The sequence below is a fragment of the Aythya marila genome, assembly GCF_965140915.1.
Source record: "Aythya marila genome assembly, chromosome: 5".
Lineage (NCBI taxonomy): Eukaryota > Metazoa > Chordata > Aves > Anseriformes > Anatidae > Aythya > Aythya marila.
The window spans coordinates 23,919,360-23,991,448 of NC_139046.1; the positions used below are offsets into that span (position 1 = coordinate 23,919,360).

The 72,089-nt window shown below is 37.5% G+C and overlaps 1 protein-coding gene across 3 annotated transcripts; it reads right to left on the reverse strand.

Moving 5' to 3' along the window:
• Window positions 1-21,502: 21,502 nt before the first annotated feature.
• Window positions 21,503-36,979, reverse strand: MBIP (MAP3K12 binding inhibitory protein 1). Of its 3 annotated transcripts, none has more exons than XM_082761105.1 (9): window positions 36,826-36,979; window positions 33,815-33,934; window positions 31,865-32,086; window positions 31,675-31,771; window positions 30,123-30,188; window positions 28,773-28,925; window positions 26,256-26,353; window positions 24,873-24,911; window positions 21,503-23,781 (listed from the first exon to the last, which is right to left on the reverse strand). In XM_082761105.1, exons 1-9 carry the CDS (start codon window positions 36,952-36,954, stop codon window positions 23,674-23,676), a joined length of 1,032 nt encoding a protein of 343 aa, XP_082617231.1. In that variant the 5' UTR covers window positions 36,955-36,979; the 3' UTR covers window positions 21,503-23,673. The 3 variants fall into 3 exon arrangements, with proteins under 3 accessions (XP_082617231.1, XP_082617230.1, XP_082617232.1); XM_082761104.1 differs by having other exon boundaries at window positions 21,503-23,784; XM_082761106.1 differs by lacking the exon at window positions 26,256-26,353 and having other exon boundaries at window positions 21,503-23,784.
• Between the last annotated feature and the right edge of the window lie 35,110 nt (window positions 36,980-72,089).

Here is a 72,089-nt window from a genome sequence, read left to right on the forward strand (position 1 = left end):
AAATATAGCATTGATTTTTAGCCTTGCAGCCGTGATCTAAGGGCTCCTAATTTGGAATGTGGAAGCCTGAGTTCTCCGTGAAGCTGTATCACTGTATGCTTCCTACAAGTAAGACCTTTCACTTTCTTTACATTTTTGTTGGACTTTTGATGTGGTTTAAAGTTCTTAGAGTGCTTTTGTTGCAAGAGGAGTGGGGTGACATGACCAAACATGCCAGCCTACATGCATGGATGTGTAGATAAAATGTGGTCTGATTTGCAAGGGTGCTGTTCACCATGGTTTCTAATGATTTCAGCAGGGTTGTGGCACCTCAGTTTCTCTGTGAACACGTGTGCTTATCTTTAGCTGCCTAAGTGTAATTTTGGGGAGCTAAATATTGCTGCCCAAGTTGCAATGTTTCATCCTCATTGTTTTAAGTTTGATGATCTTGTTCTCTTTTAGCCTGTCATCAGGATACACTACTCTAGCATGGTCAAACTCTAGCATGGCATAACATCCTTAGTGGAACTGATTCTTGAATTTAAAGACTCAATTAAATCAAGTCTGCATTGTCAGGGCGTTTTTTCTCCCTTAGCTGGTGGGAGAGCCTGGGTCCCAGCCTCGAGTGAATCTTAGCCCTCCCAACAACAGTGCATTCCTTTCAAAACACGTCTTCCTCTGGTGACGAATTCAAGAACTAAAACAATGACAATAGGTTCTTAAATTCTGATAAGATTTCTCCAAGTTTAGTGATACGTTATTTAAACATAATTTGAAGCTTTTAAAATACTGTAATGGCACCTCTTGACCTTTCAGAAATCACATGGAGCAAGAGATGGTGAAAAATGTTTATTTACTCTGCATTAGAAGCTAAATTCCTGTTCCTTCTTAGAACCGGTAGTTCTTTTATACGCGGGAACTCATGCATGTCGCTTCCATTCTTCAAACAAGAGCTAGACAGTGCTACTTGAACTGAAGAAACAATGACCTGCAGTCTATCCTATGCCTGAGTGATAAACAACAATGCAGACCTCTTGACAAGCTCTGGCATCAGGCGTGGAGTCTTGCAGCTCAACATGTCTGCTGAACAGAAGTTAGAAAAAGAAAAGATCATCTTGTAAACAATTAATTAATGTTTGTCATGAATTATCATTTTTACTTCCTTCTCAAGAGGCTCAAAGGGAATAAAAAGGCATTTTTGCAGGTGGTGGCATTCAAAGTAAGGGCAATCAAATGTTTGAGAGCAGTGGCACAGCACTTTGAGTCTCTAAGGGTGAATGGTGCTAGGATTAGAGCACAGCAGGGGGTTGAGGGTTTCAGGTGTGAAGCTTAATGTTTGTGATCAGCAAAAAAAAGTCTTGAATTTATCTAAACTGCTCTTCTGCTAACAGTACTTCTAGCACATAAATGTTCTGAAAGTGACAAGTGTTCTCATTGCTCTTCTAATGCAAACATGATCTGCATTTGAAAGATGCATTCCTTTTGCCTAAATTAGAATGTGCATCACAAAGAGCGTAAGATGATGACCCAAAAACAGTTCTTTACACACACACACACACACACGCACGCACGCACGCATGCACACACTTCAATTCAAGATAGAGACACAAAAATGCAAACTTCCACTCCTTTTTACGCAGCTACCAGGGCTGCTGCTCTGTCCATTATTCTGTTTGCGCCGCAGGTTTGTAATTAGGATGTTTTACCACTGGTGCTTCAGTTCCTATCTAGCATCATTCACACAGAGTTTAGTGTCTTTGCAGCGCTGTGCATGAGGAGCTCAATTTTATTTTGCCCAAGCAGTTTTCAGGGATTTTTATGCTATTCCATCCTAATGCATGCACACTCCTTACCTCCTCCCCCTGCTTATATCGCTGAGCACCACAGAGAAGACAGTATGATAGGAGTCCTTAACAAGTTTAAGCTATTCTGAGGAAATTAATTAGTTTAGGAATTGTATAGAGTGTTTGCTAGCCCTGGGAAAGAAAAAAAGGATTTAGTAAGAATGGTAAACGGATTGTACAAATTAATTTCTTTCTCTCTTGGGACTGTATATTCGGCCTTTTTTGAAAATATTTTTCCTCTATTTAACATTAAATAAAACCTTCATTAAAGTAAGGAATGGGAAAGACATGTCCCTTACAGGAAAAGCATTGTGCAACACAGGTTAAAAATAAAAGCAGCAAGGGGAAAAAACTCAGATATATGGACCAATGTAGGAAAATCTGCACAGATCTGCTGTTTTCACTTTAAACGTTTCTGTGATGCAATATGCTGTTACAGTTTGGCATACAGAGTGAGTGTGCTGCAATCTAGCATTGAGAAACACTGAGGCAGACAGTGCAGACTGCAGACAATAACTGTGAAAGTAACTGTATACATATGTATACATATAATACTACACCTTAATTAAGCTATCAGAAAAAGGAGTGTTGCCTAATGATTTACTTCCTTGGCTGAGCTGGCCACGTAAGACTGGATGAATAACTTCTGCTTTCAGTTCTGAAGTTTGTCTGTAAAGAAGTCTAATTACCATGGAAGCCATTCATCTGGGAATTTTGGTATTTGATACTGTCATAAATTAATACATTAATTTCATAAGATACTACAAGACAAGGGAAGAATAGCAAAATAAAATAGATGAAGGTTTTTTCACCCTCTTGCATAAGCTGCTATGGACTGACAACAACAGATCGGTGCACATTTTCACCAGCAAGACAATGAGGTTCAAGGACCAGATGTCTGTGCACCCCAAGGTCCTTTCACCTCCTTTTGGCAGAGCATCAGGGACTCCATGACGTAGCACTTTCTTGTCAGGAAGTCTCTATTTGTCAAAACAAATGAATTTTAATCCATGCTGTGGCAATGAGTGCTCACAGGCGGTGGTGGCAGGAGGAAGCTCTACGCATTTGCTCAGCCCTGGGGAGTACAACCCATCAGTAACTGAGCTCTGCTGTGGAGTTTCATTTCAGCAGGGGTCTGGATGTGGCCTTGTTTACCTCAGCGAGTCTCTAAGCCCCTCTTCAAGGTACCCATCAGTGGGACTGGGGGAAACTGCTCGCCATTTCTGTTTTGGAGTTGTTTTTTGTCCTGTAGTCTGCCTGGGCATACTCTAGTGAGGCGGACACCCCTCACCCTCCCTTCCTGGCTCTTTATTATTATTATTATTATTATTATTATTATTATTATTAGTTTGGTTGCTTTTTGCATAACTAAATAAATCAGAAAGAAATAAAGGTCTTCCTGAATATCAATAAGTTTTGCAGCTCAGGAAAAGTTTTCTGCCCCACTTAGTGCAAAGAAGTTTTTGTATCCAGAATCTGTGAGTTTTGCCCCAGTTTTAAGGACCCTTTTGCCCCAGGAAGAAGAGGAATCTGGTCTATGGTGTTTCTGCCCAAATTCCTGTTGTCAGCTGCTTGTTAAGGCTACCCTTGGAGGCAAGAAATCAAAAATATCATCAAGTGCTGTGGGACTATTTGTTTGTTTGCTTTCCCCTTCCTTCTTCCCCAGTGTCCCCTTGGCCAAGTTTCTGAGCTGCAGCCACTTGTGCAGCAGCTCGCACCCCACCTCTGAGGGCCGGTGTCTAGGGGGACCGAGCCAGGACCTCTCCTCTCCGCCGGTCAGGCCCCGTGTCAAAACACTCCTGACTCCCAGGAAGGCAGCGGTGCCGAAACCTGAGGCTTGCCAGTGCCAGTCAGCTGCTGTTTGAACTAAGTCCTGACCGCAAAATCAAAAGTGGGTCCAAAGAAAGCTGTAAACAGTGTGCAATGAGCCATTTGAAGGCAGCTGATGCCTCATTTGGGGTGACATGTTGTGGCTGATGAGTGTGGATGATGTGGGGTTTTCGATAAGTGCCTCATCAGTATCCTCATCATGATCGTGTTGCTCAGCCACGGCGTGTGCCCTGACTTGATTGTAATTGCCTGAATCTGCTCCTGCTGCTCAGGAGCGCACAGTAATATGCAATAAAACAGCAAGAAGTGAATGTTAACCATCTGAGTTCTGACATGGCTGCTGGCAGTTCAAGTTTTCCATTAAGGACAAAAAAAAATCTATATATACACACAAATATGGATATATAATTGCATGTTTATAATAATTATTGTTTGTATATGCAATAAACTCCTTTTATAAATAATGCATGATGGTCATATACAGATACATAGGTTTATGTATCTGTATACATCTTCCCCCTGACACCTGTATATACCATATACAAATGAATATCACATGCTCACGGTGTGTAGGTAAATAACGCTGGGGTGAAGAGCATCAGGACTATGTTTTGATTCAAATTTTTAGGGATGTAAGTAGAACCTGTAGTTAAATCTATGCATAGTCTTCATAAATCTTAATAACACGTGTGCATACAGATAAGTAATTGATTTTTAGATGCAGTTAATCTACTCATGTAAATGTGTGTGTGTGCTTGTGCAGGTGTGGGGGGGGGCAAGGTACACATGCATATGTGCTTCGTACCATTAAATTATTTTTTGCAAAGAATACAATTTATTTTCACAAGTTAACTGGTTTAGATTAATTCCATAATATCAGTGACTGGAAAGGGGAAAAAAAAAAAACTTTTTCAATGCTGTGTCTGCCGGTCTGATAACATGAGGTTGTTGAGAACTTGTGCCCAGTGGAAGTTCTTCAGATCAGAGATCTTCTGTGAGGGTAGAAGTGTCATTGCTCTGTCAAGGTCCCACTGCACAGGGCTGTCCTGGGAACCAAATTCATGTCCATCAGTGGCAAAACAAGTAGCAGTTTTGCAGAATTGTCAAAAAACAAATTTTAGTCAGAATGTGGGCTGTGCTTCCTGTTAATAAACAAGTGGCACAGATTGTGCTTGACTTTAAACTACGCTTACACCAAAATTATATTCACCTTTGGTTACTAGGTCAGAAAGATAATAAAACAACAAGATTATGGTTGTCTAATTGTGACGGCTCAGAGTTTAACACCGCACCCTTGCAGTCAACAGCTTTGGATTTTCTGGATGCAGCTGTTTTTCTGGCATAGCTATGCGGATATACAAATAATAAAATTTACAGAGGCAAACTCTGTTTGCAGTCAGTAACACTCACTGGAATGAAGGCGTGGGTTTCCTTCATCTCCACTCTGTTATTTAAGCATTTCAGTAAAAGTGCACAAAAATGTTTTGAAAATGTTATTTGCAGCAGCTGCTGCTGCTGAGCATAGTCCTGAGTGCTCTGTGCCTGCACGCAGAGGCTACCACGTAAGGAAACTCACCGCCGGTCCTGCTGTACCAAGCCAGGAGGATCAGTGTTAAAGTGAAGGCAGAGAATAGAGAGCTTGTTATTTGCCAACCCAAATCCTCAGGGCAAAAGACTTTTGAAACCTTTTAAAAATAATTCTCTTTCCCCAAATCAGGTGAAATTTGCACTGTCTTGGAAATGCCCTTAATATCTTCATTATAGAAAACAAATCTGTACAGATTATACACTCTAAGTCTGACCATTTGAGAGGTAAGACAATTGTTATAATTATAAATACTTCTGTTGTCATGTGTGATCAAGTGGATTCGCTGTTGTAGCTGAAATATATTAACTTTAACCCTTTTTAATTACGTATTTAGCACAATGCTGACGGAGTTGCTTCCCGATTCCTGCATTCACCCAGGGCCCCTCTTTATACTCAAAATATGTAGACAAATAGAGAGAGGAATTCCAGGGAGGATAGAAAACATGACTGAGAAGTTGGAAGGATTTGTTTATGAGGAAACATTAGAAAGATGAAATGGGGAACTTTAGTCAAATGGGGTTATAAGCAACTAGTCTGTGTAGTGTTTATAGTTTCAGAATATGAAACTCATCACTCATATTAAATTAACTAGGCTTCATTCTCAAAATTTATATGTCACATACCTGATTGTTGCCTTTCTTATTAAACAAAACTACTACAAAAAGAAAATTCAAACACTTATACGAACAACAATGACTTTTCTGACTTTTCATCATTTTAAGAAAAGAATCTATGTTATTTCAGCACAGCAAATCGATAATAAAAGCATGGGTTATAACTGGATACAACTGTACAGACTGTTCAGATGAAGAACAACATTTCTTGACTTGGTAAATATTGATACAGACTGGCAATGGAGAATTTTTTAAAGAGAACGATAGCTGGACGAAAGCCCAGGTTTTCCCTCAGTAGCACCTACAAGTAGCAAAACAGCTTTTCAAAAGATGTTCTAGGATCCTCATTGCAAGAAACACTGACTATTAATCTAGGTTAAGAACTAAGACAAAATTTATAATGACAGCCCTGAGTTATGAAGTTTTGCTCTCTAAGTATTTCTTGCACTCTTTTTTTTTTTTTTTTTTTCCTCCTTTCTTTTTAATAAGTTTTGCATTGCACTCACATGAACACAAACAACTTTAGAAATGATTTATTATGATCATTATGAATAATCTTGAGAAAAATTCCATTGTAAATTTTGCCAGGTACTCTCTAAAACATCAGGAGGAGGAAGTATGTCTTGAAAACTTTTTACACTAACTTAAAATAACTCAGAAGCAACAGCTTTACACAAGCTTAAACCACAATTAAAAGTGATGAATCATGCCCCACATCTTAGGCCTTTCTGAAATCTAAACAGTAAATCACAGAATCTTACCTGCAGAATCTTACTGTTAACTTTGCAGGATTAATGCACCTTCACAATAAATGATTTCTTAACAAATGGAGGATAAACAACTCTTTCAGATTGCAGTCTCTATGTAAGACCAATAAAAATGTATTTTTCTTTCTCCTTGAAGATTTGTGTAACATTTTAATTCCTTTGCATGAAAGAAATACTCCCTAATAATAAGATATAAAGGAGAGTACAAAACCCAAACAAACAAAATGGGATGAAAACCTGAGAATCAGGGTAAATCAATTGTAATAACACTTTTTTTTTCTTTTTTTCTTTTTCTTTTTTCCTATCTTTTGTGCTCTTAACCAAATGCATTGGCCCAGATTTTTCCATCTCTCTCACTTCAAGCCCCCTATACCAAGTTCTGTCTGTGCCAGGAGAGATCACTAAATTCGGTATATTTGGGTGCCACTTCCAATTCTGAACTGGTGTTCTGAGCACCTCCAATACAGAAATATTATTGCTGCATCTCAAATGATCAAAGAAATGCTGCCAGATTCAAGCTGGGCTGCAAATTCCTCTCTCCCTCCCCCTGGCAACCCTCCTTTCCTGCAACACACATGCAAATACCTCAAGTTTTGCTTTCCTCTGAGCAAGCAGTATTTCTAAGAGGATGGATAAAACTGTCTTGTGGACTAGATATGATAAGCAGTTTTCCATCCCTGAAAAAAAAAGGAAAATTTCTGGGACCACAGTTTTGATTGAACAGGAATAGCAATGACCAGATAAGGAGTTAATTGTCAGGAATCGGGGAAGAAACAATGGGTAGGAAGAATGGCATCAGGTAAAAATAAGGCAATCCAATAGCAATTTTAGAAGTCATTCATAGTTCATTGCAAGGTGAAAGTGGTGCTTGACATATATTTTTTTCTTTCTTTAAATAAGCTGTAAACTTGGAACTAAACTTAGTTTATTACAGTTATTTGGGATTATACTTTTTGCACTAGTTATGTAAAGGCTGCAAGGAAGAAAGAGGTCTGTGTTGCCCCTTGCATGCTGCTTGTACAGCTCCTGTCCTGGTTGAGAGGGACGACTCTGGAAGGTCTCTGCTACTGCTGGTGTGCAGGAGGCTGCCTTATCTACCACCTCTCCCTTTTCTCAAAGCTTGTCTTGAGAAAGCTTGTTTTGACCCCTTTCCCAGGCCTGAGGCATCTCTCAACCAATGGGGCTGTGTGATATCTTTCCATACTTTGCAGTTTTTCTGCACAAAGGCCCCAAATGTCTGTCTGTTTTATGTCCAGCTCCTCCTGGGGGTGCTGCTGGCCCAGTCCCCACCTCAGTCTGCTGCGATTGAGTGAATTATTCTCTTGCTAAATAATGGAAAGGAAAGGGGTTCTTCTTGCCTTAACCTGGCAAACGTTCTGGCTTCACTCTTCACCTATGTCCCAAATATTTCCAAGCCCTTGAGATAACACCAGAGATAAGGGGTTACTTAACTCTGTCAAATCACAGCATTTGTTCTACACAATGTATAACTGCCAAATATTTATGTGATTAACATCTGAATTCAAGCATACTTTAGTAGCGCAAAGATGTGATTAGTCTCACCAGAATATGATTTTTTTAATGGACGTGGCTCCCACTTTCCAGCGAAGATTTAATAGCTGAGTCCTGCAGGGAAGTCTCCATTTACTGAACTTTTATAGCTGTAAAAATATCCTAGGGTACATTTCCTAGCATGCAGCATGGCACAACACAGAATTTAAATGATATGTCGTGTTCACAACGAATGAACAAAGTACGCGTTTTCAAACAGTACTCTTTTTTTTTTTTTTTTTTTTTTGGCCAAAATCACATAAACTACCAGTACTGAAAATTAGCAGGGTTTAGGTGTGTGGGAACAGCCTTTTTCCTCTTCAGCCCATGGATCTGGAGTGAAGGCTGAGATGCTCAGAGCTTGCTTTGGGAGAATCCTTGAGTCTTCTCCACTGGCCTGGCACAGGAGGCCTGGAGGCGGCTCAGCTCCCACAGCCAAGGAGAGGGAGCATCCTTGGGCAAGAGCATCCCGCTGGAGGCAGGGCTGCCCTGGGGAGGGCTGTGGGGCCGGGGCAGTCCCCTGCTCACTGCAGACAAGACAATGGCCCCCCAGGGAGGAGCAAGGTGGGGAAGGCTTGAAAGCCTCTCCTGCCTTTAGAGGTACAGGAACCAGGGTGGCAGCACCTCATGGACCTGAGAGATCCTTCTTCTGGGAATGTAGCTACTTATTTTTAAGCCTGCTTAACCCCAATGCACAGAGGGGTCTGTGGCAAAGTCATGGGCCCTTCCATAAAGGCTCTGAGCCCTACCAGGTTTCCCAAGAGATCCAGCTTCACAGTGCACAAGCTTGTGTCGGAGAGGCTCCTGAAGCACTGGGCATCACCTGAACATATCCCCTGAACATAACCCCTGAACATATGTTTTTTAATCTGACATGCTTTTTTGTCCCCACAAACTATTGCCCACAAGAACAGGAAGAGGCTCCTGAGCCATGCAGCAGAGGGCAGAGGCCCATTGCATGTCAATGCATTTACAGATGGAGAAATGGAAAAAGAAAGAAAGAAAAAAAAGAAGACAGCAGAATAGTGTTAAAATTATAACCCCTCTACCCTGTGTGACTTTTTTTTTGCATAGTTAAGACAACTATGAAAAATAAATAAGTTATTGCTATTGTCAAGAAAATACCCAAACAGGCAGAATGTATGAAATATGTGTTGTCAGTAAGGGTGGTGAGGACAGCCAGTGGCCAGCTGAATTGCCTTTCATTGAGAACTGAGGGCTCAGACTGTGTGTCTGATACAAGTAGCTGGGTGTGCAATAACTGCAGAATCAGCATCTTGTTTTGAAAGGACTCCTGCAAATCCTGCAGGAACATTTCAGTACTAGATGGTGTTGCTATGGGCACCAGAAGGAAGCTTAATATAAGAGAAACTGTCTTAGGAATTCATGGGGGATGGGCGTAAACATAAGACGTAGGTAGGAACTGGAATGTCCCTGGCACTAAAAAGCAAATGCCATTTGGGGGTTTTCAAATGTTCTGTTAATAACATCTCGGCACAGTTCTTTCAAGAGTGAAAATATAAGGTTGTACCTATTTGCAAGTTGCCTAAAGTGAAATATAGGCAAAGAGGTGATAAAGTTCAATGAGCTGTGCATGCATGCCACATAGCATAAGCGTACTGAAATCTGGATGCTCTAGAAATAATATCTCTGTAAAAACAGATGTTATAAACAGGAACAGAAAATGAGGGGACTGTAAGTAAACTGCAGTTCCCTGTAGGACTTGTGAATAAGAATCCCTCTCTGCCTTTGAGTACAATTCCTACTTCAGGGAAAACCCACACTGGCAAAGGACACCCGGCTGGTTTAATCCATGCTTAGATTTCTTCCATTCTAACTGTCTCTCCACCAGTGTAGCCTACCTAAGTGGACAAAAAGAAAAAAAAGTAACTGGTGTAGAATAACTGCAAGTGTATCTCAAGACAGACAAAGAGAATGCAAAATTAAATTCTCAATGTGAAAAGGATGGGACAATAAGCCCCTCTCCCCAAGATACCTTTAGAGAGGATTCCATTTCAGTGCTTTCTTTCCTGCTTGCTTGTATTATTTTTCATTGACGTGTCCAAAGAAAGCCTGAAAGCCTTTTATTATTTCTTATTTTCTTTTTCTTTTTTAGTATGTGGCATAAGTTCTTTTTTTATTATTATTATTTTCCTGCCAATGTTAAAGCAGTTCCCATTTCTCTAGTTTGTTTCTGACACCTAGCTGTGATCAACAATGCTTCCCACTGAATCACTTCTTTCATCTATTCAGCTTCTGTTATTTCCCTTATCTCATCTCCCCCTTCACCAGCTTACCTCTCATTAACCCTCAGGGTTCCAAACACGTTGTATCTCTCCCAAAGATACATATTTTTATTCAGACATAAGTAATTTTTGCTTGCTAGCCTCAGTATCCATAATTCCCTGGCAAAATAGCTGTGTGTAGTACATACTCTTTATGTTGCAGTGAACAATAAAGCCAGACATTAATTTATACTTGTACATTGTACACTCTTGCACTTTACCATTTCCCCCTCCGAATGCAATAGTCACATAAACTCATACTCCTCTCACATAGGAAATAGTTCACTCCACAAGTAAAAAGTCTGTTTGGCCAACAGTTTTGTTTGACCAACAAAAATAATGTTTTATAAGAGCGACATTAGCCTATAGCAATGTATTTAAAGTCACATTTTAACTTTGAAAGTAGTGGTAGTGATGAAACATTAAGCTACATTTCTGCTGTCATAAAATATACAAGGCTTTCTAGAAAATAACTTCTCACAGGTATGACAATACAGAAATTAAAATTTAGAAAATAAGTTTTCCAATATACAGCATTGACTTTTCCAAGGATGAAAAATGTGCAAAACCTCAGAGATCTAATGCCTGAGATTTAGCTTTAACTTCTGTGGCTGACACTGGTGAAGGGGGCTGGAAATGACCAATTATTTATGCAGATTTCCCTTTTTATTATCACTCAAATGTACCATTTAACTCCGTTTCAATCCTGAAGTTCTTTCCCAGTTAAAATTCATATAAAGTTTTTGGAATTGCATATTGCATACCAGGAGGTAAGAGTACGTATTTTGATACACAGACGAACTCAGAAGGCTCATTGCTTGTCCTGTTAAATAACATACATGTGTCAACAAGATTATGCAGACATCTACATTTAAGAAGAATTAAGGTAAAATAGTGAAGGTTATGTAGATAATTTCCCAATTCATCATGAATGCATAAAAAGAAAACGCATTTTGGAAACCATAGTTGTTCCTTTCTAATTCAAGCATTATTATCTTTGGCAACAAAAGTTCTTTAACACTCATGGAAAATACTTGCTATGTACATTTGTACATTAATGTATATTTGTACATTAATGGACATATTTATTAGAATCAGGTGGACATTTTTAAGCATTATATTAAAAGAAATTAAAATGTGTGAATGGATTCACATGTCTGAAATTAAAATCTAATGGTTGGATTATTTGATGTTTTTAAAAGAGAAATGAGGTTATGTTGTTGTTTCCTTGTTTGTTTGTTTTCTGTAATTTGGGTAGCATTTCATCTGATTTTATTATTTAAATAACCATCATCACTTAACTGCATATAATAACTTTCATTAAAAACTAATAATCAAACAAAAACTTTAAAAAATTAATGCAGCTTTCATATTTTTAGAGAAAGCATTTACAATGGTTTTATGGTAAACATTCTCAAAATTCACTAAGATTTTAGCACAATTCATGCGATCTTTTGAGCAAAAGCAAATTACAAGAACTTTGTTATAGACATTAAAAATAATTGGCATCACTAAAAATCTCAAGTTCACGCCAGGAGCAAAATAAATATTTTAGTTACGTTGTTTGCAAGTAGTCCTTGCTAATTTAATCATCACAGATCCTCAGTCCTGTGTAACTTAATCTCTCATTCCTCTTATATTTATTGCTTCAAAAGGTTAGTTTTCTGTTATACAGAAGCCTATTGCTGCATCAAAGATTTAATTGAGATCCTTTTAAAGTATCATGATTGTCACTATAAAATCATGCATCTGCAGAAAGTGCATTTATACAGAACTTACAGCTTTAAATTTTACTTAGAAAAAAAGCCTTATACTTTCCTGCCGGTTTTGAATGCAGATTTACTATAAAATAAGTGAATAATAATACTAGGTTATTTTGGAAAGTGGTCTTTCATGCAATCACTGCATTTAATACAATCCCAAAATGGCAGCCCAACAGGTGGTCTTTTCACAGGGTTAAGCCAAAACAATCGGAACAAAAAGGACACCAGAATCTAATGTTCTTCAGAATTTAAAAAGCTGTTCACTTTCCTTTGTTAATTTTCAGATTTAGCCATGTTCATTATTGTTGAGCCACAAATGCAGGACATTCTTTTTTGACATTTTGCCATAAATAGACACTGACTGAAGCTGACTAGCCAGCTAGCTGTTTTGTCACATGCAAGCGGAAACTACTTATTAACAATGAGCATGCATTCTTGGTGCCTCAATGGCTGAGGAAAGCACCAGTTTTAACATGCTGCAAATCTGGCAAAGTCTAGGTTAACAAAAGTATGGTTGACAAAGGATGAAGTTTCTCTTCCTATATTTTCCTCAAAAGTAAGTATTTAATTCTGGCCTAATGAATTTGCCTGGAAGACTGGGTGTCACGTTGACAGGCTCTTGAATGTCTGAAAATATACTTCTGCATTGTGGACTCTCTTTGGAGGGAACTATTAGTTAACCAGCAATTATGAACATCAGGGGTGAAATCTAAGATGAAATACTTGTTTCTCGGTGTTTTAAAAGTTCCTTGTTACAGTGATCTCAGTCTCAACATGTGTAACAAAAGATGAACCTGGTCCTATGAGTCTTTAATGATGCAAGGAGCCTTTACAACTGCCTTTATTGCACTGCAAGGAATTACTCACACAAGTAGTGGGCACATAGGCAGATCAAGCTTTTTTTCCTCCTATGTGTGAAGAAATGTGTAACCCACACATTTTGTATAAAAGGCTGAGCTAAAAACGGTACCTACCTGTTTGAGTCCAGTAACTGAATTTATCTTCAAAACTTTAAATTTACTGAGTCAGATCTGCTGCTGTATATTTTAAACAGAGTATTTAAATTAATTTAAATAACAATTATTAATGAAGTATTTTTTAATGAAGTATAAGATTGGGTTTTTGTTTGTTTTGTTTTGTTTGTTTGTTTGTTTGGGTTTGGTTGTTTTGTTTCGACATTTCCAGCTGAATTCAACACTTTCAGGCTTTCCCACTGCCATTACCTTGGGGTTTTTCCCCACGCTGAACTTGGGCAAACAAGGAATTGCCTGGCTCCCTTCAGGTTGGCTAGCTGTGCGTACAGAGACTTCCAGCTTACAGAGGGACGTATCAGTATCTCATCCCTCTATCTCTACTACTGGTGCACAGAGTATTGCTGAGGAATTGTCTGCTCTGAGCAATGCCTGGCAGCTTCAAGGGGGGAGCTTCAAGCCACCCTTGACAGAGTTGTTATGGCTCCATCAAGCCAATCTACTGAGGCAGCTCTATGGGAGTCTCTACTGTAAATTAATTTCCATATTACATGTACAATTTTTTGATATATCAGACTTTCCTCTGCTGTAGGTTGAGGAACTGCAACACTCTCCTGTGTAGCAGCATGATGCTGGGCAGTGCATGCCACCCAGTGCCTGTGAGAGTCATGGGGATCAGATACCTGCTGGAGTGAGGTGTGTGTTTGTAGACAATCCTGGTGTGGTGTCAGGCTTTGGCATTAGACCTTTGTTTAGTGGTTAGATTAAAATTAGATACTGTTTACCTCTTACTTTCATCATACAGTTTTTGGTGGAAAACATAATTTGCTTCAAACTGTCTTATGAAAAGATATACTGAAGAATACATAAAGATTAATGTACTTGAGTTTTAAAATACCTCTGTTCATAATTGCTTACAATACTAGAAAGGTATTTTGATCACTGTTTGTAACAATTTAAATACTTGTGTCTCGAGTGCTACTGCTGTTTAGGCAACCACCACCTAAAAGGATTGATGGGTGCTAAGCGGTGAATATATGTCATAGGATGACTTTGACTTATTTCAAACACAAACTACGCACAGGCCAGAAGAGTTGCTTTGGGAAAAACAAAAACAAACAAAAAAACAAACAAAAAGCTGTATGGAAGTGCTCATTTAAAGGAAAACAAAAAACAAAACAAAACAAAACAAAAAACAAACAAACAACAACAAAAAACACTAGGAGTCACAGGACACAGAAATTTCATTAGAATAAATCAAATAGCACTGAAAGTCAATTAATGCAGAGGTAGAAGCAGGGAAGCCATCCAGCTTTACCTCTCTCCAGACAGCAATAAGTCTCTTGCAAATTTAGCTGTCAGAAACGATTGCTTTGTTTTCGACAAGTGGCATTACTTCCTCTTATACTGGAATTAAAATTGATTGAAATTGATTCATGACTTTTCAATATTTTCTGCATCCCTTCATTCCTTTCAATTTGAGAACATTATTTCAGTGAAATAAAAACAGATAAAAGAAGCACATATATATGTGTTGTTTTTTTTTTAAATATTTTATTTTATTTTATTTTATTTTATTTTATTTTATTTTATTTTATTTTATTTTTTATTTTCTTTGGGACACCTAAGTATTAAGATGTAGGAATGGTACTAAAACTAGTGGTTTCTGGCTGGGTAGAAATTAATTTTCCTTTATAGAAATACTTTCAGAAATGATGTCATTCTAAAAGGATGAGGACTTAAAAAATTATTTTTACTGATTCTTCTGAAAAAAAAAAATAAAAAGTGAACAAAATACCTATAAACTCTCAAACAACCACACACAGAAAGGTTGAAACCAGAACTAAGGTTTTGCCATGCCACTTGGGAGGGCTTCCAGTCTGAAGCCGTTCCTGCTCTCAGACCCTCCTGGAGCCAGTGCAGCACGCAGGCAGTGCTGCTGGGCCAGAGCTGCCTGAAGACCTCATGCTGAGCAGGGAATAGCTTTCCCCTGTTGCAGGGGCCTGCAGGGAAAGCAGAGGCTGGCAAAAAAGTCCTGACAGTTCAAGGAGCTTGTGATGACATTTTGTGGTCAAACCACCTGCAGTGTAGCTCTTGCCTGAACGGCTTTGGCTTCAGGAGCTGTAAAGCTGTGTTAGTTTGGATTCAGCTGCAACATGAGCAGTTTACCTACAACCTTGCAGCTGAATAAAACATGATGCAGCATTTTTACTCTGCAGCATTATTAAAACTAAATCCTACTAGAAAGTCTGCTTATTCTAGATAATAAAATATGTAGTAACAACACTTTAAGTACTGAAGAACCCAAACACATCCTGAACAAATCTTGATGTATAATCACAGCAACCCTGTGAGACAGAAAGACTTTATGATCCACATTTACCAATAAGGAACTTAGGGATAAAACACAGAAAAATCAGAAGGTTTGCACACGGTTTCATTAGTAAAATGTTAATGTGCCAGGAACTGGATCAGTCTCTGCTAAATCTCAAGAGAGAGCTCTAACCATTTGAACATCCTTTCCACTAAGAACATGTTTGTATTCCTTTAAGTGAATTCGCTGTTTTCAAGTGTTTTTGTTCCCATGTATTTCAAGTCTTTGCTGACTTCTGGTTGACTGCAGAACCACACATGAAACTAAGTTTCCTTCCTGTAAAATGGAGACCTCTGTGTCATCCTTATACAAAACTACCAGGCTTTTTCACATGATCAAAGCAGTGAACAATGGGAAAACCACTAAAAACATGGCAGAAAAGGGAAGAACAAGAGTGGCAATCTCAACAAGGAAGAGCAGGTGAGAATGGTAGCAGTGATTGCACAGCTAAATTGTCAAGCATGGGAATGACTTAAAATAAATCACAGCAGCTGAAGTTGTGGGGAATGTGCTGGGGGGTGTGGTGAGGAGTGCTGGATAGTGGAAGGATGGTAGGGTCTGCTTGTCATAAAGGTAAGGTGCTTGTTCATGGTAAAGCTGTTTTTCTGACACTTTTTGTAGTAAATCTATTCCCCTAGAAGGAGAAAAGCAGGCAAAATTCATAGTTCTTGCATAACAGATGCAGTGTGATGGATAAATTGAGTTGAAAGGATGTTACAAATATTTTCTAATTGACTAAAAAAGTCACATAAAAGACCATAATAGTCTCCTTAAAACCTAGACTGTGAAGGTGATTCCTTCCTTAGCTAATTCTTCAAGATCCCTGAGCCCTGGTTGTGGGAATCAATATTGATATTAACTGAGTGAAAGCTTCTTCCTGAGACCTATGGCCACTGCATGTAGAACCCTGGGGCTCTCTGTCTCTGGCATCAGAAATATCACTTGCACTGTGATGTTCTGAGGGACTATTAGTCTGGTTTTCTTCTGCATGGAAGCGGCTCTCCTCTATGTATTTAGTGACCTGATAACCTTAAGATTTCCTGGTGCCTGTGTAACCTTCAACAGCAGCAGCCTGGCTGCTGTCAGAGTCATGTAACCAGAACGGGTTCCTTCCTCTCTTGTAAAATTGCTTTTCCTTTGTTTACAACTTGTTGTCACGAGCATCTTGCAAGGTCAGTCTCTGGCACTCTCCTCTGGCCCATCATGTATCACACAAGTCTCTTCCCTTTTTTCAGTGCTGCCTCTGAAGGTGTCTTCTCTTCTGCTGTTCTACCAGCTGGACCAACTTCACTTTCTCTTAGACTCTGTCTTGTCTCGAATAGCATTTGAAATAGCTTTTTGCTTTTGCTATATGTATTTTTCTCATTCTCTGCTGCTTGCTTACCTTGTAATTACATTAGAGGCACTCCATGCACACTTCGGTATAGATAAAAGACAAGTGCATGTATGCAAATGTTATTGTACTATATTAAAGCAGAATTTGCAGGCCAGGATGACTTGTTTGATATGTTATTGTTGTAAAACCAAAGCAGAGGTGAAGCACTTCCTCAGTCTATGCTGGATGGTGGATCAGCACTTATTCTTTGTCAGTAAGAAGCAATTAGCCTCAGCACCTTTTAACATACTAGTTGTTTTAAATGCTCCAGAACATCCCAGTCTTGCAGTGTTTTTCCTCCTTTGCTGTATGGGACATGTAAAATGAATAGTTGTGACAGTGACCACCCTAAAGGAGAACCTCTGATTCCACAACACAAAAATATTTTGTCACATGTGATTGCAACGTGCCAGTGAAGCTTTCCTGCTGCACTGAGGAATTCCTCTGGTTGCCCTATCCTCAGCTGTAGTGGATAACTCAAGCAAGCATGAGGCTTGTTGTTGCACCTGTAACTGGAGTTACACATAGCAGGATCTCTTTAGCTGTGCTATCTGGACTGGCTGCCTTTAATCTATCCCAAACACAGGAGTCTTTCTGTTTTCCTCCCCCATTTTATGATGCTGTGGTTTAGCAACAACAAATTCTGAAAAATTGACACATACCTGAAGGCAACAATCCATATATTTTCTTCACATTTTTGTGCAAAGATTGTAGCTCAGGATTTGAGCTTGCTTAATACTACCAAACTTCTTGGCCACAAACTCTAGTCATTAAAACTCATTAGTGTTCTTTAAGTTGACTAGTGGAGGCTGTTGTGACTGATCATAAAACAAATGCCCTGTGTGGTATTCAGCAGAGCAGATTTAAGCATACACCTGAAACATGACTTGCAAGATGACTGAAATGGAAGTGTGCCTCTCATTAATGAGTTCACTGCATACACCTTACTTTCTAGCTGTTGTACACATAGGTTATGTACATTAGCTGTACATAACATAGGTTATGTACAGCCACCTAGTGCAGAGGTAGGTAAGTAAGGATGCTGTGTTCATTCTTTAAATGATTTGGATTATTTGTGCTGTGTGGTTAATAACAATAATTATGTCTAAAGACAACTAGTAAAACTTATTCAAACTGCTCCCCATACACCCAGAAGGCTCCCAGAAGCAAAACAGAGCAAGAGCTAGCTTTGAAGGTCAGGGTTGGTAGAAGACTTGCTCTTTCACAAGAGACTCTACAGAGGAAAACACCTAGGCAGCTTCTGATAGCTTTGACAGCTCAAAATGAATGGGAAGAGTCTCAATTGCTTGCAGAAACGTAAATATATAAACTGTGCATAAAATAATGTAGCATACGCATGTACAGCTGTGTGAGATATTCCAGTAAGTTTAAGTGCAGCCTTACCATAGGCACAGAGCAGGCTACAGAGAAGGAGCTTTTATTTTCTCACAAGTGTTAGTAGGGGTGTAATTCTAGTTTTCAGCTAAATGTGTTTTGTGACAATTGATTTAGCCTGGCTGTTGCTACAAAACTTAGTGATAACAGAGCATATTGTAGAACTGGTAAAATAGGTCATAATTAAGTAAGAACTCTTATTATATTTATGTATAAACAACTTATTTGTATTCATAGTGGATTGTCTCTGCAAGTCTATTCTTGTCTCAGAGCCAAATAGAAATTTAATGTCATTGTTATGTTTAGGTGAACATCACACTCTTATATTCCCCTCTGTTTGGCCTTGAATAAAAATCAGAGCAACAATAATATAAATGGTACAAAAGTAGTCATGAGCAGTAGCCCATCTGTACTGGACAGAATTCTACAAATCAATTAGATGGTCATAAAAAGCTAAACAGATGTGGATGAATCAACTGTGGAAATAAAATGGATTGAACTCTTGTGTTTATTGTTCATGCATAACCCTTTTTCTTAACTAAGATGAGTAAATTACACTAATTAACCTTTAAAAATTTAGATGATTTCTAAATAATACCTTTAAACAATACCTATTCTTTTCATTGTTACTTGTAAGTGTTTTGTCCGTGACAAGGCAGTTTCATTAGAAGATCTACGGAGGTAGCTGTTTAAACGTGTCCCCCCTCTCCTTCCATCACCAGACTTCTTACAATGAATACTCCCACCTCTCCCCATTAAGCCCTTTCCTGAAGTCAGGAGAAGTCACATGCACTTATCCTAGCAAGCAATGGCAAGAAAAATCATCTTTTGGAAACCTGACTTGGTCTCGCTGCTCTTGGGTGGGATAGAGTCTCCAACAGGACGGCAATCCTATTTCCAGCCATGAGAGCCACCTATCTGGGATAAAGCAATGCTGGCAGCAAACACAAGGTATAGGCCAATGCTTTTGGGCAGGCTGACTGGATACAGACAGTTCTCAGCTACTTTCTGGCACCTCTTGTGACAGCAAACAATTGTGAGAGGATTATATGTGTTTGTGTTCAAAACACAGTGGTTTAGCTTGTGTTACAGCTGAGAGTGGTTTGTTTGTTCTCATTGCTGCAAATAATTTGTAATCAACCAAAAGTATGTTTGACTGTTTCTCCTTAAAATATATAATATATATTTGGCAGTCTGGGGTTAAAATTTCTCAGTGGCATTTCGAGGTCTTAATTAAAACAAGAGATAACTTATGTATTTTTAAAAAAATAAAATAAAACCCAGTACCAATCACAACAATACATTGGATGGAATGGTGAATGGTTTGAGTTTCCTAAATTACTGATATTACCTGCTGATACGAGGGCTGTTCAAAAGGGTACTTCACTTTTGGGTTTATTTATTAAAATCCTGCACTCAACTATAAGAAATTAGCCTCCTAGAGGTGAATCACTCCCTACTCAGGGGAGCTTGCAGCAAAGAAACCAATCATGCACACGTTGCAGAACTGCACAGTAACACAGGATCAAATGCTTCACTACATCTCTTGTGCAAGGTGCTAAACAGCAATTGTTCAGCATTCCTCAGGGGGACAAATGTTCTTGGCTAAAAAGCAGTAATTAGACTTTGTCCTCAGATAATTAATGCCAACTTTACAGAACTGTAGGATTTTATTTTTAACTGGAAGCTTTGCTAACTGAGGTGGAGTTTGTACTGTAGGCTATGGGACTCTAGGAGAAACCTGGGAAGATCTCTAGATTAGCTTCAGGTAAGCAAAAATCTTTGCAATTCGTGGTTGGCTAGAGATTTATAAGTGTTTTCTTCAAAGCATGCATCTTGAAAACATCGTGACAAAAAAGATGAAGTTTGGTTAAGGGTCTTGGCAGGCTGAAATACTTTGCAGTCTCTCTCCAACAGGACCTACCATAGTTGTTCTTTCATAGTTTACAGCAGGATAAGCTTTTTGGTGTTGACAAAACAGCTGTGCGCTAGAACACTGATAACCCCTCCCTAGGTAAGTCAATTAAGCAATACTATTCCTGATTACATGCAATTTTAATATACAGATTTGTATGGAACTTCATCTGAACCTTGTGGAGTATCATCCCACAATAGATTGTAGTTATGTTCTATGAAGGGGTTCCCCAAAGGGGAAACCTACACAGAATTACCATTGTGTAACTAATCTTGCTGTATCTTGGCTTCCACCACATTAGGCATTCACGCTGTCCTAAAAATGAAACTGTTTTCTTACTGTTGCGTGACTCCTATAACAGATTTCAGAATCCAGCTATGGCATTCTTGGCTGACTGATGTCAGGAAGCTTTCCAGTACTGATTGTGGGGAGAGTGGTATCGAGACCTTTCCCAAATGGCCACATGTTGAAGGCAAGATGGATTTATTAATGAACAGTGCACTTACTTGTGAGCCTAAATTAATAAGGAATCTGCACTGTGTTTATCTGCACTGAGAACAAATGAGAGAAAACAAAGCTGGGAAACAGAAGTAGTCTTTCTGGATGTCAAGAGCAGCCTGAGAGGAAAATGTTGTATGAAGGAAGGTATACTCACTGCTGTATTGCATTGCTGGCTCTAGTTAGAAAATAGTACTTCAGTATCCCTTTTTGCAGGAAAGTGAGTAGAAATCAGTCCACTGTCAGTAAATAGTTCTTGGTCCAGGTGGTGAGACATGTTTATGAGATGATGATAAACAGTGTCTCTGCTTCACTTGTTATTATGTTTCAGACTTCAGCTAACACAGCATCACCTACCAGTACCATGGTGTCTCAGGCAGAGGAAAAATAGCTGAAATCATAGTTTTGGAAAACTAATAATGCAAGAGGTCTCTCATTCTACCTCCCCTTTGTAATGGGGTGTGTGGAATTGAGTAGCATATCTTTTTGTGCAGAAGTTATCCTTATAGAAAAAGTTAATTGTATATGGTAAAGCCCAGGCAGAAGGCAAGCAAAGATAAACTGTGAAGACCAGAACAATGTTTTATGTCCTCTTTATCCATCCCTTTATGCACACAAGTGGTATACACATAGCAGAGAAAGGGAAATTTCCAACAGGTTGGAAGCCCTCTGAAATCTCCAACTACTTTTAATGTGCAACTAGATCAGAGAGCATCTTTCTAAAGAATATTTATAGTACATGCATATCGGCATTAAGTGCACAAGAAATTAACAACTTGAAACCAAAGAATGGCAGAGGTCTAATAACAAAGCAAGATGAATACCTTGACATTTTTCAAGTGTATCTGTACCATTTATTTGACAAAGTATATAGGGCTAATAAATTACCATCCAGACTACTTCTGCTGTTGCCTCTTTAGCTATTGTCTTGTTATAATGCATCTTCATTATGCTTTCAACCCTTAACTGTTATGTTGCTGCCATCTTAAGAGAAGGAGAATCCCATGGCAAGAGATCTTTCAATTAGCAGGGCAATTCACTATAGAAAAAGCCACTTTGAAACTGCTAATGCATTCTTTTTGTAACCAGTCTCCCCTGAAGAAATCAGCAGTCTTTGCAATTTATTCCAAGAACTGACCCCAGATGAAGACTTAAGGTTCCCTCCATGTGTGTATATACACATAAAAAACGAATTCATATGCACTTGCTTTAATGTAAACAGCAAATAATTTGAGACAAATCTTGACCCAGGTTAGTCTCCTCTAGGGCTGCGCTCTAATTTTCCAGAGCAAATTGCATAGTGCAAATGCAATAGAGTTAAAACACCACATCCCAAGTGTACTTGAATTATGCTGCGTGTAACTAGAGGATATTGCTTTATAAAAGTTAAGTCGCTGCAGTCATTCTCCCTGTCCCCAGTTGTAACTACCACCTCACACCACTCTTTCAAGCAACACCATGTGAAGGGTGTGGTGCCAGGCCCAGCTATCTCTACATTATACCGTTTGAGCTTCCAGATCTTTAGACACAATACAAGGGAATTTATTCCAGAGAGCATCTCAGTTACCTGCTTAAGGTAAAAGCTGCAACTCAAGGTACTTCTTCACCAAATTACTCCTCTGTATGAGCTGCTAGGGCTTAGGACAATGCCAACAGAGTGTAACACAAGCAGCCTATGTCTGATGCTGTATTAATTTGTAGCATACAATCTGAGCAATGGCCTTATGCACAGGCAGGTCCCAGTCTTAAAACTGTGAAAGTACCTCTTTTTACCTGCTGTTGTATTTGATGCAGTCATGACTGCCTGGGGCAATATCTTCTGTGGACATTAAGGATCTGAACAGATAACTGTCATACTGTTTTCTTTCCTAAAGCTGGGACTAGACCTCAGTCAGCTTACTTACCCACCTTTGTTGATTCACCAACGGAGAAGCAATATGTGCATTTGCTACAACAGATCTTACTCTAGATAAAAGCACTGAATCACAGAAGATGCTAGCTACTCTTCAAAGGGCAGGATGGTCCAGTCAGTGCTGTTCTTAACACCTGCCACAGCAACTGATAAAGGGTCATCAATAGTACAACAGTAAAAACAAATAAGCAACAATAATCACATGTGGTCAAAGGTCTGATTTTTAATATAAACTATACACCTAGCATCCATGATTCTTCAGTGATACAAACATGCTTATGGAAGAAAAGGAATCTGGTGCCTTCTAGCAGCTCCTCAGAACCTCCTCTTGAACAGTGTTTATAACAAAGTTAGGTTGTTAGCAGGGTACGAAGGTTTAATTCTTAAAGGGCAATGAGGGACTGAAAAAACAGTTGTCTCTCTATTTACACAGGCAGGATTTCTGTAACCATCTTTCCATTTTAAATATGCCAAAAATGCAATTTGCTGCTTTTCTAACAGCTATGAAAACAGTGACAAATATGGCAAAAAATGCAGGTAAATATGCATACTGCAAATTTTGTAATACCTTTTTTCCCCTACTAAGACAGTTTACTTATGAGGAAGCATTTCATTTTATTTCACAAGTCTCTGCAAACTACTTACATGAAAAATATTCAAAAGACAGCCCTTTTGAATACTCAATCACCAAGAATTACATGTGAAGTGTAGCTTTTGTATGGAGGTTAAGACTTTCCACATAAGAACAATACTGCAATCCTCCTTTATAACAGAAGGGAACAGAATATTAGAATGCTATTCCTAAAACATTCTTCATTTTAAAGTAACTGTTTCATTCATAAGATTGTTTTTAAATGAGTTCTTCTGAAAGCAAGCTTTCAAAATCATCCAAAATGAGCTTATATATGCATGCTTTGTTTTCATTGCTAAAGTCTTTGATGAACACTACTCAGGTCCTATGGTTTGGGTTTGTGTGAAGCATGATGAAGATTCTGAAAAGACTTTTTTTGAATTATCGAAGAAGCCGCTCAGCCTCCTTGCACTTGCTTTCCTTCGTTTTCCTCAGTAATGCCTGTTTTATAGCATTGATCTTTTCATCAAGTTCAGCCAACGAATAGTTCTGCTAAAAGAACAAAATAAAAAGTAATTATTTACATCTTGTAACTGCTAGAGTAGTGGCCTAGCATTTGATACTTGAGGTCATTGCATATTGCACTAAATGACAGAAATACTTTTGAAAAATTGTGTGAATCTTGCCTCTCTCTAAAAAAAGAAAATAATAAACTTGAAAGAAACTGACAGTCCTAATCATGGATCAATATATCCATGCTATTTCCATTAGATGCTTGATCTGTTAATCAAAAAATAAATAAATAAAACCCTTTGATGGTAAAACATTGGAGCAGACTACCTAGAGCTCACAGAACAGAGCTTTACAACTCAAGTTTTGTTGTGTGGTTTGTTTTTTTTCCCCCATCAATTTCCTCTGTGTCCATGCGAAGTGACATGGTTGTTGACCACCTTTTACATAAGAAAAAAAGGTCATCAATTTCTTAAAAATATTTTACCCTACAGAAGTTTTTTTCTGGTGCAAGTAAGCCTACTTCCTCAAGCCTTATATGGCTCACATTCCTTTGTAAGTGTTCTCCCCAGTCATCTGTCTTCAAGCATGACTAGCAGCAGACTGTGGCAGTTATGGTACCATTTTCACTATGGAGAAATTCCCTCTTGTGTTAATGTATTCTCTGATGTGATACTGGTATGAAAATAGCAAGGCTCACTGACTTAACTTTCTTTCTCCTATAATGTCAGGTCTTGCTGCAACACTTCTGCTGAGACAGCAATTTCCATTTTTATCGTCTCTTAATAAACTGATAAAGTAATTAAAAAAAAATTACTAGGAAGGTGATTAGAATTCACGAACTGCTTGTTACCCCCAGCATGATTAGCATCTATTATAGAGTTATTTTATTCCATCATCTTTCTAATTGTTGAAAACAACAAGTAACCCACCCTAGTACAGACTTGCAGAAGGCTCGTTTCACTGTCATCCATTAAGTTTTTCTCTATCCTGCCCTTTCTTTAGCAGCAAACTAGCCCACAATAATGCAGCTATTTTTGTGAAGTCAGACATTTGCTTGGTAGAACTTCTGATTAATTCTCTCTCAAAACATCCTAAACTGAAGGTAAACAAAAGTTAACAACACTTACATGCGGAGGTTGAACCTTTCTCCTCTTGCCAGAACAGCTCTAAAGAAAAAACATAATCAAAACAGTCTTAATGTTGAGTTGACAGAGTTCAGATAAGTAATGCTGAAATCTACAGAGCCTGTAACTATGCTGACAAGAGTCTTAAAAGTACAGAAAGAATTGTGACTACCATTCCATGAGTTAAAGAAACCTTTTTATGATTAAGTGTACTCTGGACCATGAGAAATACCACTGGAGAGCAGTCAGAAGTTGTTGAAACTTCTCTGTGCTTGGCAGTCAACATATTCACCAACAACTTAACTGGAGCTTCTTTCAGTAAAAACAAAAATCAATATCCAGCTTTTGAAACCATCAATATTTTTCTCTCTAAGATTTTCTTGTATCCACACCAATATTTAAGTAAACTTTGGACAAAAAAAAAAAAAGCTAATTACTCCACAATACTAATCTTGCCTCAGTAACCCCCCCACCCTGGTCCCCATAATAGAGATGATCATAAAGTATTTTCCAAGGGAATTTCAGCATATGAAAGTACATGTTTTTTAACGTCTAGTTTACAAGAACTTGAAGGAATAACCTTACAGAAAAATGACTTTATTGGTCTCTACCATGGGAAAAAGTGAAAAAGAATGGTATTATTGCTGTTGACTTTTCAATGCTGACTCTTCTTTGGCTGGTCTCAAGGGAGAATATGTAAATTCAAGTATGATCAACAGAAACTTTCTTATTGATTATTACATAAGGAAAGAAGGAAGAGCAAGATACCAGATCAAAAATTTCTGCAGCCAAGCAGAACCTCATGTAGAAAACACTACTGTTCTCTTGCTCTAATCTCCACTGGTGAATGAAGGATAGAACCTACTATTCAGAAACAGACAGAACTCAGCCTGGAAACCAGCAACAAAGAAACTGGAGTCATAGAATCATACAAAACAAGACAAGTGGTTTACCCTCTCATCGTACTATAACAACTATTTTATATACCTGATCTTTAGTAATCAGATCATGTACAGAAGCCCAAAGAATTGCAGCTGATTTTTTAAGCCATTAATGATTTGTATGAAGATCTAAACTTTAGTCAATTTTCTTGTCATCAGAAACACTTCATATTTTAAGGGGACAAAAAAAAATCCATCCTCTATAAAATAGTTCTTACAAATTAGTTAAGCTCAGGTAGCTACATTTATTTTTTTCAAACAAAAACTGTTTTCTTTCAAATGAGAAATGAGGCAGAAATACGACCTTACGGAAATTGTCCCCATGAAATATAACTATTGTATCAAGCCAGAGCTGTCTACCCATTATTTTTCTGTACATCAAACATTTAAGCACAGAAGCCCAAAATCCATTTAGGTATAGTAAAAGAATGAGAGAATTTCTTACTACAGATTGAAAATATTCAGGAGATAGTCCTTCCAGCTCAAGGATTTTATCTTCAAGCTTCTTAATTCTCTGATAAATATCTTTTGGTACAGGACCACCTAAATATATCAGTACGAATGAAAAAAAAATTAAAAAAAAAAATCAGGAAAAGCACTTGAATAGCTTTTTTTTTAATTAAAAGACTGCAAGTTTTGACTTTGAGTCCTGCTACCAACCAGCAGCTGGAACAAAATGAGTGGCTGGGAAAATAAAAGGGAAATGTAATTAACATAAATCACAATAAAACCTCGTTGGTAAGCCAGTACAATCCATGAAGGCAACAGACAACTTTATACACATGGTTGAAAGAATGTCTCAGAAGGTCCCTGGAAAAACAAATGATCACTTTCACAATGCCAAACGTGCCAGATGCCACCTCAAAACAGACAGTGGCAAGAGGAGGGTGCAGACAGGATGGCAAGCCACACATCAATTCAGCTTTGATATGTAAGACTGAAGTGAAGGAAGCCTATCTCCACCAATCATCAGAGAGGCTAGAGAAGAAGTATGAGTTGTGATTGACAAAGAACAACATTTGCCTGGGTATGGATGGGAGAAGTAGGAGTGGGAAATGTGTATGGAGAATGGAGTAACAGAAATTTAAAACAAACAAACAAAAAACACCACCACCTAAACCCACTTGCTGTTGACAGCTATATTACAGAAGCCTGGGCTTGTTTCCCCACATAACAGAAGTGATCAAAAGATCACCTTTAGAAAGCATCTCATTTATGCTCCATAGTATTCTATAAACTGAAATCACTGTTTAACAGAACTATTGGGTATTCCAATTGGAATTGGTTCTGATCAGTAGCGACAATCAAGGCCTTTGTAAGCTTTTTCTTCTTCTCTTGACACCCCTTTCTGTTTCTTTCTAGGTCTGTTATATAAGACAGTTCTGTTCCACGAACTACTGAAAGAAGCACTAATGTTGTTGAATTCTTTCTTTTTTGCCATTCATCTATTTCCTTGCTTCAAACAGACAATTTTTTAGGTACCTTCTCCCTCTGTTCTGCTCTCTATTCTATTCATCACTCAACCGCTACTAATTAAATTCAGCAAACCTCTTGTTCTTCTTAATATTGCTGGCCCTTAATTTAAAGAGCAAAGGACAGTACTAGCACTAAAAGAAATAGTTCTGAAAAACAACTAGTAAGTCAAGAACAACTCTCAGTCATCATAAATTAAAGCTAGGGAGTAGTTAGCTGAGGTAGGTTACCTGCTTAAATGAATACTTTTTGCACAGCTGCTGGGGAAGTAACAAGTTATCTCACAGCCTTTCCCAGAAATGCTGATTTGGACAGGAGCTGAGCTGGAATTGCACACTTTCATCCTCTTCACCCCTATACTGTATTTTAGCTGATTCATTCTTTCAAATAAAATTATGCCATCTCTTGTAGGCACAACCTCGAGGCAAGGATCCCTCCTTACCTATCCCTGATATGCATTAACTCCAAAGCTACTACATTTGTAGCTTTAATGCCCAGCAGCCACTTGCAAATTCTATTTCTGCACGCACAAAAAAATTATTTTTGAGGAAGCGCAGCTAAGCATCAAGCTCTGACTGTTGCCTCAACAGTATCAAGGAGCATCTACTCTCCTCTCTGCCTCAAGACTGATGCAGTATGCATTCACAGGAATCCAGTGGTCTAGTCACTATTCACTATATTCTAGAAAATGAGGTGGCATCTATTCAGTTATTTAAAAGACAAAAAAGTCAGCATGTGCCTGCAGTGTGAAGTGTACAACATTCACATTAAGAGGTAAGGATCTGGATTTCTACTCTGTTTTGAAAACACCTTCAAGAAAAATACAGATTCCTCCTGGATGAGTACTTTATGGATTTGAATTCTAGAAAACGGGGCTGGGATGAGCTACATTTAAGAAATCAGTAGCGTAGTGGCTAGAGCATTTATTTTAGTGAAAGGTGTAGGCTCATGTCCGTATGGCTAAAGGAAATTAGTGACAAGGAGCTTCACACGTTCTAGGAAATGGACTATCACAAGCCTCTCAGATAACCAAATTTCATGAATCATCCACTTTTAGGAAAAGGTCTCAGGTGGTGTTTTTGATTCATCCTATCCAGAACCCACAGGTTGTCCACAAAGCAAGACTGAGTCCTGACCTCAGCTTTTCCTTTTCAACAGGTAGAAGGCAGAAGGGCTGCAATGGCTGTGGAGAACCTCTGTCCAAATTCCAGACTGTTTTAAATCCCACTGAAGTACTTCTCTCTCCTTGGCTACCACTTGAAGCTTAAATTTATTAACTCAGCAACCTAGTCTGGACATAAATCTGGATTCCATTTTGCACATAAGATCCTAAATATTAGATTGTAGTACTTGGAGGGACTAAACTCTTTAGTGGATCTAGCCCACTGCTTTTACATTCACAGAGCTTATAGACTTGCCCATTTTTAGTACAGTACTAACTGTAGTAAAAACTGGCACACCAATGTCAAAATTAAAATGTAGTACAAACCTGTTTGTAACCGTAAGTGTGCTTCAATATTTTGCAATCTCTCCTCAACAGCTTGGTTTCCACAATCATGAATGGGTACACTGGCTTTATGACTGGACCCATGTGCTCCTTCAAATCTAGTCTGAGGCCCATATGTATTTACTACCCTAGAAACTAGGTAAAGAGAAAGAAATTTAACACATATGCACATGAAACATCAACATATGTGTAGTTAAAACAAAAATTATTGTTAAACAATTAATATGCCATTAAAATGTGAAAAGCTGTGTTAAATCTATTTCACAACTGTCATATTTGAAGGGTTCCTCACACACTGAGATCAAAGGTCCTTATTTTTATATATGAGTAACTAAACAAAAAAATTAGCAGTTTATATTTGCAAAGGAAAAACAATCATGCATTCATGCAGAATGGCAGTATGAAGAATTTGTCATCAGCTGCAGATGAATAGCAGAAAAATAGGTATCTGTCAGTAGTTGCATGTGTGAACTGTTGTGAATGCAAAGACGCCAGACCTAGTATTACAGAAAGCACCAAAAGTACATGCAGTTGAGGGAAGATGTACGACCAGAAGCACTGTCAGTTAAAAAAAAAAAAAAAAAAAAAAAAAACTACTGAGAGAAGTTCTTAAAGATCCTTAGCTTTAACTCACTTCCCCATCCACTTGCTCATGAGACTTTTTAATGCTTATACCTAGCATTGTGCTCCACAGAATTTTTCTGAGTTTCTCAAAAATGGAAGAGAGGATTACTTCCATTCTTGGATTTTGTTTTAATACCTGAGTAACCTGTGTACAAGCAATCTTTTATAAATAACTTTTGCTGGATAATCATTTCTACACTATTTAATCTTTTACAAAAGATAGTGCCATGGTAACTTTGTTCTCCAACCTGTCACTTCCCATAAATTTGTCTCAGAACTTTCACCATATCCCCAAATTATTTTCTAACTCAATATAATTACACTGATTAATGGAAAATAAGAGATTTTTATTTTTTTTTTTAATAATGTCAATTCCTTAACTGGACTGCTGGTTTCACCTTAGAAAAAAATTGCAACGAATCTTACAGCTTCCCTGTCATGCTTTATATTTTGCATCTTTGCTATCAGACAATGATAACAGGCTACTTTGTTTTGGTATTCAGTGCAAAACCAATAGTCTAGTGAGGAAGTTATGGGATTGAAAACCTTGGAGAAGCAAGGGAAGATCTAGAAGTATTCGTTACAGTCATAAATTAATTTGTTAAGTTTCCATTTTTAAGCACTCTATAAAAAGATTCTAAGCCAAAATTTATCAGTACTGTTCTATCTTGACTTTCTTAATAAATGGGTATTAAAATAGTTGCTTACCCTTTATATGGCTTTTAAATCCAGGATAAGGTGTGAAAATTGCATCTGTTCTGGCACAGCTATTTTCTAAATAAATAATAGTAACAATAATGAAAAGAGTGAAATCCTGATTGTGTATTTATAATTTTAAATATCAGTTTAGAGACTTTAACAAATCTAATTAAAATTTTTACAACAAAAACATCAGAAATAATTCATTCATTCCACAAACATTTGCTCATGAATAATTTCACACACTTGCATGGATCAGATGGTTTAACTGGAGAAGTCACTTATACGAATGTATGCACATATATATGTGTGTGTGTGTGTATATACACACACACAGAGGACCAATTTTTTTTTTTAAAGAAAACAAACAAACAAAAAATTGTCACTGCACTCTTCTAACTTGTTTCTTTCTTCCTGCACAGAAGTCCTTTCCTTGCTTACCATTGCTGTTCTGTTTTTATGTCGTTTCTTGAAACTTTTTTCCTCATATTTTGGACTGGCTTAATTTACTCATCAGAATCCTATTTTCATCTTCCTGCATTTATTCTGATGCCTGTGACTTCTTTAATTTGCTTAACTGTAAAAACCTACTGTATAGGCCATCTTAATTTATTCAAATGTTTATATTTAAATATCTGTTCATATACACCAAAGGTTTACAAGTATTTTATTATGGTTGAACATACAAAGGAAGATCTTGTCATTTCTTCTGTACTTAATTAATAATTTTAGGAAGCAGTATATTACCAGCTAGCATCTCCTACTAGACTGTAGATGTCATTTTCATTCCAACTAGTATTCAAAGAGTTAAACTCTCTTCATGTAAAACTTGTGGAACAATACGCTTTGATCTCTATCTAAAAGCATTAAGTACATCACAGAGACAATGCACATCTGGGTTCACAGTTACATAGAAAATCTGTGTCTCTTTACTACTTTTATATACGTAAGTGTCTTCACTGTTAAGATGCATTTGGTTACACAGACACTGTCTGTGCTAATGGGATCCAGCCTAACAGATGGATTTAAGACTGGTCAATTGTGCAAGGTGGTATATTAAAAATACCAATAGCATGAGATACATCGAAATACAAGAGTTAGTTATTCTAAGTAGCTTGCAATTCACAATGATTAAAAAAATATTTCTTTGTAATACTTCAACTAGCATTAAATTAACTTCAACTTCAAATATGCCATTCCCAAGACATTTCCGTATTGTGATTCTGTTAACTTTGGAAGGAACATCTAGCTAAAACACTGAGAACAACAGCTGCAAAAATCATCTGATTTAATATCACAGTTCTTAAAGCAAACACAGTAATATCTGTAATCTTTCTGTATGGAATCCATTAAACATTGTCATCCAGTAAATAATAATTTTTGTTTTTTTGGTCCATCCGGCAGCATCTACAGTGCACGTGCATGTTCTTAACTTTAAAGAAAAGTTACTCTTAAAATAAAGTTCTGTTTTAAATATATAATGTTATCTTAAAAAAATAATAAAAACAATAATAAAAAAACTTAAATTGCTATGAAGATGAAAGTCTGGCCAGCCAGTTACCTTGATTACAATCAATAACATTGCAAAATTCCCTGACATTATTTTCATTGATCTCAGCTTGTTTCCTCTCGATGAAGGCTGATATCCGCCTGTCAATCTGTAGGTAATAAACATGATGGCATGTATCTCCGTCATTCTTTAAATTTAGAATCTAGATTTATTTATTTATTTATTTAGGCAAATCACTTACTTCTGCTTTTCCAGCTTTTATTTGGACCACCTCTGGATCAAAATTAATATGAGCATCCTTCAGATCTCCCAAGTCATAACTTGCATACTTTTCTTCAGTATGAGAGTTATCATCATAAATGTTTAAATTTGTTTCACAAGTTTGGCCTTCTGTTTTACCTGCAGGTTCAACATGACCTATACCTTCCTCTTTAATCAATGGCTGGAGTTTTTCTAAAAGAGGCTGAACAAAGAAAATGGTATGTTATAGTTAAAGGGGAAAAAAAAGAAAAAAAAAGTCTAGCATTATTATAATTTCTGAAACAGACCAACTGAAATAATTTCAGTAATTGTAACATCTGCCTCCGACAGAGAACGGTAATTAAAATAAAAATAAAAATCTATAGTTAGAAATACTACACACATCATGATTTTGGCCTTCTTGACCTGCGTCTTTTAGAGGTTTGTATAGGGAAACTCCCAAATTTCTGAGAAAATCTGTCTGCTACTCATCTGTTGGTAGCTAAATCAAAGCTTCAATCGTTGGCACCAATGCCACTTAATTAACATGTCATTCAAATGCCTACTCAGAACAGTAAGGCTTAGTATTTTTCCTTCTTAACACGAAAGCTAATGCTTTCACACTGTAAAGCCTTTACTTTATCACCACAGCACTACATTCTCCACTTGAAACTGCAGTTGCCGAAGTGAATGAGAGAACACAGACATAAAATATATAGGTATTATCCAGAGCACATGCTTTTCTTGACATGGTTGATTATCTACTTAGGTCATGAAATTAAATGAGAGAATGCACTTACATTTGTAGCAGCAAAATAAATGCTTATTATTCTACTGCAGTAACTCTTACATGTGATGTAAAACAAGACCTTGCTGTATATAGAAAAGTCACATACCCCCCCCCCTTTTTTTTTTTTTTTGTTTTTACCAGTTTCATCTAATCTAAATTTTAGCATTTCTTTTCCCTCTGGAAATCCACAACTCATTTATTTATTTTTAACCACAACATGATTTTTGCTAGTCATTTCCTGAAATGGAATCATATTTCTCCATTTGACTGTAATAACACCACAAGTAATTTGTATTTTTATTTAACTTGCTTATTTTTTCTTTGTATTTATTCCACCAAAGACTTCTTATGTCTGGGAAACATGAAGGTTTTTTGTTATACTTGGAGAGAAGCAAATACAGAAACTTCTTTTTTTTTTTTTTCCACCCTCTCAAAACTACATACTTGAAATAATTCATTGACTAGCTGAAAGGAAAACAGATATTCAAATCCCCACCTTTGACACATTGACTGTCAAGGTCAAAACACTGTTCAGTTACCAGCTGAACACACCCTCTCCACCATACAACTGAATTCTAGATACTTTTGACAGGGTTGGAAAGTTTCAAACAGTCAAAAGAAATGACAGTAATGGTGACTGGCTACTTGGCAAGATGAGACATTAATGTCAAAGAAATTACTCTTAAAAAAAAAAAAAACCCTACGCTGAAAATATATTTAATTGCAGTAAGACACTCCAGGATGTGTCATGCTGGGATAATGCCACTTCTTGAACCACTGAAAGCACTCCATGAGCCTCAAAACTCACCCAACGCATGGAATCATTATCATAGCATGACACACACCTGCCGTGTCTTATTGCTTAATTATAACCCACCATAGATGGAAATGTATCACATTTACAATGCAAGTCTAGAAATCAATGAGGCTGCATTTATTCAGCCTGCTCACCTACAGTGGCTATTCCCACCACTAATCTGAAAAATCTGCGAATACCTATGAAGCATACCAGGATCTCAAGTGTATAATACTTGTGAATCTTTTTTTTGTTGAACATAGCAATAAGATCAAAACAACTAAAATTTTACAGTTTAGATAATGTAACTACATCCAGTTTTTGTCCACTTTAGTCAAGTTGAATGTATCCAACGAAATGTTTACCTGCAAACATAAAATATGCTGCTGAAGCGCACTAAAGAGCAATGTTGGCTGAAGTGCTGATGTGCTTTGAAGCTTGCTCCAGTCGATTACAACTTTCACGATATCATCTCCAAGGTTAAGCTTCAACAGAGCAAAAGAAACACCACAAAAAAAGTATGTTGTATTAATGTCACAAAAATATACATGAGTTCTACAGGACAACAATTACACTCAATCTCATATAGATCCCATTTTATGTGGTTACAGGGGATAGGTTTGACATTAATTATAATTCAAACAGCTGCCATTTTCAAAGTAAACTAGTATTTGTGGAGTATGTTAAAAAAAATAGAAAATCCTAACTACCTAATCACAATTTCACTGTGTTAATTTGAGCTTTAACTTTGGTCAATTCTCTATTCAATTAATCCTTGTACTAAAACGTGCTGTTTTTGTTAATCACTCAAATCTTTTTTTAAAAGATGACAGAACCAGCGATAGGAAGAAACATGCACCCAGTGCGGCAGCACCCTGTAAACTCATGTATTTTATTCTTAAATGTGCAAGACTATATATCAGCCTGTGCGAACAAGGTCTTGATGCTGCATCGTTTGTACTTGTTGCTAATCCAAAGCAGGCTTTACATTGAGATTACCAGCGTTAAAGTCTTTACAAAATCAAACAAACTCTAGACTATACAGCACAACTGCCAAACCTATTTCTAAATCACAGTTTTCCTTTATACACGTTCAGAACAAAATAACAATGCTGTTGTCTTTGCTGAGGAATGGCAGCACTTAACTCCCAAAACAATAAAGAGAAATACATGTAGGGAATCTGAAGTTGTATGCTATAAGCCAAAAATAAAATCTGAGTTCTTAATGCAAAGCTGATTGTTAATAATCACTAATGAATTATGTACTTACACACACACACTTGTCATTATTTGTTACACTAAAGCTCTTCTCACAAAATCTGGAAATGACCAACACTTTCATTTTCCTAAGCCAAGCAGGTTGCTTTCCAACCAGACAACCCCCAAGTGATCTCCCAGTTTATAAATACATATAAAACTCTTGTTTAAAATCAGCAGGACCTACAGGTACCCTGTTTCAGATGCAGAATTCACAAGTCTGCACATTTGTATATGTAAAAAAAATTAAAAAATTCAGGCAGATGATGAAATTGACCTTTAATATGTGGTCTAAAAATGGCTACTTCAAACAGTATCAAATATTATGGATACACACACGTGTATGTACTTGTTTCCTGAATCCACAGCTCAGCACATTAGGAAACAGTGGAAATAAACACGAGAATGCTTCCATTACACTGAAGGAAAGTTAATGGAATACTATAGTGCTCTACATTAGTTTCAAAACCAGGCAGCAGCATAATAACTTTGTACGTAAAGGACCTCCAGTCCTGAACCTTCACTCTTTAGTCAAAGAACAGCCTCGTTAAATCCAGTGTTAGAATCCAAATCAACTACATAGTAAAAGAGATGGGAGATCTACTGACCTTTAGAGGCCAAAACAAAAACAAAACAAAAAAAAACACCACTAGTGGAATAGTGAACAAACTTGCATTTTTTTTTCTATGCACTACAAAATAGCAATTGATCATACCATGTTTTTATCTGGCTAGGTATATATTTTAGATAAACAGTTTTTAAATAAAGAATAAACCCCTCTTGCAACCAAACATGTTTCAAATACAGTGCAGTTAGTTTTCTCATTGTTTCACATCCTTCTACCTATAAGAACTGTGAAAAGCAGCCTTATAAATTCTGTGATTTGATAACTTCAAAGCCTTCGTAGGTTTACAGCTGCACAGTCTCTTCTGTAGCAATCTACAAGAATGTAAGTTATTTCAGCCCTTTGAAATTGTTTTTATGAATGACACTAATTATCACTCGGGGCTTAAAGAACTTGGCAGTCATCTTGGTTTTAAGAGTTGTTATCCCCAGATCTCCTAGTCACTGCTGCAAGTCACTGCTCTAGTAAATAAAAATCCTATGCCAGAATGATTCCTGTTTACAGTGCAAGTGGTTAGCACAAATCTAACTTAAGCCACTGTGATAGGCTTGGCATGTGTTCCACCTCTCTAGACAAGGGAGAAAGAGACCAGCAACTTTAGTCAAAAGTGCAAGATGGATTACTAGGGTGGGTAAGCTAGTAAAACACCATGGTTAAATCTAACAGAACTCAAGTGCTGGCAGACAAGTGTAACTGGACAACAGGACAAAATCATGAGTGGGCAATTAAAACTCTCTTCAGCTAAGATAGGCCAACCAAACCCTACCTGCTCATAGTTCAATGCAGAGTACAGTAAAATGGGATTGTTTATATTGTCATGGAAAGAAAACACTTCAGACACCAATAATGACAATTTCTTTCTACACCATAACTACTGCTGCTCAACTGAAGGGATGTAGCAATTCTAACATGAAACTGTTTTATTGCCCCAAACCTTCAAACCACTATCTAATTTCAGGAGCCTGAGCTTGCTTCTACTGCCTTCACAGAACCGCTTACATGCTTCCACAGTAGAAAAGGATTTAATCTGTAAATTATTTAGGGTAATGATTAAGTTGTTACTGAAACCTTCTCTGAACGTAGGCATTGGCAACCTGCTCTAGGTGTTCCTGCTTGCGCAGGGGGGTTGGACCAGATGCTCTCCAGAGGTCCCATCCAACCTAAATGGCTGTGATAAGGGCCTCCCATCACTACTCTCACATCTACTAAATAATTCAGTACCACTGAAACCTGAAACAGGTGATTCAACCTAACGTACCACGGAGCAAAGCCACTCTTAAGCACTTTGTGCCTGATTATACATTATTACATCAACGCCCAGATCAAGCTCCCAATCGTTTATTGTCATTCAACCCACAGTGACTCTTCGGTAGCATTTCAACTCAGAATGTTCGATTTTTAAGAGACCGCTACTAGGCAGCACCCGGCTGTCCGCCAAACCCCAAAGCTCTCGGCGCCAGGGGATCCCCCTCCCCCGGCCCGCCCCTCACTCACCTGCCCCGCCAGCCCCACCACGGAGCGCAGGGCGCTGCTCGCCACCTCCGAGGCCGCCAGGTCGGCGCCGGCCCCCGGAGCGCAGTCGCCGGGCTGGAGCGGGCTGGGCGCTGCCGCCGCCGCCGCCATGACACCGGGCCGGGCCGGGCCCCGCCGCCAGAGCCGTCCCCGGCGTCGCTGAGCGATGACGAACGCCTCGGGTGGCCCTGCCGCCGGCCCCGCCCCTGCGAGTGATGGACGGTAGCGGCAGCCAATCGAGGGCTGCGCTGCTGATCCGGGCGGTGCTGAGGGGGACCGGGCGACGCGGGGCTCCTGGGCCAGGGACGCTGTGCCCAGCTCTGAGAGGGCTGAGGTTGGGGCAGCTGGGCCCGCGGTGGGGAAGCAGCCGCAGGTCTTGCTGTTCTGGTCCCCTGTACTACAGGGAAGGAAGGACACCTGTGTGCCCACCCTGCGGTGTCCCACTTCCCAGCATGTTGAGCATATGGGTTCCCCAAGTCTGAGGAGACTGAGAACCCTAGAACCATAAAGGTTGGAAAAGCCCTCCAAGATCATCTCGTCCAAACATCCCCCTACCACTGATATCAACCCTTAAACCGTGGCCCCATTTCCCTAAGCACCATGCCTGACTGCTCTTTCTGAGAAGAAATGTCTCCTCATTTCCAACCTGAACCTCCCCTGGTGCACTGTTAGTCCATTCCTTCTTGTCCTATAACAAGCTAGCTCAGCTTTTGCTCCTCTCTTACGCTTCCCTGGGACCTTTAAGCTGTTCTCAGCTCAGGTCCGTTGCCCCACAGATAGAAGACCATCTCAGTTTTTGCACAATGTGTGTTCAGCCAGTGGTGTGGACTCCCCTCCGTGTGCTGCTTTGGCACCTATGGTATAACCAGTCTTTCAAGCCTGAACTGCAGTTACACCCTCTCCCTGCAAGGTCAACTCATTCCCTTGCCCTTCTTTTTGCCTCCGTGCTCCTTCAGGTCCTTAGCTGCCTCCAAAGGGCTGTCAGCATGGGCACGTGGCAGGCACTTCTAGCAGTGCCTTGACTGAGTGCTCTTTCGTGGAGGGAAGGATGTGTGTTACTTCTAAGTGTATCAGATTAGTGCACTTGTTTCAGCTGTGCCTTGACTCTTCAGTTTACAGCAAGGTTGTTTTTTCACTAGACCACAAGGAGCAAGTTTGTCAGAATACTCTGTTTATAGGGCTTGCAAAAATATTTGCTCAAACACAGTCTCAACTTGCACTTTTCATGCCAGTTGTAGTAATTCAGAACATACATCATTAGTAAGAAGCAACAGAATGTTAAGGGTAAGAGAAAATCCAGACAAGATGGACAGAGGATACCCTCTGACCAACCAGATGTATGGTTTCATTTTCATATTGTATTAGACCTCCTGAGTTTTTGAGAAAGCACTGTGATCTTTGGTTTTATTTCATTTCCTGTCCTGCTACCCTTGCTTTTTTTCTAGGTGATGCTGAAATTCCAGCAGCCCAGATAGTGGTTTTCTATCTGCTATGGTTGCCTTAAGCTTTTGGGAGATGGCAATATTTCAGAACTGTATGTGATTGTGAAAGTTTTCTGGAGCATTCACCAAAAGAGAGAGCATTGCTCAGTTCCAGAGGAAAATAGTTGACTTCAGAGCTATGATTTACAAACATATTTCATGTTGAAATTTTTTTTTTACAAAAATATCTTACCTAAACTGAGCTAGATTGCACTTGGCTGGATTCAGATGATGTGAACCATCATGTCTTCTGTTAGAGAAATAGTAATGATTCATGTTGGTACAGAGCACACAGAATTTCTTCCTGTTTTTTTCTGTCTCGAAAACCTTGACCCATGTTGCAGCTGCTAGCTGAATAAATTTATCACCTGAAATTCCACAGATTATGTAATGCATTATGCAAACATGAACAGAAACAGTAATAATCCAGTGATTTAAGAGATTAGAAAGATGAGAGCATGTGAGAAAATGAGAGCAGAGCAAAAAACATACAGCTAAGACAAACTGTGTTAAACGTTCATATCTAATGGGGAAGACAGACCAGAGAAGAACAGTTCCAAGAGATGATTATATGCTCACTGCATGTAGTGCGCAGTGAAAATGAATACACTTGCAGTCGCCTCTGGCAGTAAAACTGGCCACAGTAAATCCAGGCCTCGCATAAAGACAGAGGAAATTACATGGCATGCTCACTAAAGCTGATGAAACAATACAATATTGGAAGCTCTCATTGCTGGAAAGATACTGTTCATTTGCAGGGAATTTGTAGAAAACTGGCAAAAAGTGGACTGCCGGAGATAGAGATACTAGTCTCCAAGGAAGGATCTGAAGATTTTAATATGTATAACTTGGCAACAATGGTCATTTTCAAATATTTTAATGATGTGACTACTGTGGGAAGGAAAAATCTGGAACTGCTTTGAACAATGAGGGATAGAGTTATCGGGGTAAGATTAAATTTTCTGCAGCTTTGATCCCTGAAATTGATATCTGAGACATATAAAAGCCCCACAACTTGAAAAATATAAACATCAAAACATTCAGCTGCTCAATAACAACAACAAAAGAGTGAAAATAATTTTGAAGTAAAAAAAGGATTTTCTTTTGGTTTCTGGACTCTCTCTCCTTTTAATGTGGTTCATAAAATAATAAAGATATACAGCTCTTTCCAACTCCAGGTGCTTTTAAGGACTCTAAAATGCCAGTAGATTTTAATAAGTTGTCACAACTTGTGTTTGCTGATCACCATAATTACTAACACTATTTCTTCTGCTGAGCATGGCATTAAACATATTTTCTGAATTTAGCCTTTAATTTTGTCCCTAACTAACACCCAAAGAAAGGTGGGTGCTTTGCAGAATGTAGCAGTGTTTGAGGTTTGTTGTGCTAAAGAGTGAAGTGCTGAGCTAAGGAGCCTGTGTAACATACAAGCAGAATTTTTTCCTGAATTGAAAAGCTCATTTTGCATACTTTTGCTTATGTCAGCTATAGCACCATGGAAAGGCAAAAGAGACAACACTTCAGGAAAATTAAACTGAAATTATCTGAAGCTTGAAAGACAAAAACAATACCCTGAATTCTGCCCAGAGCCCCAGGAAAGTGGTGCAGTTCAGCACTCACTGCTGTAAATGTAGTGTTTTCCTTAATATCCAGATTATCAGTGCTGCTCCAAATCATTTCAGGTTATAAATAGAAAATTGATAGTAGCCTACTCGTTGGATTAAAATAGAATAGCACATAACAAAGTCCCCTCCAGAATAAAAGTTTATTTATTTTTCCAAGCATTAATTTCAGAAGAAGAGCCCTTATTCTGTTGCTGCCTGGGTACCCAGGAAAAGGCATCATTCCAACCAATGGAGTGATTCAGTCCTGGTTCAACAAGATGCTTAAGCTGGTGCCTAAATTTATGCAGTAGCCCTAAAATGTAGCCTGCTTCACTAAAATGTAGCCATGTGCTTAATCACTTCATCAAATATCAAATCAATTCATTGTCAAATAGGAACTGTCTTCCTTCAAAGCAAACATCTTTGCTGACCTTTTGGTGTTTCTCTCACTGTATCAATATTAAAAAAGCCCTATTCAGACAGGATTGGAATGGGATTTGTGTGAAAAGCCCTGTGGGAAATACAGCCGTGATGTATTTGCATTCAAAGGGGTGGAAAAAGGAAAAAAAAAAAAGAAAAAAAAAAGATAACCCACAAACTTATCAATGTCTTATATTTATTACTAGCAGTAATTTCATAATTCCTAACAAAATACAAAATCTTCATGCAACTGTTACCTGCTTCATATTAATGTCCTTACCCTACCGTGCACTTAGATGCATGACTCTTCCTCTCGGAATCCTACTTTTGTTTTACCCTTGATGCTTTCTAATAATGCTCTATGTTTTGCTTTATTTTGGTCATTATTGTTCATGTCTTTGTTTAGTAGTTTTCCTAACATATTTAAGTTTTATCTTCCTTGCCTGCCCCCTTCTTTCTCGATTCATTGTCAAATAACTTTTACATACTCTGTAAAATTCTTCATTTCATTAATTCAAATCTTATAAAATTTAGGATCAAGAACTGACCTCAGCAAGGCCCAGCTCAACAACTCTTCTAAGAAGACGTTGAACTATTATTAGAATCATTCTGTGTGTGGAAATTTAGATTTCTATAGTTGGAAAGGTTTGATTGTAAACCTCCTTCCTATAATTTCCTTTTGAAACTCTAACATGAAAGTAAGGAAGGTATCATGCAGAGGAGGTATCTATGCTCACAGTGTTTCACTTGTCTGTGAACTGTCAGTAAATTGACACAAGCATTGTGAAATTAAGCACTTATACCTGAAGATATAATAAGAATTAATAATTTTCCACTGCATTAATATGTACATGCTGCACATATTATATATTTAACTCAGGTTTAATGGGATGCTTGAAAATCTATATTTAACAGGAAAACAGGAATATAGCACATTTACTTCAGAGAAACTTTAAGTTTTGGGAATCCTTGATTGCTGAGTGCTTGATTTTAAAAGCTGTAGCTTGCATCTTTATTAGTATAATTGGACTATTATTTTAAAAGAAATAATAGTGATAGGTGCTTCAGAATATTTAAAATGGAGTTCTTCAGCTGTGTTATATACAAGTTTTTCAGATCAGCTTAGATGGGAGCCAAATCCTTTGCATACACTCTTCCTAGCATTTTCTGCAGAACTATGAAGCTGCTGAAATTTAAATTTACCTCCTGCTTCAGCAGTTTAGTTTATACATTTTTATAGCCCAGTAGCTGGACAATTGTCATCCACTAGACTGCATCTGCCATTATTGGTCTGATCAGTCATTCAGTACCCATTCAGGCTCTTGACTTCAGGAACCAGGTCCGGATCTGAACTTTGATATGAGATTCATGAACTGATGGTTGAAATTAGGGGCCTATATTACATAGTTGAGTTGAGCTTCTCAAGACAGGCTTAAGAGGTTAATATATCCATATTACAATGTAAGATGGGCACCTAAATCCTTTAGGCTCCTCTGGAAATATCATCCTGTCTTCATACCACCTGCAGTATTCTTCAGCTTCTACATCTGTATGAGTAAATACATAATGCTCTATTTTTGATATAAAGTACCTATAAAGTTATTTGAATGTTCTCCATTGTATTATACTAAACAGACAAAACAAAAGATCACACTCATCTTTACACTGTCAGTATTTTTTTTTAATGCAGAAGAGGCATTTGTTAGTAGGGAATATGGAGTCTTTGACATTTTGGGTCCCAATCCTTCAGTGAAACTAGCCATGCACCTGCTTACTTTGTGCACAAATCATTCTAATGAATTCTAAAGGACTATTCATGTGCATAAAGCTAAGCCTGTGTGTAAAAGCTTTTGCAAGACTGGGCCTAGGTTGTAAGTTTGATAATGACCTGAGACTGATTCAAGGGAGAACAAGCAGTCTTTTTTAAATGTTGAGAAGTGTAACTCCAGTTCAGCTGAACAGGTATGGGCAATTCTAAGAAACCTTGTACTACAAGAAACTGTCAAAGCTGACCAAGAAAAAATGACAATGGGTATCCCAAGTCTTTTTTTCATTTACATTTTATGATACCTCATTTTCCCTAAATCTTTAAAACTCTTGGCTTCAGCTTAATTTCATTATGGCAATGAATTCCATTTGAATAACTTTATTGCAAGAGCTCAGGATCTTTCCTGTTTAAAATTCATATAAACATATATATTTATTATTTTTACATATGTGTAGCTTGTTTTAAAGAGTAGATCTGGTTAGAGAATGATAATTGTGAGAAATCATAACTGTGCTCATTGCTTTTGGAGAAGGCACTGTTCCATACAGAAGAGTGCAGAAGAACTTTCTTTGTTCTTACCCTGACAGCCTCTTGCTTCTGCTGCATGTGCTTTGTGTTGTGCTGCAGCAGTTTGTGTTCTCAGAGGCTGCTCCTCACCTGCAGGAACATCTCAACAACATCAGGGTGATTCCCATGATTATGATACATCTCCCAAAACCTTTTTCTCAGTATTATTTCTGGGAGGTGCTTACATCAGGAACTTCCATAGAAAATGATAGATATTTTTTCATGTCTTTAACATTAAACATTCAGGCAGTGCTACCAAAATCACCTTTTTTTTTTTTTTTTTTTTTTTTTTTTTTTTTTTTAACTGACTGTAAGAAATCAAGGAGATTACATAAATGTAAGCTAAATTCCTACCTGGGGTTACAGATTTTGGCATTTAATATTCTGAGTGTATGAAACAGACATGTTTATGTGCTGTCACAAAAGAGAAACATCCTTTTTTGCATAAAGCTAACTGTGATTGTTGTCTGATCATGATCAGACAAGTAGCCTTTAGATAATACCAACTGTGAAATGTCGCTTGTTACACTCACTGAGCCTGGTTTACATGTATCATGAAGATGAAGATGTTATGATAAAGTTGGCACAAAGGAGAGAACAACTTGTAGCTTGATCAACTTTTGGTCATACTGGTCCACAAGAAAACTCCTGTTTCCCCAGTTAAAGGATGAATTTAATAACCTTGGCCGGGTGAAGAAGTGAGCATATCAGCCATGGAAAAAAAATCATACCAAAGATGCAGTGAGTGAAGGTGATGGTCCTGGGACCACCACTGCTGGCTTTGTTCTAGCTGTTGGCTTTAGGGACATGACAGAACTTTTGCTCAGTTTGATGCAATAAAAAGAAGGAAGAAGATAGCCCTTATAAGGCCTGGTGTTCATCCTTTGCCACTCTAATTATTATTTAAACAAAGATAAAAGTTATGGAGTTGGAGAGTATTTTGCCATTTAATAATTTAGCAGTTCATGCTGAAGTCTCCTTTATGTTCTTTCTGTTTTTATGCAGGCACCCTAGAAGATGGACATTTGACAGGCCACAATAGACTGCTCCTTTCCCAGGTATCTCCTGCTTGTTTCCTTTATCTGTGAATAGGAAATGGCTTAAAGGCACCTGTGTTATGAAGGTCCCAGGGGCAGCTGCCTGACTAGTGAATGCCTGATTATGTGTTAACATGCTTTGTCAGATATTGGCAGAATCTGTTCTCTTCTTTTGCCTTTTCAGCAAGGGTGCCATTGACAGACTGGCTACCCATTTATAGAAATGTTGTCCATCAAACTGTGAGGAAGGACAATGGTGTTTTTCTGTGGCCAGTGACTGTGGGAAACTTTTCTTTGGCTATTCAGGCAATTTTTGTAGCTTGCTCTGAAGAGGAGAGACTGATGAGTGCAAAAAGTACAATTAAGCAAAGCCAGACTTCAATTGAAGGCTGTAGTGTAGTCTGCTGTTCTCATTTTTTTATTTGGAAAAAAATCTATGGGTTTTCACATTGCTGTGTGGCATTCAGCGGGGGGCTATTACAATCCTAAATTTTTTTTCTAGACCACCTAATTCTAAGTAAAAATTAAATGTAATGAGAGCCACTTGGAGTTCTGAATATTTTAAAGCATAATTCCCACAGAAGGGATTCGACCTAAACTGCAGAGAGCATCAGTTGGCTAATTATAGCTGCATTTTATATTACAGCAGGTGTCAGATGCAGTCATCTCAATAAAGTCCACATAATACTCTGGAAAATAACAAAAGCTTTTCTTTGAATGTGGGTACTAATTTCTGCTAGGTGTCATATGAGCTCTGATACTTCTTATTGGCGTTAACAAGAGCACTGCAGCACTCAAACATGCTTTTTGCTTAGGATGAATTGATACTGTAAAGCACTTGCTAGTCAGCCTTGGCAGATGTCAGTAGTTAATACTAGTGTTGCAGAGGTTGGTATATAATGCAGAGTCTTATGTAAATACTTTTAGATGATGAGCTGGTTTTGCGAATGAGTATGAGCTGCACACCAACTTACTTAAAACTAAATAGACAACAGCAGGATAACTGCATTTACTTCAGCTTCTATCTTAAGTTATCTACAAGTAAAGGGCAGATGAGGAGGCAGTAACAAGAGCATTTAGTTTAATAAGCATTTCATGCTTTCATACTATTTTCCCAATTCAGTGTAAGCAGCATGTTTGAGTTCATGAAGGGATGGGTAAGAAAGGTCTTTCCTAAGTTTTGAAACAGATTCACTAAAGATTGTATCTTTGGGGCAGCCTGCATGTGATGAAACTACAATCTATAGGCATTTGGTGGTCACCCAACTTTTTAATTAAATGACACGATTCTGTGATTCCAAGAGGAATGTGTTTTAAAATATTTATGAATAAGTAAAATAAATACTGAAGTGGGTAGCTTGCACAGAATCACTTGAATACTAGGAATTGTGATGACGTTGAAGTGGAATCGCATGCACAATGGACATGGTGAAAAGCACACAAGGCAAACCCTGCCCAGCTGATTGTGCTTAGCCTAACATGCAAAAGAGGCACTTCCCAAGCTTGCCAGTACCCCAGGAGGTATTAAGGTAAGAGAAGCCTCAGTACAAAACAGTGGGGTCAGGCTATGAGAGATGTGCCACTTCTTCTCCCAAAGGGGATAGGATGTGCCTGATTCAAGTGTGAACTAGGAGAAGGGCTTCATCAAAGAATAATACTAAATACCATGTCCTAGCAGAACAAAGGAAATTCAATAGATGATGAACATTCCCTAACATCTGAGACTTCTGTAAGAGCAACAAGACATTTAGTGAACTACTGTCTCATGCTGTGTGCCTCTCCCACACATTCATCTCCCCTGAGAAAAGGTTCTCCCAAACAGCACACTGCCTTTGGCTCTGTCAAGAACCCCGTGGAAGAATGCAGAAGTTAAAGAAATAATAAACACAGTACAATAAATCTTTTATTACTGAAATCTAATAAAGAGTCAACTGAACAAAATAGAACCAAAAGTTCCAGTGTGCAACCTCCAACTCCATAAGAAAAAACAACTGCAGGTATATCATTTAATATGTTGTAGTACAGCAGAATAGTTTAATTTATGATTTTACCGCATTGCATACTGAATATACTAATGTGTAGGATGAACCTGAAGACTAGATGCAACAAGCAATTAATAAAAAAACAAATAAAAGTACATTAAAATAAAGTTATCCATATTAAGAATAATTACATTCCTGGAATTGTGTGCAGATATTGTTCAAAATTTTTCTAAATATAATAAGAAAATGAACATATAGGCTCTAAACCTGGGCAAAAACAAACAAACAAACAAACAACAACAACAACAAAACTACAGAAACCAAACACAGAGCTACAGAAAAGAAGATGAGGGGAGAAATAATTCCTTGGCTAGTCTCTGGATGACATCTGGGGCACAGAAGGCTGTCCATGAAGGAGCTGCTTTAGCTCTCACACATAAGTTTGCCTCTGAGAAAAAGACATATGAAAAGGACTGAAAACAAAAGCTCAATTATAAAAGCTCAAGGGATGATTGCCATTGTACAAATGATTTTTTTAATTTAGTCTATTTATTCTGGATAGCCTTTCTCTGAAACCTAGTCATATTGAGGGCAGCCCAGCTCAACTTGGAAAGCTCTGAGGAGTTCTGTGAAAGGTAAGGAAGATAAGCAAGGGGTAAAGTTAACTGCAGGAATGGTCAACACAGTCATCCTCTCCCTTTTAGCCCAAAAGTTATGAGACTACCACTGCAGTACATTGCTTTTGCATTGTTGCTTTTCCCTGTCTTAAATTTCTGGTGTTGGGATGTGTTCCTGTGTGTTTGATACAGAGTTGGGTATTAAAGAATAAACCTTTTCCTGCCACTAGACATCCTCATTTTTTTCATTCTAGGGGGAGAAGGTAAGAGGCATTTATCAGCAACTAGAGATGCTATTGTAAAAAGTTGCTCCCAATAGTGTCACTCAGAATTTATTACCCTCTGCAGATTACAAAAACCTAATGGCTTCTCCTTGTGATGTCTCTGACATATTCTTTGGAAGCAGGCATCTCACAGACAGTTCCTATGGTAATGACTGTTACTGCCCTATATATAACATGAGTTTTATGTGTGTGTAATTCTCCTCGCTTATTCTAAAAAACTGAATGAGTCTAGGATAATTTTGTATATCACCTACTGTGAAAATTGCTTTGGTGGCAAGCAAAATCAACTACTCTGTGACCTACACTTCTTGATATTAGAGGTTATATGAAACTTACTGCACTCTCCTTTCTCACAGTTATTGCTACTTCTTCCCCTCCATTTTTACTCTAAGATTACAGGGATGTGATTGCACAATGCAGGCAGCACAGATGGCAGCTGAAGGTCTGTATCTGCCAGGTGTCTGCTTAACAGCTGAGTCAGTGTATGCAGCTGAGCACAGTTCAGTTTCTGACATAAATGTTCAGCACCATTTCTCTGAATCACGGCCTTGCATAACCTGTGGAAGTACCTTTTTGGCAAATTTTAGACTCTGCTCAAGTACACAGTAGTCTGGCAAGCAGAAGTCAGAGGTTTTGCTCTGAATTCATTGTAAATGCTCATAAGACAGAAGTACTTTCTGTATTTGCTACTGTGGATGCAAAGGATGGACTTAATTAGGTAAAAAACGGGAAAGTAGACCTTGGTATAATCACATATACCCAAATACACTTTACAGCAGGTCTGCTTGGGTTTGATGACAGACTGCAGAAGAGAGGGGAAGGCTATTTATTATGGCCAAGGCTTTTGCCTTGGCTATAATAAATGTTCTGTGGTCCTGTGATAACTAGGAGAGAAGAACCACTCTTGTGGTTCAGGAGGGGGGCATGGTGTCATTCTTGGCTCGGTGGAGTTGTTTTCCTCTTAACAGGGTTTGGATACATCCAGCAGCTCCTTTCTGACAGTCAAGGTTCACAAATCAGGTGTCATGGGTAGGGAAGTGGTATAATGCAATATATTCACCATCTCCTGACAGTACCACAATGAGATACCGTTTTCTGTAGGTGGTTCAGATGTATGTCAGTAGACAGTGCTGATAAATGCTCTTCCAGCCTGATCCTGTTTGATCTGATGTGCAAACAGATGCAAAAGATGTGAGTATGAACCTTGTTTGAAGGGGAGAAAATAAATCTGAGGAAGAAAGAAACCAGATGGTGGCTCATGTAAAAAACAGTTTGGGAAATGAGTGGAAGATTGCACCTTGTAGGCTTAAGGACTTCAAATAGGTTAGGGAACATAGGTAGGAAATGTGAGAGAGAGTTCTTGGCGAGGTGCCTATTATGACTGACAAGTTGAGGGACCAGAAATTGAGACAATGCCTTCTGTCTGAGAAGGCATTGTTCTTCTCCAGTAGTTTTACAGGGAACGTTATTGTCTTCATGGGACATTACAGCTGATTAGGATGCCATAGATCCAAACAATGTAGGGAGTTTAGGGAGGAATGTTGTTTTCTTGAAGATCAGCTTACAGAAAGGGGAAGGTGGTGGGGAGTGGGAAAAAACATATGGAAAGCATATGGAAAAGAACAACTGAAAAATTTGAGACGCATTTTTGAGACACAGGGACTAGTTCACCTATTAGCAGTGCTTCTAAGAACTGACCTATGGAGTTGTGATAGGGAATCTCATTCACAGATTCAAGCCTATGGAGTGAAATCGTGGTGCTTGCTGCTTGACATGAAAGATGTATCTTCTGTGGGAGCTCATTTCTTTTCTTTTGTTACAACAGAAAATAAAAAGATTTTCATAAAAGTGAAGATAAAACACTTGATAATATGTCTGTGAACGTAGTTCCATTTAACCTCAGCTGTGGCATGAAAGACCATGAAATATCTTCAACTGGCTCTTCATTAAATCATACTATCTTTAAACATATTTCAAGGAAAGTAAGGAGTTTTGGATATTAAAAAACATATACGAATATTTCATAGTTACTGTATATGAAGGTTCATGCAATCATCCAAGGCCAAAGTACTTGAAGAACTGTTAAATTATTATGATTTTAAAAATAATTACTGTAATACTTTGGAGAATACATTTGTCATAACAAATATAGAACATATTTTCTAATTTCTATTATGGTTGTCAAGGTCATTCGGTGACAAAATGCAAAATCTTATTTTTCTCATTCAGATATTGTTAGGTGCATAAATTCTTTAGCTAATGTAGAAAAGCATTTAAAAATTTAAATTAGTTAATGAAGAAATTATATCTTTGCCTGATATCACACAATCATTTTTTTATCCTGTGAACAGAATTTAACAATACACAGGCTCAGGCTGGCTTTATTCCACTAATACATGCTATTTCCAAAAGTATGTTGCCTATGTATTAAACACCATGCACACATAAGTACCTCAGCATTCCTTGAAAATGAATTTTAAATCCACATTTATTGTAAGTGCTTTGGAGGCAAGAACCATCTTTTGTTATTGAACAATGCAAATGGGATCTTGGTCCATAATTGGGGCTTCTAAGCACTGTGAATTCTTTCACTAATGTTTCTCATTCTCTTTTTTTCCCTCTCTTTGTCCCTCTGCAGATTTTGCCAGTGTTTACAAAGGTTAGGATCCCTTGCATCCTCACCAGTCTTTACATTTGCCCAAGAATCAGATTCAGTTTAGCCCAGCATTCTTCACAAAGATAAAAGGGTGACAGATCCTGACACATTTGTGCTTTTCAAAACCAGAGAAGCTGATTCCACATGAAAACCCTATCCTGAAACAGCATCCAAACTGAAACTGTACCAGTGTTGGTAAAAAAAAAATAGGAGCCAGATATTGAAACTACATATAGTGATGTACTTCAGCAATCTCTCTTATACTATAACAAGAAATGCTGCCATAGCCTTATTTTACAGTTTTTAACTTCTGAAAATTTGCTTTCAGAAAAATCTCATTTCTTTGTGATCAAAAGTCCTCCTTTATGTCTTAGGTGACAACTGGTCTTCTTCACATGTATGGGCTTCTATCAATATTGTTTCAAACTATAATAGTGGGCAAAATATATTTTTGAATGCTTATTTTACAATTGTATTATCTGGACAGATATATAGATGAGTCATACATTAATCACTGAATTACTAAACTTTAATAGTCAATTTATACATGGCATATCAGTGTGATCTGTCATTATAAATATATATATTTAATGAGTGCATTTACAAAAATATTGATAATTATTTGTGATTTTAATCAAAGATAGTGATTCAGTAAAACTAGAAAGAAATGTGAAATTATTAAAGAAGTACAAAGAGCTATACAAAATGGCTGATACTGCCAAATTGTTTGTCTCTTTTTAGGCTCTGATACTTTAGCCTGTAGTTAAAATGAGCTTTGCCACTGAAAGAGCATTGTGACCATAATGCCTATTGCCCAGACAGGAGTGGCAACAACTATTTAGTCACATGTTCTTAGGCTGGTTGTATAGTATAAAGCCAGTAGAAACCATTGCAATTATCTAGTTGGACCTCCCACATAACATAGACCTAAGAATTTCCTGGAATTGGTTCCTTCTGAAATTACAGTCTGTGTTTGAGAAAGCATGCTATTCTTGATTATAACATTTCCAGACATGAAAAAATTACCAAAACTCTGAATATGATGTTTCAATGATTATCATAACTATGAAAAAAATGGGACCTTTAGTCTAAATTTATGTAGCTTTTAATTTCAGCAATAGGAGTCTTGTAACTAGATTTGCCCAAACTGAAGACTTCAGTCATCTTTCTTTAGTAAAAATATTACAGAACTTGGCCAAATCATTTTTTATCTTAACAACTCCACTTTACCAGGTACACCCATCAGATGAATGCTAAATAGCTATGTTACTAACTTCAAGACATTTTTAATGCAATATACAAGTGATTGTTTATTTTCCTTTGAAATGTAGCAAAGCACCTCTAAAAAAGGTTAAACCTACAGCAAGAAAAAGGTAATGTACACTGTCTCCCTTAATCAACACTCTTGTACTTATGCATACAGATCATGAGACCACAGTTATAATTGGCATATATCCATCAGGACATGCCAAACCTTATATTCAGTAAAAAAAATCAGTATGTCCATACTTCTGTCTGTTCTGATCAGAGAGCAGAATTCTGTGATAGAATCACTGAATGATAGAACTGGTTTGGGTTGGAAAGGACCTTAAAGATCATCTAGTTCCAACCCACCTGCCATGGACAAGGAGGCCACCTACTAGATCAGGTTACCCAAATCATTTGGGCAATATCAGTATCTAAGCATTTGGGCTATGTCTGTAGACAGCTTTTTTTTTTTTTTTTTCCTGAAGCTATTGGTTTTAAATGAATTAAAGGGGTCAAAATTGAATCAGTAATGAATCACTTTTATTTTATACTTCCTCTTGTCTTAGAGTAGGCTTGCAATATTCCATGGTAGAGTGAAACCACAAAGACTAGCTTTTACATCTGTAGTATTGCATCAAACTAATTATGATCTTGTGAGTGCTGTGTTGTACTAGTACTCACAGAATACATTTCCATTAACTTCATAATCTCAGGGTATATTTAAAAGGGGTATATTTAAGCAGGGCTCAGAAAAGGCAGTAGTTATATGATTTATCCTGCAAATGGCTTTTAGCTTCACTTTCCTCTATTTAAGTATCCTGTGTCAGATTTCCCTGCCTTCAGCTGGAAATAGAAGTGCTGTTGTCGTAGCAGTGATCTAAGAATAGAGAGCATACAGAGCATGGAAAAAGAAGTAAATAAGATTAGCTGAGGTAGCTGGGAAAGAAAGACAAGCTTTTAGGAGCAGTCTCCTCACCAAATTGTTGCACCAATAGAGCTGTGATTAGGGACCGACTGAATGCTTGCTCCCCTTTCCCAGCTACTCCCACTCATCTTACAGAAAATATTATTGCTTTGTATGAACTGTGTGTGTCTTAAATTACAGTTAGGAGATGTATTTTTCTTTAATTAATTGAGGAGTTTTGTCTTGACTTCTTTATTCGGAACCTGAGTGAAAAATTTCTAAGATCTCTTGGACAGAGAGATCTTGTATTCTCCTTGTGCTTCATTTTCAGAGCACTGTCTTTAGTAAATGACTTAGAAAGTCATTTAAGTCATGAAAGATTCCAAGATGAAGCATATGTCAAGGGTAATCATTAAAAATCTTCTTACATATTTTCATTTTTTTAATCCTGTCAATCTTCCCCATACTTTTCCATGTTAGGAGCTCCTTTATCAAACAGTCAAAGAAGTAAGAGATTGAAAGGTAATGAGATGTTAACATGTTTATAAGATATTAACTTTAGTATTTGTATCTCAAATAGATGTCTGCACAGGTCTTGCAAGAAACGAAAAAAATGCTGCTGTGCAAACCAATTCATTATTTTTTCATAATATTTCCAGAATTACAGTCAGTTATAAATCTGTTTGAAGGATGTTCTCTATAATAGCACTTTTAAGCATGGAGCTTGACATTTGAGCTGAAATCTCAAACTTCTACTGATATTGGAGAAGAAACAAAAAGTAATGGAAGAAGAAAGAGAAAATTTTTAGCTAAATTTATTCAGGTTTATAATTTTATTTTATAAAAAATAAAAGTTATAAAATTTAATTTTATTAAGTTTTAAAATATGCATTATATAATTATGTACTTGGGTCTTATGATAGCGATATGCTTAATGTAAACCGATACAGTAATTAACTTGTTGATATCTATATATCTTTATCTCTATCTGAATTGGATAATTCTACATCAGAATAATATGTTTCTGTTGAATGTGCTGCACAATTAATCTTAGATGCTTTAAGTATCTCTTAGCTAAGAATTTCAAGTAGGGTAACTTCTCATGGTCTTGGGTGTTTCCCTTTGTTCATGCTAAATTTGGGACTTCTTTAAAATGAGACTGATTTTCAGAGGTGCTAGTATTCACTTGTTTTCTGTAAGGCAGGTATTTCAAAGGTTTCTTGCTCCCATGTCTAAGCAAAAAGATACTTAAAGTCTTTATTTGTTTTTGTTAATTCTTGATTGTACTACATTTTCATTTTTTTAAAGCACACAAAAATTTCTGAGCCAGGGACACAAAAAGCTGTGGGCCACGGGCTCAGGAAGTTGAATGGATCTGAATCTCATAAATGAAACCACAGTATTTTGGAAGTGATGAGGGGAGAGGTTAAGAAGTTGTGTCCTGTAATTATCATATCAGCTTCCTGATGAATATGTTACCAAAAATGTTTCTTTTCTTCATATGAATGATATATATATGTATATTTCATATGAAACCTGTGAGCTTGAATTTGAAAGGGCTGATTATTCTGTTCTCTATGAATCATTTAAGCACCTCAGTAATTTCACTTACTTTAACAATATTGTTTCAGCATCTGCATAGAGTTGTATACATATTTAAGTACTCTATTGGGACTTAAATAATGTGTTTTGGATAGCCTGCTCTCAGTATACGATTCTCACTAATACAAATAAAATGAAAATACAAATGAATGGGTATTATTCATTAATACCCATGTTGCTCTGCTTCTCTTTGTTTCAGAATAATAAAGTTTTCCTCTTAAAAGAAATATTTCCTTTATTCCTTTACCAAAATCATAGTACACTATATTAGTTGTTGATTTGAAATTTTCCTGAATACTCTCTGAAAATGATAACCAAATATATACTATTTGTCCCCCTGATTATGTATAACCTTAAAGAAATTCAGAATGTAGCGAAGCATGACTTTTCATTCCTGAGGCAATATTGGCTATCCTTCATCAAGCTGTGCTTTTCTAAATGGTACCCATTTAATCTCCAAAAAATGCTTTTTAAGATTCCCTCCTCCCAAAAGGCATCCAAACTAAATGGTCTATAATTTCCTGAAGTGTTCCCAGAGTCTATCTTCAATAGTGACATTATGTTGGCCATTTTCCAGCCATCAGGTCTTTTGCTGAATAGAATGACTATGTAAAATGTCTGCAAAATAATAACACCTGTACTTTTAAAAAGAAATATTGAATATCGGTAACTACTTACTAGTAAAATGTTGTTATTAAATGTCACTATACTATTATACCATATTATAGATGAATTATTAGTTTCCTTTTCCTAATACTAAATCCACTGTCTATATTTCATCCAGAAAATAATCACTTGAGTTATTTACTCTAAATGTGCATTTGCATTTTTTATCTGGTTGCATATAGTTATTTATAGTAAATGTCCTTAAAAGGAAGTATTATTTTAGAAATAGGAAAAAAGCTACATTGCTTTGTTTAATGTGTTGTCTCATGTTAAAAGACAGTCTTCATAGAACAGATTTTAGAAGGAATGAGTAGAGAATTAAGCTATTAATTTAGCTTAGCAGCTAAATCTTATAATTTTCATGGAAATAAGACAATATGCACATATGGTCAAGCACTACAGCTCAGTTAATGTTTAATATTTTGCTAAGAGGTGGTAGTGAAAGATGTCTAAGCCTAATGTTTTGGTTAGTAATTTTTATGAGCTTTTTGGTGTTTTCTTCAATGTATTGCTCCAGCACTTCATTTGCAATACAAATTTTTCTTTTTAAATAATTCGTACTTAATTACAGTAGTTGTCAGTTATGTGGTCCTTTTCATTCTTGAAATGTTTTAGAAACGTTAACTCCCACAAAGTTTTGAGAAGCAATGAAGTATTAATGATCCATTTTTACAAACAAAAAAAACAGAGGTTGGGAAAACATTTCTGAATATTGACTATAAAATTAGGCACAGACTAGATAGATACATGATCTAATTTTCAGAAGCACTGAAGAAATTTACATATTCATAATGGTAACTTTTGGCCTAGTAGCTAAATTCCTAAACAATCTTGGATACCAAAATACTGCGTTATTACAAATTTTTATGTATCTATAACCCAATTCACAGATGTGCAGTAACTGCATAACTACCCAGATAAAAACATGGGAGGAGTTCATTAATTCAGAATAATAATTACAGCAGGTAAGCCTGAGGCTGCCTAAAATGCCATGAAGGGAAGAATGATCTGCAGATTCTCTCAATTCCAGCTGCTGTTTTGATGTATAAATAACCCTTTACAAACTTCCCTCCATGTAGGCTAAACAACTCTGAAGCCTTTCTTGGCATTAACTGCATAAATAATTTTTAGTGAAAGAGGAGATTGAGACTGGGAGCAAGATTGCAAAATTTGTTGCCTAGAGTTCTCTCAAGAGTGGGGAAATGTTAGGATTGTACTTACTAGCTCAAAGAGCCAGAGAAGATCAGTGTCTCTCAAGAGTTTGCAGCCAAATAGTGAAGTTGTGCTCCTGGGCAGTGTGGATTTGACCTTGATTTTTCTCCCAGCTTGAGGAGAGAACTGCACATTGGGGAAATTCTCTGATCACCAATGTCTTCATTTTTAATAAATTAAGTGGCTAACACTGAGTTTCACACAAAATCAATCTCCCAGATATGTTTCACATGCTATGAGCGCATCTACTATTTCAGGATCCCCAGGAGACACAGGTGGGATGTGCCCAATTCGTGGATATGAACAAGGGATAGTGGGTATTAGATTCATATTCTGCTGCTGAGTAGTTGTGAACATGGATTGAAGCAGATGTTCAAGCACTGGGAATTTTATCTAACACTATCTCTAGCCTTTGTGACTAAATTCCAGCTTTGAAGATTTTGACAGGGTGTTATCGTGACTTATAAATGTACGCCCTAAAGGTATATCTATACTGATATTTAGGGTTCATCTTGAAGTTACTGTCAAACAGTTTGAGCCACATGAGACAAATATTTCCTGTTTGCATGATATTTCTGTGGGTTGCTTGGTGTAAACCAAAGCTGTTTGCATTGCATTTCTATTTCATAAGAATAGAAGTAAGTTGTATCCCAAGTTTCCTTGTGGAACACAGCTGTCAATCATTTGGCAGCCTTGTATATTCTCTAAGGTGGCTTCCATTTATAAATAGTTGGAGGTACAGAAGAGTCAGATTTAAAGAATAGTAAATTGATGCATTCCTGGTGAGAGTATCTCCCAACATGAATTTCTGAGCTAGTGGAGAAAGACCTTGTAGTATTATTTTCAGTATCCTCACTCCAAAATTTGACAAAGCTTCCAGTACAGAGGTAGATGGCTGTTGATCATGTATAAGTATTCACAAGTCCTAAAAATGTGGATCCAGGATTGAAGGTAACTGTAAAACTGACTCCTAGCTATCAATGTAGGCATGACTAGAGTGAGTTTTCCAAAGTTACAATGTGAATCTGGTGCCAGAGCTAAAATGAGATGTTATGATTTCTGATTTCCTACTTCTTATCCCAGACCACTGCGCCTTACCTCTCCAAAAAGTTAGATCAAAACATAAAAGTTCTGTGTTGCATCCAGTGTTTAAAGGAAAGCAAATAACAATGAAAACTGAAGAATAACTGATGTGCAAATTGTTAAGAGCCATTTATATACATACTATTAGGAATGGATTACATGCATCGATGAATCAGCAGTTTTAATCAGATGAAAATACTTTTGAGCGCAGTTCCAGTATGATGAATATGCTAGAGTTGTAGATCACCAGGAAGAAGATTAATATTCTGTGTATAATTATACACTTTTCTTCTCAATTCTTTTTTTGAAGACAGCAACTAGAATTTAAAGCAACAGTCGTTCCATGAATTTACTTCACATAATCACAAAGAAAATGTACAAGGAAGCATGTAGCTTCCTGCCTCCCACCTGCCAGCATCCAACATCTCTCTACAAGACATTTTCTTCTTAGTTTCCTGTTTACTCCCATCTTGCTCCCCTAAGCCTGGTTCTGTTGCCCCACTGAGCATTCTTCTTCCATCCTTTCTCAAATATGGAGAGGCTCCTGTACTGTGGCAGGGTATGCAGAAGTGTCGTGTTGGATAGTTACCCCTTGCTGGCAGTGGTCTCACACTCTGTTCACGAGATGAGATGTCTCATCCTTCACAATGGAGGTTTTTTGGGTCCATTTGTACTGAGGTATGCACTGAAATGCATATTTCATTTACAGCCTTACTGAGAGTATGTCTCCAGAATACTTGATGCCTTCCTCTTTCTGAGGAACAGTCTACCTTCTGCATAATTACAAGCAGTCCATCTTTAGCCCTGTTTGAAGCATTTCTCAGCATTTTCTCTAGCTAACTTGGGCTTCTGTAAACCATTCAGGTATCCATAGTGCCCTGTGGGTACCCAAAGGGCTGGGTGCTCTGAGGTTCCCTGCTTGCTATCAAAGAACATAGAGTCCCTGAGGGACTGTTAGTGGCTAGGCAGTGTAGACAGTGAGTCAGGACACCCCTTGCCGAAGCAAGATAACATAGATATAATTGTTTCTGCTTCTGTGGGTCAATGGTCATTAATTTGCATTCATTGACTGCTTGATACTGTCAAAGGTCTATAATACAGCAATCTGAATAATGTAAGAACAGAAGCCAGTCCGGGTTTAAAGAACTAATTGGATGACTCATCCTAAACATCAATTAGCACGATCAGGTCCTTAGTGATCATTTTTGAAGCATTATTGTTAATTTTCTTGTTGGGTTTTTTATAGCTGTCATCTGTTGCTATCAGACCGTGTTAATGTGATACACAGTGTGCTCTCTTTGTAGGAGCAAAATGAGAAAAACATTACCATACTGCACACTGATAGCTACTAATTACCTGTGCTGGGGAGGACTACATTCTGTGTTGAAGAAGTATTTAAATACATAAAGTGGCTCCAAATCATGTTAGGTAAAATTGAAATAAACTCCACTATCTCTAATAAAAGACCTGGATTCTGTTGGGGATGATAAAGGTCATTGGACTGTAGTTGCCACAATAGATCCCTGTATGCAGTCATCCAGATGAGGGACTTTCTTGCAGAGTACAGCGCAATTCCCTCTGGCATTAGTTACAACAGGAATGGGGTACACAACAATACCCAGTTCAGGAGCCCTTATTCATTGCTGTTTGCTGGAGAATATAAATAGGCTAGATCCTTGCTGCAACTGTAGTGAGGGATCAAGATAGCTCACAAAGAGTTCCTACTGATGGCAGCAATTTTTTTTGGAAGGGAAAATTAATCAAAGCTGACAGCTGTGCTGGAATGGCTAGACTGCATCTAAGTCATTTAAGGCCAGTTCAGATATTTCACCCTGCATTGCAGCCCAGACATGCACAAAGTAGTCCATGTGCAAGTACTGTAATTAAATAGTTACTCTGTGATTTATTTTTTTTTCTTATAAAATGACATTCGGACACTTTGATTTAGATGTTAGAAAAAATAAGGACATATATAGATAAAAGAACCTTTTCATGCATGAGGTCTTTTTCTTCTAGCAGTATAACAGATATAAAATGGCCCTGAAAACAATAGCTGAAATCACATAGATACCCCAGAACTTTTTCAGAAGTCACCCTGAGACAACACAAGCTGCAGTTCTTGCTGGGTCACTGAGAGCACAGAGGGACTGCTGCTGTGTGGGTAGCACAGAGGAGCTCTACCAGTTCTTTCATGGCCAGTGCATCTGGTAGTCACAACCTGGAATCCAGGTCCAGGCTTGTGGCAGAAAGCAGTGCTGTGCACAAGTAATCATATTTAGCCAAGGGCATCCGTGCCCAGAAGTGGCAGCATCTGAATGCTCACAGGTACTCAACATTTAGTAAATTGATAATTTCCCTTTACATTTTGCTGGTAATGATCCACTTTATAGAAAATACACCTGAATGTGGCATTTGTTAGTAGTTCCAGCAGCAAGATAAAAAAAGAAGTAAGCCTGGAGAGCAAGCTGCCAAGTGCCACTGTAGTAAATCTGTGCTTCAGGAAGGTCTGCACAGCCTCTGACACTAGGAATCCATAGTTTGGACAAATAAAAGAGTTGATATCCTTTTCTATTACCCCCAACTTCATGATCATAATTAATAAAAATCCTTTAGGATTATTATTTTTTTTACTCTTTCCTTTCAGTGTGTTTATATTTGCTGTCTGGAGTAATGACTGTTCTAGGCCTTGTTTTACTCTTAGGCCTAGAAAAAGTTTTACGAAGAGAAATGTAAAAGCCTAGAAACAATTACCTGAGAGAGGAAATGAATGGGATCAGATTAGAGTATGTATGATGAGTAAAGAGAAAGAAGACTGAGGAGGAACTTCTGTTTCCTCAGGCTATGTCTAAACTTCAAGACCTGGGAATAATTCTCCACCTTCTGCTCCAGGTACATGATGTAAGCAGGAGCTTATCTCTCAGCTGGAGTGTATGGGCCTTCTTTGCCTGTCCCCTCTGCTCTTCCTTTCATGGAAAATGGACCTTAATGTGAGGAGCAACAGTGGTGGTAACATAGTCTGGTCAGGTTCCTACATGGACCGTAAAGAAGCAAGATCCTGATGGTTTTTTGTTTTGTTTTTGTTTTTCTACATATACATACATAGAAAGAGAGAACCTGCCAGCATATGCTCATCTGCTCACTTCTTCTCTCTTGCCCCAAGTTTTGCCTCAAAAAAAGGTGATAGAACTGAGTAATTTTATTTTATGACAATGGTTGTCTGTTTCTCACTATAGGTAGTGAGGGCTGAAAACACAGTAGCTATTACATTATATAATACTTATCTGAGCATATGTGGTGTTCTTTCAGCACTTCTATGTAGTGCCCCACTTTAGACAGGTGGGATGGAAAGTACCTCCAGCAAAACCATCCTGTAGTTGAAGACACTTTCCTAGAATGAGAGGTCCATGTCAGCTTGCTTAAACAAAAGGGGTATGTTCAGCCCTGGTATCCCAGGAAGCCCAGTGAGCACTCACTGCTAGACAGCTTGGTTGTGTAGAGCAGAAATTACATGTTTATTTCAATGTGAGAGTTTTGTGATAAAGCAGTTTCCTTCTGGCCTGACAAATCAGAAATAGGTGCCTAAGTAATGAAGAACAGGGCCATTTTGTACTGTCTGTCTTGGGTATCTCTCTGTTACCATCTGTTATGAAGCCCATTTTGAGATGAGTTTAGCCCAAAAGGTGCTTAAAAGCTTGGCACTGCAAGAGCTCCATATCTGTGGCTTTAGTTTCTAAGCCAAAACCCTCCTTTTTGATTGCCTAAATATGCATAATGCCTCTAAAAATCAGGTCACGTACTATCTTCTTATATATGAATATGGCATCTGCAGCCTTTACCAACAACAAGTTTCTATTTTCTTCCATCTCATTGATAAAGATATTGAATAGCGCTGAACTAAGAATAGATCTATGTGGAACCCCATTATATAATGATGCTCTCTATACAATTACTTTTTTGCTGTATCAGCAATTTCAATCCAGTTAAAATAAACTACACAGATTTTATGTTGTGTCACTTTTAACTAGAAGGTCAGAATACAAGGTAAAATATTTTAGATCGGTTATATTATGCAACTTCCTTTAGCAACAAAACCTTTTCATTTCATCAAAAGATGTAACCAGATTTATCGCTAATTTTCCATGAAACCTCATTCACTGAAATGGATTATGCTACTGTCTTTATGGATTTACTGATTAGATCCCATTCTCTTCTATATCCCAATGTATTGTCTGGAATGAAGATATGGTCACTCAATTTTTAGTATCTTTGGTAATGTTCTTCAGGCTTCTTCAAAAATGTCAATGTATTAAGTATTTTCCAGTATTTACTGAAACTTTAACAGCATTACAATATTTTTAAGAGGTTGTTCCCTGAGCAGATGAAAGAATTAAACCTTATTTTCTTTGGAGTTGTATTTTGCACTTGCTTACTTCTTAATCCCAGCTCTCTCTGTATCTTCTACATCTTTCCCAACATAGTTCTACCATGCCCTCCCCTCCATGCTTCCAGCTCTCCTCCATTACATCACCTAACTCCCCACAACACTGCTGTGCACTCCTTCCATTGTCTTTGATCTCTGATACTGTTGTACCTGTCTCTAGCTCCCTTCTATCTCTGGTGTGTCCAGTACAACAAAAGCTCTGTGTTCTCGTGTTCTCTATATACTTTTTTTTTTTTTTTTCCACATTCTCTACCACTGTGTTTTGTCCTGCCACCTGGGAGAGAGACAACACATCTGGCACAGGCATGCTGAGTAGCTGGCTAGTACACGTGTAGTTGCTGAATGAGCTGGCTGCTGCTATGTGTGATGGACAATGAATTCTCTTCTGTGGCATGAATAGAGGCTCTCTTCTACCCAGACATGATTATTTTTTTTTCAATTAAATGTGTAGAAAATTAATTGCTGCTTCTTTCCTTATGGCTGCAACTATCCAAAAGGGTGAAAATTACATTGGGGTGGGGGAAAAAGATGGGGAAGGAAAGGAGAGTTATTAGGCAGCTGAAGAGGCAGTCACATGAACTTCTTTATTTATTTAGACATGCACACAAATCAACCTTAGAATGCTACTTTGGCCAATTGTTTCAAAACTCTGGGATGCATACTATGCCACCCATCAGATCTGAAAATGATTTAACATCAGTGCTTAGCATGCTCCCTGTCCCTGGGAAAGTGGGAGGTACCTTGTTATCACTGAGGTATCACCTAGTTCCTTTCTAGTTGCCAAATACAAGTATTTATGTCATGTTTTGACAAGAATTAATAATATCTCCTTACAATAGTGAGTCTAATAGAAACTTCAAATACAAAAAAGAAAACAGTAGCACATATACTTCATAACGCAGCCCTGAGATTAAGAGGGTCAGTATTCATTCAGAGTTTTTTGCTGGAGACCTGTAAAAAGCAAAAGCTATAACTTGTACTGCCAAAGAATGCTCTTGTTAACACGACTCATGTAAAACCCCTTCAGTTTGCCAGTATTGTGCCCTGTACTGCCCCAGACTAGGAAAGTGCACTTCACTTAATATACATATAAAAATACTAAACAACATAAATTCTTCAGCAAGAGCTTGAAGCAGTATCCGTGCTACAATCACATATCACATTAACATTTGATGTTATTACAGCTTCGCAGGTGCAACAATCCTTGGTCCTTGCCCCTGTGGGAGAGCAGTGGTTGACTTCTATTTCTTTTTTAACTGTTTACATTTTTACTTCAATCATAGTTTGTCTTATCTCTCCCTCTGCAGGAGGGCAATCATCAGTGAGATTTGCCGCGAATACATTGCGGCTGATGTATCTAATGGAACCTGCACTTATAGCCAGACCTGTCAATAACCCTAGCACCATTACAGTAGATAGCTTTTCACAAGATTGGCTTCTTCTTGCAAAGATTATTCAGTACCATATGCGCAAACAACAGCAGCCATTATTGCCCTTTATTTCCCACCTCTCCTTTCCTTAGACTAGCACATCTCTTTATTATTATTTGACAGCAATGAAGAATAGCCCAATCTTTGCCATCATTTGGTAACAACAATTCTTAGCACTTTTCATGTTCAAAGGGCTTTGCAGTCATTATCTAATTAATCTTCACAACAGATCTGTGAGGCTGATAGGAAAGGTTTAGCCTCATTTTATAGCTGGGGAAACTGAAGCTGTGAGTTGAGCCGCTTGATTTTCAAAGGTGCTGTGCATTCTTGGCTCCCATTGAAGTTAATGAGAGTGCAGAGGGAACAACATCTCTGAAAATAAAGGAGCTTGTGGAAGCGTGCAGAGGAGGCTACTATCAGTATGCAGCAGGCATTCTTTGGTCCCAGAGCCACGCTCAGGCTATCCAACCAGGCCTCTCCTAGGTCTAGGTTTTCAGTGGCAAGCTGGCCATCTCATGTGGGGTATTGCTAGCTAGCTTTACATTTCAAGTTTCAGTGTCACAGAGGAACATTTCATAACCCCTGCAGTGCAAGTTTTACCCCACGGGGACTTTATTTGATTTCTCCTCGCTCTGGAAAAATGCCTTTAACCTGTTAAAAGATGTCACTTTGCAGCACAGGCATGGGGCTTCATGTGCATTGACTCACTTGCAGTTTTATGGATACATTTTACAGAAATTGCACTTATTTTGAAATACTCCCTAAGCACTAAGGACCATAGACACAATGCATTCACTAATGCTTCCCTAATTCGTGGAGGTGGCTGCTTTACCAGTCACTATCAGATCCTTAATCAGCAGAGTTGTACAGCATGTAGATATTCAGTAAAAGTGCTTAATAAAAATCATTTAATTCTAAATTACAAGAGTGCACTTAACCCTAAAGATATTAAAACTGATTGTTTGATGTACTGCACTGAGTGGTAGAAATTTAAAAATAAAAGCTTCTTTTACTTGCATCAAAGAGAATAAATCTTCTATCCTTCATATCCTAGTGTCATGATATTATGCTGTGATAAACTAATCCATTTTGTAGTTTTAAGCTGTAAATACAAAGTACTTCAACCTGATTGGTGACAACAGAAGCAACTGAGTTTCAAAGAAAAGAGTGAGCGCTATGGCTGGCTCTATTAGATGGCTCTTGTAGGCCGTCCGTCAGTGTACTTTCTGCTGTGGATTTATAAATCCATTCTACAGTCTGGCTACTGGTGCAATGCGTATTGTTAGAGTGCTGCAGTTAGACATTTTTGGTAATAAGATATAAAATGTCTGCGTCTCCCTTTTGTTAAGCATACCATAAAACATTTATATTCACCCCTACATGGATGGATCAATCTCCCCTAAACAGGCATGCACTTTTGGGTAGGTGGAAATGTATTTGTTTATATGATATAAAAAGTAATCAATAAACATATCAACTTCTCTCTTTCTCTCTCTCTCTCTCTCTTTTTATTTTATTTTATTTTTTTTTTTGATTGACATGGTTTTGTAGTATGTTTGTTGTCAAAATGTAGCCTTTTTGGAAAATACCAGCAGCAATAATTCTTTTAATTTAGAATATATTTAGAATTTAAATAATTCTTTTGAAGAAATAAAATACTTAACATTTTTTTTCAGTCAGTTAGAAACAAAATGATTTCTTATTATCCAACCTCACCCAATGTTAGTATTTTATTGTCAAAAAAGAGAGGAAAGGAGAAAGGTGTTGGATATGTCTGTATTTTGATAAAATGTAAAAAATTATGAACGTGTTCATTTTTAGAGCAACAAATACCTTTTCAGTTCCAGCACTTTTTCCAGGGGAACAAAAATAATCTTCTTTCCCTATCTACTGTGCAAATAACCATCACAGACATATTTTGAAATATCCCTTCCTAACTCTTCACATACTGCCTGTCTTCCTGGACAAGATGCAGTATTTGCCTATATATTTAGGTGTCAGTTTCTATCACAATTCTCTATTTTTCCCACTCATTATAATATTGTTTGTGTTCATCTTAATTAATTCTCCAGCTTTATATCGAAGTGTTTCCAGATGCTTTTTTCATACCTTTAATAGAGCAATCATAGACTAGAGTTTTATTTGCCTAATTTGGAGGATGTGGCAAGGTGTAGGTTTTATTATATCTTATCCAGAGTCATGATTTGTAACTTGTCAGTTCACTACACTGAGAATTGCTTGTAATAAAGGATGTTAATTCAAAACAAACAAACAAACAAACAAACAAACAACAAAAAAACCCAACCCTGCAATTATAAAATAATTTGTTTAAAAACTTTTTTTTTTTTTTTTTTCCAAAATAGAATTTAAAATCTTGGGAACAAAGTGAAGGATTCATATGCCTTTTGATTTATTTTTTTCTTGTAGTATTTTCTGAGAAATTTGTACAGTATATTTGATTACCTAATTGTTTAATTTTGCCTTCTATAAACAAGATTAATTGCAATTCGCTAGCCTGAATAAATATATACCCATTATAGTAAATAAGCAAATACTGACATTCTGCCTCTGAGCTGTAATGATAATTTAAGACTGGTGTAAATGGGTGCACTGCTATCCTCAAACTGTTTCTGACACCTCAATACAGGGCATCAGGATAAAAACATTTGGTCCTGAAAAAGAAGATTTTTAAGAGCTAGTTGAATAGGCTCACAGCTTCAGAGGGCAAGGAGGTGGCCAGCCAGATGATGATTTTGAGACTTGCATCTCCTCTCCCATTTCTCCTGGTTCCACTAGGGCAACGTCCTGTTTCAAGCCAGACTGATGGAGAGGAATATGGCCCCACCACCCTTTAAAGGTACTCTAAAGATAATTCACATCGTATTTAGAAATCATTGAGCTTCAACAAAGCCATAGTTAGGGTTAAGAGAGGCTGCCTGGCTTTGTGGATCTTCCGTCATATACTTAAAGACTTCTCTTCACATCCTACTGTTATAATTCATGTAACTGAATTTACATAGTCCACATAGTGCACAGCTTGATACATAATGACTAAAATATTATACATCATGATGGATGTTGTAAAGAAAAATTAGCAAAAACTCTGTTGATAAGAACCATACTAATGAAAACTGCCATATAGTAATCACCTAATTCAAAATAATGTTGATTTAGCTTAATTTACTAGTTTAACTACTCACACAAATACAAAAAATATTTGCATACCCCCGGCTCCCAAGCTTTTTCTGAAGTGGGTATGGATATGTTATTATAGCTGGTGTTTAAACATGTTTTCCATGTGAAATGGCAAAGCTGGAATAAAATCAGTTTACCATTAGAAATCATAAGAATCAAAGTTAATCAGTTTGCACACAGCTGGTTGATTCTGAACTCGGTTTCTACCCATTTCACACAAAACCCAAATATAAACAACTCTTCTATCTGGGATAAGCATTCTGAATGAAGAACACAATGGGATCTTTTAAACAGCAGTGCAAAACATGTTAACTAAATTCTACTGCTCTGACTCTAATCCTTATTTTTCCCTTTGGCAAAGCCTCAGTTGCAGTGTAGGCAGAGTTTATAGTAGATACATACAGGGTGACCAGCTAGCCTAAGATAAAGTTACAAATACAATTGCACATACATTGATTATATTAAGAGATTAACATTTCTGCATTTACTTGCCAGGAGAACTATTGTAAATTAATTAAGTACGTGCTGTAATAGTATAGAGAATTGTAGTTAACTTGAAAAGTACAGACTTATTGTCTGTTTTGCATTGCACATAATTTTACACACATATGCAAAGAATTTGCAGCCTTCAGTTTCTGATAATTTTTCAAAATAATATGAGGTTGTACAAAGGGCAAAACAGCAGAAGGAAAATGGTTTCTTTCATTTTTTTTTTCATTTATATAAATCTTTCTTTATATTACTAAATACTTTACATTACTGAAATGGAAAAAAAAAAACAAAATTCACTGGAATTTCTAAATTATGAAACAAATTTCACTGCAGCTTTTTATGAGATTCCTTTTAGCTTCTCAGATTCCAACAAATACTTTCACTATATTAAATATTTCTACTGATTATTTTGTTTGGAAAAAAATTACTGTTATAAAAGCATAAGTTTGAATTACATTTCAAAATCTAGCCCACAGCTAGCAATTGAACGAGTCCCATAAAAATTATTTATCAAGCAATGCTATTCATCAGAGTCCATTTTCAACCAATACATATATCTTTGATGTTTAACTTGAATGCTATGTAACACTAATTGCATAGCAGAGAAAATCATCTCTGCCCAAATTTAAAAATAATTTCTTAATATTTGTGTTCCAGAATAAAAAGAAAACATTCAGAGTAGCCTAGTGGCCAAATTCTCAGCTAGTGAGAGCACTGGAATCATTGATCCAGAATAGTTGTTTCAATAGCATGAGAAATAATATATGGACACACTTTTCCAGGAGTTTCTTTATTCAGCTATGCCAGATGTATAATACTAAACTCTTGAATAATTCAATTTTAAATTAAATGGTGGATTCAGATCTTATCAGAATTATTATTCATTTATATTCCAGTAAGCTCTACTACCCAAAATGGCTATATATACAGTTTTGATGAGCTGTTTGTTTAAGTACAGAGATAATACAGAGAGCCTTTTCTGAAGTGGGTATGGGGATATTAGTATAGTTAGTGTTTAAACATGTTTTCAATATGAAATAGCAAAGCTGAAATAAAGTCTGTTTACCAATAGAAATTGTAAGAGTTTTTAATCTAAAGTTTGTCAGAATTATGTTTTGATAAATTCAAAAGCACGGTGATGCTAAAATAACTGTGAACTGTATACTAAGTACTATATATGTGTGGGTAGTGCATTTGAGTTCATTTAAACTGAATACGAGTTGTGGTGACAAGATTACCCCCAGTTTATGTAAAAATAGAAATTTGAGTTCCATGAGAAATTCACTACTATGGCAGTTTTCTTGAAAGCCACTAGGTGGAAGTTATTTTCCTACTGAGCAACTTTATTCCCCTCACAGAGGCCATTGCTTTGTAATATTAGGCTGTAAAGGAGGCGTCTATCTTATATATTATCCTTGTTAGAGACTCAAGCAAATTCTTAGTATAAAAACTTGTCATTTGGAAAAATTTTGAAATATAAAGCCAAAACCTGTCTTTACTGGAACAAGTGCTGGGCAGGAGTTATTCTATTAATATTATTGCAATTGAATTGATAAAACATTTGCCAAAGTAGTAAGGATCAGGCCCAAGACAGTCAAAAAATAACTGTAAAACTACTGAGAGATGGAGAAAGAAATTTAACACAATATAATATTAAATCTGAACAGAAATGTAAAGGTCTGGTTAAAACTGAGGAAATTACAGACGGTACAACTAATTCTTTCATCAGAAGTGCTTGCAGGTAGATATCACTTTTAGAGGTGAATCTTTCTATTTTATAAAATTAACCTTGCTGCACAAGCTTTCCAATAAATTATTCCCAGTTTCACTTTCTGGTCTTTTCTGAACTTTTCAGTAAAAAATCCAAATGGAAAAGAAATTTGCATTTTGACTTGTCATTCTTCAACTGTATTTGCAGCAAAGTGTGACCTGGCATCAGTTACTGAACCTCTTCTCCCTACTTCTACCATGGTGGAGACTTCTGCAGTATATATCTTGTGTATAATGTTCATTGTTTTGAATACCATGTGATTAGTGCCAATATGCTGCCTTGCCTAAGATATCTGAAAATCTGAAAATCATGACTCATCACAGCATAGTTTTGTGTTTACTTATTTTAAAATTAGTAAGTCTACAGCATCTCTTAGCATTTGGAAAAAAAATCAACTTTAGACATAACAAGAAAAAGCAGGAAACTGGTAAAACTTGATACTACAATAAGTTAAAAAAAATAATAAAATAAAATAAAATAAAGCTAAAGGAAATTCCTACCACATTAGAATGATTTCCAGCAGGACAAAAAATGAAAGTTCAACAAACCACTCTAAGATTTGTCACCATTTTTACATATAAGGATCTATCCTTTATGACCCATGGTGGTAAAAAAAAATAAATTGTAACAGCAATATGTCTAGACAAAATAATCATGGGATCTGAACTCCTTTCAATTCAGCCACCAGCAGTGGTTAAATAAATGTTAATAACCTATATGTATATACTTCCTGTTCCCCTACTACTTCATAGAGCACAGGAGTGAAAAATCTATTGAAAAACCTAAGATGGGGGCAAGCAGTTTAGAAAGTGATTTTTGAAGGGTTTTTCCCTTCTTACCTGAACCTCTTCTCTCCAAATAGATTCTTCCATGAATCATCTGGAATAAGAACAGAAACAGATATGGGGAGACAAAAGTCAGAGACAAGCTAAATGAATACTTACTCCAGACTACAATCAGTCCTCAAGAAAAGCCAGTTAATGATACTTGAGACAATGGGCCTGATCTCCTGCTCTCCCATAGCCACACTGAAATGCTCCCACTGCAACGGTTTCATAACAACCCAGTTTCTGCATCAGCCTGCCCTTCGTTCTTTGTGGGGATGTAGTCTTTGGGCCTCACCACGAGAGACAACATTATGTCCAGAGCAGAGTAAATGGAAATAATTCAGAAAACTAAATTGAAGATATTTTAAGCAATTCAATATGTTAACTTTTTTTTTTTTTTTTTTTTTTTTTTGTCATTGTTTTATTCATATAACAATTTTGACAAACTGTTTTTCTTTCAGTTGGAGAAGGAACCTTTCTACACAGTTACTTACTAGTGAAACTGGGTGAGGTGACTGGGAATCAGGATAATGTTGAAAGGTCTAGTCCTGACTCAAGCAGAAATGCCCAGGATCTAGGATCCCAACCCTATGACAGTACTCCTTTATACCTGAAAGATGGACTTGCAGATGGTGCCATTATAACTTTTGTAGCCCCATCTCATAGTGAAAGCACTCTGTGACTTTGGGACTCTTTGTAAGCTGTCCTGATCTAGATTTTCTCTGCAGTAGACCTGGGAGGCAGAGCTGGAGGAGGCCAGGAGAGGTGTCCATTGCAATGCTCAGCATTGGGGGCAGCAAGTCCTAAGGGCTTCCAGTGTGTTTCAGAGGGGCTATGATGTGGTGATTTGGTCTGGGAAGGAAGAAATCCAGATGAAGAAGAGGACAGATAAAGAGAGAGGAAGTGGAGAAGAGTAACAAGTTAGAAACAGGGCAGAAATCAGAGACAGGAGAATGTGAGTATTGCTGGTAGCGAGGATGAGGCAGGAAGGACGGCAAAAGAGGAAGAATCTGGGGACGTGAGAAAGAGCAATAGGTGCAGAAGCTGCACGAAGGGGACAGAATCTCAGGGGACCAGAACTTCAGATGACATTCTTATCTTTCTTTCAATCAGCTCCAAAAGGTTTTGTGGCCTTAGACATTCCAGTCCTACTAACAAACCTATGTACAATGGGTTGCAATGGTACATGAATTGCTTGATTTTACGAAGTCTAAGATTTATAATCTAAGAAGTTATTAAAAAAAAAGGCTTTTTTTTTTTTTTTTAATCCATACTTAAAGAGTTGTAAAAAGGTCATATAGTCAAACACTTAAAAGAATTACCAGAATTGACAGCCGTTATTAATTAATAAAAGCATAATGATACACTCTTTAATTCCATGATTTTGTAAGCTTTCTCAGCATGATCTTAACCTCACTTCACTGTACCTAGGGGCTAGTCTGAGGATGAATCTGTGCTATATGCTTCAGGATATGACCACCTCAGTATCCCTATTTCATTAATTGCTGAAACCTGAGAAAGTGTGCACTTAGTGAGGAAGGGAACTGTAGGAAGGGACATAGCGTGACCTGATGACTAAAGCAATGGAATGTTGCTCAAGTAAACTGTTTGCTATCCCAAATTCAGCCATGGAGATCCTGTGTGATGCTAGGAAGTCATGAGCCACCATTTTCACAAAGGGCCACTATTTTCATATTGTCACATTCCATATATCATGGCTGTGCTTCGCTGTGGTACTGATCTCTGACCTCTGTGTCTTAGAGCCCTTGCAAGCTCCTTTGTGAAAATTAAGTGCATTCAGGTTAAGATACAGCAAAATTAAACTTTTGGTCTTTCAAAACAGTCACCCACATTTACTTGCCACTTCTGTCAATTTGGGCTTTAATGTCAGTGGCGCTTTCCATATTACTGAATTTCAGAGGGCTTCTGTACTGGATGACTCCTTGCGGCATTAGTTCTTTTTCCTAGCTCTGATTTATTCAAAATAAACCCACAAATTTGGTCCAAAAGAGATCTTCTGTAGGTGGAGACATTGCTACATTCCCTTGCTGGACAGACTATACCCATGGGTTGCGTTTTTCCCTGCCCATCCTTTTCTTGCCCATCTGGACCACAGGAAGGATAATGTCACCCCTCAGGGAAGGAGTAGCTCAGGTCCTGAAGAACTCAGAACTAGATCTGAAAGGAATCTAAACCAGATGATTAGATTATGATGCAAAGACATCTTAGCTGAATTTAGAGGATTTGGCTTCTGTGACATAGCTGTTTAATTCATGGCTTTTGGTTTCCTTGCATTGCTGCATTGCACCAGCACAACCAGAATACTTTCAAACCTGAGAAGCTGAGTCTGTGTAAAGCTGTTCAGCATTGTGTGGATGTACAAGTTCATGTCAAGGGATCTTTGCACTGAGATCCACTGCAGTACCTTCACCATTACTCCTGCTCTTTCCCAACACTTTCTTTTCTGCACTGAGATTCGAGTTCAAAACAAAAACAAAAGGAGAGGTGAATAGCTGACATCTGAAATTTGTTGCTAAAATTTATGTCAGTTTAAGAGAAGATGGTACAATCGTATGGAAGACAAATCCATTGGCAGTTAATCCATTGGAAGTTAACATAGTAAGTTAATAATGATAAGTATAATAATAAGTTAATAATGAAATAACATCCAGGTCTTTAATCCCCTAAATGAAAAGTGACCGGAGGCTGGAAGATTACTCAGAAATACTATATATTTTTCCCCTGTTCTTGTACTCTTTCTGCAGCATCTGCTTTTTGCCCCTGTCACAGGGCAAGGTAGTAAGCTAGCTGAATCTGGTCTGACTCAGTATCACTGTTATGTTGTTGCCTACACTTGAAGGAGCCTAGTGAATGGGCAACTCTCCTGAGAAAAAAATCAAACCAAACAAAACATAAGCTTAAATCTTCTCAGGTGAGGGATGCAGCTGAATCTACTTCTTCTGCGACTTCTATACAAGTCCTATAATCACTTAGCTATTATGTTAAAAAAAAAAAAAAAAAAAAAAAAGGACAATGGACATGTTTTAAAATGAAAGATTAAATGAAAAATTGAAGCTGGATCAACCTTTTAAGAAAGGATGTGTTCACCTGTCTATAAAAGAAAGGATAGGCTTTGGCTTCTACATTAATCTATTCCTAAGACACTAAATTTAAAGTTTGGCAGTAAGATATGTCGAGAAGGATATATGGAGAAATGTGTAATGCTGTATTAAAGTAAAGCTTAGATAAGGCAAGGAATATGCAACAGACAGGGTGGATACAGAGAACCAGTAACCCATTGCACAAAGACTGACCACTTAGTACACTGAATGAGGCAAGCTGACATTAGGAAAAATCAGAGTTTTATCTGTGACTCAAGTTAGAGGGTTGTGGTAGCAATGGTGATTTAGTGACAGCAGCCTAAGGCAAGCTGTGTGGTGGGAGAGGTTAACTGATTAGTTCAGGCTAATGCCTTTAAAAACAACTGATTTACCTTTGGATACACAGTCCCTGCTGTAGGTGTGAAGCTGGACCTTCCAAAGCACCATCTTGCAGGATGAAGGCTATATTGTGGTGCAGTCACAGAAGATAATGAATGAGGTTCACATAGACAAGTGCAGTGAGGTTTCCCTTAACTCTGGGGGGCTTGTCTTTTGATGCAGCTTTGTCACGAGATACTGATAGGTAGGCTATTTTTCCTTAATACCTGGAGCCCACCTCACCTCACCTCACCAATGTTCATCATGCTTTTTCTGCATTAGCCACATTGCAACCTCGTGACTCTTTTAATTTGCATTCCACACCCCCAAAAGCACTGCAAACTCCGGACTCTCTCCTGTTGTTTCTCTTCACAGAAATAAAAGTGACAGCTTCTATGAAAGGGGAAGTATTGCAGAGAACCACATTCTGCATTGAGCAGAACAATGCAATGAGTAAGCAGCTGAACCATGAAGGGAACC

Bases quoted from the DNA above. Each gene is read 5' to 3' on its own strand.
- MBIP (XM_082761104.1), bottom strand. From the start codon at position 36,954: ATGGCGGCGGCGGCGGCAGCGCCCAGCCCGCTCCAGCCCGGCGACTGC. The intron at 33,935-36,825 runs GTGAGTGAGGGG...GCTCTGTTGAAG, and splicing joins TGGTGGGGCTGGCGGGGCAG to CTTAACCTTGGAGATGATAT. The intron at 30,189-31,674 runs GTAACTGGCTGG...TTATTTATTTAG, and splicing joins TGTTATTGATTGTAATCAAG to AAAATAGCTGTGCCAGAACA.